The following is a 71725-nucleotide window of genomic DNA, read 5'->3' as shown; positions in this document are numbered from 1 at the left end:
AAAAGACAACCGACAGAATGGAAGAAGATATTTGCAAATGACATATCAGATAAAGGGCTAGTATCCAAAATCTATAAAGAACTTATCAAACTCAACACCCAAAGAACAAAGAATCCAATCAAGAAATGGGCAGAAGACATGAACAGACATTTTCCCAAAGAAGACATCCAAATGGCCAACAGACACATGAAAAAGTGCTCAATATCGCTCGGCATCAGGGAAATCCAAATCAAAACCTCAATGAGATACCACCTCACACCAGTCAGAATGGCTAAAATTAACAAGTCAGGAAACGATAGATGTTGGCGGGGATGTGGAGAAAGGGGAACCCTCCTACACTGTTGGTGGGAATGCAAGCTGGTGCAGCCACTCTGGAAAACAGTATGGAGGTTCCTCAAAAAGTTGAAAATAGAGCTACCGTATGATCCAGCAATTGCACTACTGGGTATTTACCCTAAAGATACGAAAGTAGGGATCCGAAGGGGTACGTGCACCCCGATGTTTATAGCAGCAATGTCCACAATAGCCAAACTGTGGAAAGAGCCAAGATGTCCATCGACAGATGAATGGTTAAAGAAGAGGTGGTATATATACACAATGGAATATATGCAGCCATCAAAAGGAATGAGATCTTGCCATTTGCAACGACGTGGATGGAACTGGAGGGTATTATGTTGAGCGCAATAAGTCAAACAGAGAAAGACATGTATCATATGACCTCACTGATATGAGGAATTCTTAATCTCAGGAAACAAACTGAGGGTTGCTGGAGTGGGGGGTGGGGTGGGAGTGATGGGGTGACTGGGTGATAGACACTGGGGAGGGTATGTCCTCTGGTAAGCGCTATGAATTGTGCAAGACTGTTGAATCTCAGAGCTCTACCTCTGAAACAAATAATGCAATATATGTTAAGAAAAAAAAGGAAGAAGAAGAAGGTAGCAGGAGCGGAAGAATGAAGCATGGGAAATCGGAGGGGTAGACGAACCATGAGAGACGATAGACTCTGAAAAACAAACTGAGGGTTCTAGAGGGGAGGGGGGTGGGAGGATGGGTTAGCCTGGTGGTGGGTATTGAGGAGGGCACATTCTGCATGGAGCACTGGGTGTTATGCACAAACAATGAATCATGGAACAGTACATCTAAAACTAATGATGCAATGTATGGGGATAATATAAGAATAAAAAAAAAAAATGAGCAGAGAAATCAGATTTGCTATGAAGAGACAAATGTACGTGGCCAACGGCACCTGAACACGTTCATTACACAAGATGAGGAGAGACCGACTCACGGCTGTCGTGCGGAATTAGGTGATGACAGTGAAATGTTTCTCTCCCTTCCTAGCCTCCTTGGAACTCCTCAGTTTCTGCATCACGCAATCGTCCTGACTCTGATAACGGCCTGTCAGATGGCAGAGCGCGTCTCTGCAGACTCTCACTTCAGCATGAAGGGTGCTTTTGTTAAAGTAAAAAGGTGTTTGGGAAATGTTATGTTTGCTTGGCTTTAGAAGCTGAGTGCTGACTGACGTGCTCGATTACCTATCAGCTCGCTGTGGATAGAAACGACCAGAGGCCTGGATGGATGGCCACCGAGGTGGGTGGCTGCGAAGTGAGGCCAGGGCCGGGGCAGGGGGTGGAGGGCAGGGAAAGAATGCAGAATGAGGGTCTTTGTGCTGATTTGGCTCCAGAGCCCTCGAGGGGTGGAGGCTGGCCTAGTCAGCCTGTGGCTCGCAACGTGAGTGTCCACAGGACATTTGGATTGGCACTCTGCCCTCCCAGCTTTGTGATCAAACAATAACTTTGACCTCTGATATGATCCAGGCCTGCTGAGGTGTACCTTGGATGCCCCTGCGGTGTGCTGTACGTGGCTAGACCCCTGGGTTTGCACACCTCCAGCATCCTGTCATACCTGGAAGCCACATAAGGCCTACTCAGACAGGTTAAGGCAGCTCCGTTGAGGGGGGCCAGGGTGTCAGGCCAGGGCAATTATAAGACCAGTCATGACTACTCTGATCATTTCTTTTTATGTCTTTTTAGCTTCATGACAACCCTGGAAAGGGAGGCCTAAGATCGTCCCCTTAACAGATGAAGAGACTGGGGTACACAGCAACCAGGGGCCTGCACCAAGATCATGACCAAGGCAGGCTTTGAACTCCAGGCCCTTTGCCTCTTAAGCCACCTGGCCCATGACTCGTGGAGCACAAAGCCCAGCAACGTGGGACGGGGAGGCAGGGCTGGGGACAAGTGGAAGGGTCACCACGCAGGTGACCACATAGATGGAGATGGATCTGCAAGTACCTTGGCTTGGTCCTGCCCTCAGAGACACCCAGCAAGTTCTCCCGAGGGCCCTCAGAGACACCCAGCAAGTTCTCCCGAGGTAAGAGATTTCAGAGAAGCTTCAGAGGAGCTTCTCTGCAGAACGTTGTTGGGGAATGTCCTCCAAGTGCCCAGCGCTGTGCAGGGCTCTATACGGCATAGCAATGACCTGGGAACATCCTCACGGTGGGGTCCTGCTAAATGACTAAGTACCTCCTCTCCAGGAAAAAAAAAAAAAGCCCTTACTTGTAGCATTTACCTCTGTCCGTGGTGTAAATACTTCTACTGTGGCTGGTTTCTGTGTGCCAAATGACACCGAACAGGGAGAGGGAAGATATGTGAGGACACACTATCATAGAGCGTTTCCACCCTACAGGTGCTGAATAACCTGCAGCACACAGATTGTTGTAAGAATAACCAGACACTGGTAAGTTTGAAACAATGGTTGCCTTTGTTTCAAACAATTTATTTATTGATGTTTACATAGTTTATTTTATTAACGGCCGTATTTAACAAGCAGCTTGCACGATTCCCCCAGATTTGACAATCTGCTCTCACAAGCAAGTGGGAGCCAGTGCAGGCTCCGGCTCACTGAGAATGAGGCACACAGTGCTGGAAATCTGGTTGGAAAGAGAAGGAGTAGCATGTGAGGCAGAGGACCTTTAAGGGCTGAGCCTGTTTGGTGCTGGGTTGCAGGGGTGCTGAGCCTGTTTGGTGCTGGGTTGCAAGGGTAGACACACCTAAGGGTGGAATGATTGAATCTTAGTGCGAGGCCACTGTTAGTTCAAGCCCTGCAGATCAGAGTGGGAAAGTACAGCTGCCCTTCAGCTCAGGGGCTCCAGTTCAAGCCTAATATGGAAGTCGAGGGTATTCTGCTGGTACAGAGAGGGATTGCAGGAAGCTCGTCAAATTGCTCATTCAATTAGAATCAAGGACCAGGAAACAGTGTGGGCCTTGCTTGTCAGTGATTATTTAGAGCACACACAATACATGGCTTTCAGTTTGTCTGCGGGGGGCCAACTTGACCTTGCGGGGGCCCCAGGGTTCTGCTGCCTGTGGACCCCCTAAGCCATCAAACAGAAGCTGTGGTGCCAAGTGGGGACAGGGCTTATCAGATACACTGCAAACCGCATGTGTCCTGTGGCTTATGAACTTCATCATTGTCTCCCCAGCAGAAGCGGCTGTGTGAGCCAGGGGCTGTGGGGCTCAGTGTGAATGCGCTGGCCCCTGTTGGCCCCTGGGGACTGGCGCTGCTCTAAATAGCAGGGCATTCACTCTGCATAATTGTCCTCTCGTCAAACATCACTTGTTAAGAATCTCCTTTCTGAAAGATTACTAAATTAGGAAGCAGGAATGCTGGGTTATCACAAAAATGATGGTGATTTTAAAACTTTAGGGAAGGTTGAAGTCACAGATAACGTCCTGTCTCACTTTCAGAGCCTGTCTTTAGTGATACCCAGGTAAGATGTTAGTAAGATCTAACTTCACGATGCTTGAGAGAAGTAGCAAAGTATGAACAGGTTTTAAATGTGTTGTGTTAAGACGGAAGGAGGTGGCCCAGGCTCTCAGCTCACAAAGCTGGCTACAGGGACCATCAGAAGAGGGCTGAGGGGCTTCATGGTAGTTAAGAGTCCAGAGTTTTGAGGGATTGCTCCAAAGCCCTGGAGAATGGAAATCCCCCACCTTTCCCGGATGTTACTGGAATGTGGGGTCCCTGCCCTGTAGCTTGTCAGTCAAGATCCCCAAATTAATACAAACCCACAACCACACAGGTCTGCTAATACTTGGTAGCTCCTGGACGTTATCTGTGACTTCAACCGTTAATTTCTCTCCCATGTTTAAAGCGAGGCATCTGGAGAATTTTGGAGAACTCTTTCATTTCTGACTCCTTAATTCAGGAGAAAAAATTGGGTCAAAAGAGGACGGAAAGGGGCTGTAAACAATATCACATGATCCTCAGTCATTCCTGCCACTCTAGCCATGAGCACGCCCACTGGAAAGCTGCCTCACCAGGATGGACAGAGTCACAGATGGCAGCCATACGAGGTGGTCCTCATGATCTGCGGGCAGGACAGGTTTGGAAAGGCCAGCAGAGCCGGCCCAAATTGGTCTTTATGCTCAAGAGTATGTGACAGAATTGGGCATACTCTTTGGTTATAATTTTAAAGTCACTGCCTTTACCAAACCCTCGTCCCTCAACATTCAACAAAGGGAACACTGGGCACCACTTTGGGACATCAGGAAGATGTCAACAGCAATGGGGTCACCCAGCAGGGAGTCCAAGCCAGTGACGGTGTCATTTTCTAACTAAAAAATAAGGCAAAAACAAAACTTTACGAAATCTTCATACTGAAATGACAGTAGTGCATAACTGTAATTTATAAACAAATGCACATACACGGGGGTACATGTGAAAAAATGTTTAGAATAAAAGATTTTATTCAGAAATGCTCAAAGAGCACATAGATGCAGACATACACTTATGTGCATCATTAAAGTCTACTCTGAAAATATCCATGCAAAGCCATTTGTGAATAGTCATTTTCACACTCCAGCTGCAAGGAACCTAGAGGTCATTTGCTCTGACCCCTCATTTCACAAAGGCAAAAAACCAGATCCAGAAAGATTAAATAATTTGACCAAGCTGAAACATCCAGTTAGCAGCAGAAGCCAAACTAGAATCCAAGATGTGTGTGTGTGCGCAGATGTGTGTGGATATGTGCACATGCTTAAAATCACTTATGCTTTTCTACAAATAATCACTTTCTTTTATTTTTTTTCTTTTTTTTTTTTTTTTTTTTTTAAGATTTTTTTTATTTATTTGAGACAGAGAGAATGAGAGACAGAGAGCATGAGAGGGAGGAAGGTCAGAGGGAGAAGCAGACTCCCTGCCGAGCAGGGAGCCCGATGCGGGACTCGATCCCGGGACTCCAGGATCACGACCTGAGCCGAAGGCAGTCGCTTAACCAACTGAGCCACCCAGGCGCCCCAGTAATCACTTTCTTTTAAAGAGAGAGTTAACATGCATGTGAGCAGGGTGGCGGGCAGGCAGAGGGAGAGGGAGAGAATCTCAGGCAGGCTCCACACCCAGTGCAGAGCCTAACACGAGGCTCGATCTCACAACCTGAGATCATGACCGGAGCCGAAATCAAGAGCCAGATGCTCAACCGACTGAGCCACCCAGGCATCCCTACAGATAATTCATTTTTAAGGGAATCTATCCTAAGGGAATAATCTGAATTACAAACCAGTGTTTTGCATTAATATCGTGGAATCATTACTGAAACAAAAAAAAAATAGGGTGTTGTATTAACCCAACAATAATATTCTGGTTAAGTAAACTATCGCATAAGTACATGATGATGTATTATGCATAAATTAAATTATGTTCACAAAGAGCTTATGCACATAGAGGGAAATGTTTACCTTTTCACATTCAAGGTTCAAGCTTCTTTGCAGAGTGATCTCAGCATGTCTGAAACTGCACCAAAATCCACCCAAATGTAGGCAGTGAACCTCTCAGGGTGGTGGCATATGGATGACTTTTTTGTCCCAAATTCTTCTCTGTCTTTTCCAAATTTCTGTCCTAAGTATTACAGTACATTTTTAAACTGGAAAGAAATGAGACGTTGTAACTGGAGACTTGTACTGCTGCCTCCTGACCCGGAGCCATTCGGGGCGGGTGTTCCAGCCTCCTGTCAGCGCTGTGGGACCCCCTAGGCACACAGAGGCAGAAAGGGGGCCGCCCACCTGACCTGGGCTTTTTGCTTAGAGAGCCCTCAGTGTTCGTTCTGTACCTAGCACAAGCTTGGCTTACAAGGATGGTTCTGGGGTTCGAAGCCCCATTTCTCTGCAATTGAAAATCCCATTTTCCTGACTTCCTTTGGTGGGTTCTCCCTGCCACGCCTCAGCAACCACATGTGGCTGTGGCCGCAGGTCCTCAGGCAAACATCTACCCACACCTCAGGAGCAGACGGGTCTGCAGGAGACATCTGACCTTCAATTCCTCTTTGTTTATTTCGCTAAAGCACCTCAAGATTTCATAAATCTCGTGATGCTCACTGTGACCTCCACTGGGCTTTGAAAGTTCAGCTCGCAGGAGAAGGGAGGCGGAAGCAAGGTTGACTCAGGCGGTCCCCACCCTCCTCTCCCTTGGCCTCAGGTGTTCAGGGGAAACTGAATTTTCTCCCCCCCCCCACACACACATGATTTTTCCCTTTAGGGCACATGAGTTTGACATGTGGTAGAAAGCGGCCAGTTCAGACTCCGTGGCCACCTGCTGAGGAAAAATTGCATCCTTTCCTGAGGTCTGGGTGGGCCATGGGAAGCCGAGTTAAGCTGCAGTCTCTGCTTTTCACATTCATTCCTTGGAGGAACTTGCTCAGGACAGGCAATAGGCCGAGTCCCTTATTAGTCATCACGGCATGTTGCGTGGTGGGCCCAGGCCGGTTGCTGGAAGGCAAGCCCGGACGCTCTTCTCCGCTAACCCAACAGCCCTGCTCAAGACACAGGTCTCTGCAGTAATAACCAGCCCTCACAGTGCTATCCGAGGTGGAAAACAGCAAAGGAGTTAATTTAAGTGCCACGGAAGTTATTTAAAACAACCTTGACTCAAACTACTCTGAAATACCCTGGGAAAATGTGCCCGCTATGTATGGTGGAAAACATGCCTGGGAAGCAGCAGATAGCTGGACGACTCTGGACACACAGTCCTTGATGTGCTCTCCCAGTGCTTCCAGAAACACTGACAAGTTTCCACGCTCCACCAGGTAAGTGGGCTCCAGCTAGATTCCAGGTGGATGGGAGTAGCTGTGCAGTGAGTAAGACTGGCGGGTGTGGCAATGGCCGTGCTCAGCAGGTTCTGCGCAGCACGGACCATGAACCCTATGGTGAGAGAGGACACGTGCGTGCTGTTCCAGGGGCGAAGGAACTGGGCTGGATTTGAGAGTTACGTTGGAGTGTTCTACTTCACAACCAGGCGGTCAGCTCTCAGGGCAACCCAAGGGATAGGAGCAGAGACCCGTACCACCTGCCACATTATGTTACTGAAAACTTACAAGAGTCTTGGTAGCTCTAAAACATGCATCATTTATTGTCCTGCACTTTATATATGTTTGTTCCCAGGCTCAGGCATGATCTGGCCCCCACCACCTCTCAGACCTCATCATCCACCCCTTCCTAGTCCCTTTGGCTTCCTGGCTTTTCTTAGAATACATCAAGCACACGCCACCTCAGGGCCTTTGCACTTGCTATTCTCTCTGCCTGGGATGTTCTTTCTCCAGGTATCCTCATAGCTAATGCCATCAACTCCCGCAGGCATTTACTCCCTTCACTATTGAGAGGGGCCTTTCTTCCCCACACTATGGATAAGAACCCCGAGACCCCACACTCCTGCTCACAGTCCCCTGCTATACCTTTCTCCATAGCACTTATCACCATATCAAGTCCCCAGGACGGGGGCTTGCCTGCAGTGTGCCTGGCTCATCCTGAGTATCTAGAACAGTAGCCGCTGCACAAACCACCTGGTAAACACACGTTAAATAAATAAACATCTACATCATCCCACTCTACTCTCATCCCCAGTTCATTTTGATGTCCCGGACACAAGTGTTGACTGATGGACTGGCCACCTTAATCTCAAGATTCTGCAAAATAGGGGCGCCTGGGTGGCTCAGTTGTTTAAGCGACTGCCTTCGGCTCAGGTCATGATCCTGGAGTCCCAGGATCGAGTCGCACATCGGGCTCCCTGCTCAGCAGGGAGTCTGCTTCTCCCTCTGACCCTCCCCCCTCTCATGCTCTCTCTCTCTCTCATTCTCTCTCTCAAATAAATAAATAAAATCCTTAAAAAAAAAAGATTCTGCAAAATATATGAATAATTCCAGTTAAGGTAGACAGTAAAAGCTCTTTGTTAAATTTCCCCTACCAGCTGGTGGCTGGAATCCTGTCGCTGTTTGAAGGACTTGGAGACATGGCTTCCGAGATCCCCAAGAGAAGCGGGACCTGGCCTGCAGCCGTGAGCCAGGCGAAAGGACTAGTGCGGAGAACAGCAGGGATTGAGATTGCGGAGTCATTTGTCCGGGAAGCTGCGTTAGGCTGTGAAAGCAAAGCACCACTTCAAAGACTTCAGAGAAACAGTGCCTGGGTGTTACGGGCTTCGGAGGACTTTCAGTTTTTAAAAATCCAGAATAGTTGTAGTTTGACATCTCACAGAGCACTTCGTTCACCTCCTGCCTCGACCTCCCTCCACCACTTCTGTCCTAATGAAATCAGATTACGTGCAAGCAGGGGCCACCACGAAGAGGACACGCCGTTCCCAGAGTTCAGGGTAGGGCCTCAGGCTGTGTGCGAAGACGGCAGGTCCTGCTGCATACAGGCAGGTTGGGCACCAGGGGACCGAATGGCATTTGCTGAGCACCTACTCTGTGCCAAGGGTCACCCCCCACTTATATCTGTCGTGGCATTGCCTCCTTACAACCATCTGGGCAGTGAGCTTTGCTGTTATCTTGTTTAAATCCCCATGGCACAAATGAAACAACTAAGACTCGCACTGGGGGAGAGGCTTCCTTATCCACATTCACACACTCAGTGCAGAGCTTCTTCCAGCTCCAAACCACTGTCCTTCCTCGCTCCCCTCAGTCATTCCAGAAGCTATTCTGGAAGCCACTTACCACCTCTTGCCTTTGAGCAGATGTCCCGAGGTCGATACCTTCTCTCTGGTTCCTGGATCAAGGAGAGCACCCGTGTCTCCTGGTCCAGAGTGCTGGAAGCCACGGGGAGGGAGCTCCCTTGTGTGGCTCCTCGTCCTTTCCCACCTGCCAAGAGCACCACCTGCCGCATTCTTGCAGTGAGGACCCTTCCCCAGTGCTGACTGATTACTCCAAGGATGGGCGCCAGTGCTGGGTCCTTCAGTCTTCAAACCAAGAACACTTCTTTTTTTTTTTTTTTTAATCTGAGGGGCCGGGCTCTTTTTGGGCCACTAAAATATACGCCACATTTGGGCTATGGGGGGTCATATTTCCCACCATGTACTTAAATAGGGCACTTCCACCATCACTGCATGCTTTAATTCTCTTGTAACTATCAAACCAAAACATTTACAAGTAAGCTACAAGCAAGACTCAGAAGCCAAAATGGTTTGATTTAATGACATAGACGCCTTCGCTTGGCAAAAAAGCATCAAGTAACCTGAAGGACCACCTCTGGTTTCTCTGCCACTGAGAAAGCAGTCCTGTGTGAGCGCCACAAAAGAAATGCAGCTCAAGGGGCCCTAACAGTTCTGACCTGCACTGCAGCCCCCTGACCAGACTTTTTTTTTTAAAGACTTTATTTGAAAGAGAGAATGAGCAGAGGGAGGGGCTGAGGGAGAGGGAGAAGCAGGCTCCCGGCTGAGCAGGGAGCCCAACTAGAGGTTCGGTTCCAGGACCCTGGGATCATGACCTGAGCCAAAGTCAGATGCATATCCGACTGAGCCACCCAGGCATCCTAAACCAAACAGACTTGACTCCCATTCCTACCTCTGTCTTTTCACAAAAAGCTGGCCCAAGGCAGAAGCATTCTTGAGGGAAACAGAACCCAAGACTGAAGTCTCTGAGACATTGATCTAGACTTTTAGATTTCTTAGTATTGTTGAATTTTTAACCTCAAGCTTGCCCCCACATATCTGTTATGTCACTTTGGGAACATTATATTTAATGCAGGGGGGAAAAAAGTCAAACCGAAAACATCAACTTACCTCTGCCAATTTCCAAACAAAAATAAAGGGTCATCCAAATCAAACAATTCTCCAATAAGTTACTTATGTTAATATTACTAATTTGACTAGAAAACTCAGTTTGCTTTGAAAAATGGCTATATCTTTGCTGTTGTGTGAGAGCAATTTCTAGTCATTTCCAAAAATTTTCTCTCAGAATAAATCTCAAAAACCCAAATTGGGTGAAGGTTTTGAGTTCCCTGAGGTGGTGATCTTGACTATAGGATAATTTATAGTTGGGCCACAGCATTCCTGGGCACCCACATAAACACTGCAGCTTTAAATCCAAGAGAGACATCTTCCATGAAGCACTCCTGTGTTTCTTTGACCTCTAATTATACTTGGTGATAACTGTATAGTTTACAAAGTAGTGAAGGTTCAGGGTGGTCAAGCAAGCCACCCAAGTTCATATGGCAAATGGATAGCTTGGGTCAGGATCCAGCTCCAGTCTCTGATGCCAGTGTAATGCTTTTGCCCGGGCTAACTGAGAGGCCAGACTTTACAGAAGCAAGGGGTTTCTTGCACAGCATCTGACATCATTTCCAAAATCCTGCCATGCTGCTGGGTCACCTGGCTGTGCACAGGAGAGACCAGCTGGTGACTCAGTGCACACCCCAGACTGTGGCCAACTCCACACCTGGGTCCCAGATGCACCCGCTTTCTCTGGCATCGTGAGTTTTCGGCAACTTTCTCTATTTATATACGTGCATTCCAGGGAAATGGTTTCTCTGGAATTGCAAACAGTGTGGGCTCCGTGGCTCAATGATCTGATTCAAACCTTAGCTCTGCCTCTTGATAGCTGTGTGACTTGGGTCAAGTGGCTCAAAATGAAGAGGAAAGCATTGGGGACCATGCTGAGCCCACCCATGGGGCCCTCAGCCTTGCTTCGGATGGAAGTGGCTTGGGTTCACTTCCCCCTGTTGTGGATTCCAGTGCCTGTGGGTGAGGTGGAGGTGACCCCAGGAAGCAGCGTGAGGGGGCATGGAGAAGTGAGGTAAGGAAGGGACGAGCCAACACAGATGAGCCCCTCTAGGCAGGGTGTGGAACACGCCTGTGAGTTTTCTGGTGAGCCAGACCACTCCAAGTTCCATTGCTGTTATTTATGCATAACTCACTTATTGGCCCCAAGTCTCCTGCTCTGGCGTTGGGTGTCAACCTTGTGAGCCTTCTTCTAGTCATCCCTCCTGCCTGGGCCAAGCACGCAAACAAGGGATGCTGGGTTTGGTGACTTTGAACTGGAAACTTGACCTCTCTGGGGCTAGTTTTCCCACTTGAAAAATAAGGGAGCAGACTCAGATGATCCTCTGATTCCAAAAACTGCAAAGCTCACCTTTCCACTTATGTTCTATAGCTTTGCTCATGTGCTCTATTATAGTCCCAGCAGTGGGGGTCAAGGCCGACTTTGAACACCCTGCATGCCAGTGGTAGGGTGAATTTGGCTTACGCTTATGTGATCATGTTACATTTGAGCTGGTTGGTAGACACATGAGTCCATGGGGATGCCTGCCCTGGGCATGCACAATTGAATTGAGTGGGCCACCGACCACCATCAGGCATGCCTTTCATGTTCTCAGCCATGTTGTCACAGGCATTTTCCTGTTCCAGTTTGGCCTTTCCATGTCCCTAGGAGGGAAGGGGGGCAAACTGCATTACGTGTTGGTGTTTGAAGGGAACAGCATTATTTTAATGGTGGTCCTGGGGAATGTTGCAGAAACCATAACTGAAGGCTTGCACTGGGACATCTTTCTGGAGCAAAGTGGAAATACCTTCATGACTGAGCTGGGGTGGTGGGCTGTTGTGAGTCCAAGGGAGTTCCCATTAGGGAATCCGGTATTTTGTAGTCACAGCCTTGCTGATACCCAGGAGTCTGTATGAAAAATAATCACCTGTTGGGCATGAGCGTCATCCTCAGAGCAAGGGTTGGAACAAGGTCTGAGCCCTCATGGGGCTGTAGAGAACCCTAGGGGAGGCAGAGGATATTGGGGGACTTGCCCATCGGCATGGCAGCCTCGATGCCTACCAACACCTCATTCCAGCTTTTACCACAGGCCACAGCCCATGGCTTCCAAACAGATTCTTCTAACCATGCTGAGCCTCGCTCAGACTACGATTTTAAGAATATTCTCTAGCAGCACCCGCATCCCATTGTGTGGTGTCTTAACACAACCAGCAGGGTGGTGGAGAAGCAGGTTTTGCTGTGGCACGGGCCTGCCTGTTTTGGAGCAGACACTCACCTTCAGGTGGGGTCGTGGGCTGAATGCAAAGAAGGCAGTGTGGAGCCTGAGGCAGACCTACACTTAGCACCCCAAGGCCACATTAGGTGGGATGGTTGGTGGGGCAGGTGAGTGTGGCAGCTTACTTGAGAAGTCAAAAGCAGAAGGTCTAAAGCAAATACGTTGTCATTTTAAGGGGAGAGCAAAGAAGAGGCACTCATATGGGAGCAGGCCCATGGGAAAAGGTGAGCAGGAGGACAGTGAGCAGGGTCCCCAGGAAGGGTGATCAGCCTGCTAGGTGTGAAACTTTTTCAGAAAAGCTGCAGCTTGACCCTGGATAGGAGGGAGCCCCAGATGGCACTGAGTGGACGTGGACAGCCATAGACGCTGAGTGAGGGTTTCAGAACAGCTCTCTCATCAAAGCAGGCCTCAGCTTTGACCAAACCAGGGACATTCTCTGGGCCAGCCTAGGGAATGTTGGGAAAGGCAAAAGCAATGTTTAAGTCTATCACACTATCCTTGAGCTCCCTTAGCACTACACATAACCCCAGACACCTCATGATCTTCTCCAGGCACCTACAGCCTCTGCTTTGGAAAGATCACTTGCACACTGCTTTGCTAAAGTATAATGACTTGCTATAGTTTTGGGGAACTGGGGCTAGAATAGGGTAAAATGTCCCATCCTAGTGAATGAAACTCTGTAACTTATAATAAATGCATCAACAAAGGCCAGTGGAAATAATATTTTGATGCCAGAGACTTTCCCCTCGCCCTTCAAATCATGCACCACACACTATGTATGTATAAAGTTGGCTTTGGGAAGGAACATTCTATGTTGGCACATTAGGAGCCCATTCACAATTGTGCCTCTGAAAGTCCTTTTTTTCCAGTCAGATATTGCTGCCTAACAAACCTCCCCAAGTCTAATATGTAAACAACAACATTCACTTTGTTCAAGTATGAGATCTGGTCACTCAGTAGGGACCTCTGGTGTCTGCTCCACTGGGCTCTGGTGGGGGCTGGGCTACAGGCATCCTCCACCAGTGCCTGGGCTTGGCTGGGGGCCCTGTATCAGCACAGGCTCCCCGGGCATCCCTCCATGTGGTCTCTGGAGCTGGAGCTTGGCAGACTTCTACTGTCACCCAGGGCTGTCACTCAGGGCTGCCCCCCAAGGCACGTGACCCAAGAGGTGCAGACATAATTTTCATGCCCTTCCACAACCTAGTCTCGGGATTCTTGCAGCATCACTTAGCTCCACCACATTTTGTTCACTGAGGTGGGCACAAAGGCCCACTTGCCAGGCAAGGAGAAGGGGCATGGGCTCTGGCTAATGATAGGCAATGACAAGGACAAGTCACTGGAGGAACATGTGGGACCAGAAATACTGCTGGAGCCAATTTTTGGAAAATACCATCAACCTTCCTCTGCATTGCCAAAAGATAATTCTGTGGCTTAAGTGTTTGTGTTTCTCCAAAATTCATATGTTGAAACCTCACCCCCAGTGTGAGGGTGTGAGGATGTGGAGCCTCTGGAAGGTGATTAGGTCATGAACCTGGAGCCATCAGGAATGGGACTAGTGTTCTCATAAACAAGACCAAAGAGCTCCCTTCCCCCTCCCTCCACGTGAGGACGCAGCTGTCTGCTACCTGGAAGGTCGACGCTCAACCTGACGATGCCGGCACCTTGATCTTGCACTTCCAGCATCCAGAACTGAAAGAAAAAAATTCTGTTGTTTGTAAGCCCCACAGTCTCTGGTGTTTTGCAGTAGCAACCTGAATAGACTGGGGCAGTGAGTTAGACCTTCTCTTGGTTTTCCCACACACCAGACTGGCTCCACGCCCCACTTTCCTTTTTGAGAGAACAGGTATAAGTGTACAGATATGGACAGATGAGCGGATAGATGTGGATATAGTATAGATAGAAATTGAGCTTGAGGCATACATTTCTAAGTCTTCATTACTGAGTGCCCATTATGTGCCAGCACCTAGCAGTCTACCGCCTTCATACATCACCCTGATTCTACAATAGCCCTGCAAGATAGCTATTACTGTGACCACTTTAAAGATGAGCACACTGAGGTCCAGACAAGTGAGGTAAGTTGTTCAAGGTCACACCACAGGGAAGATCTGACCTCTGGCATGTGCGAACCCAAAGACACATTCTTCCCATCACACCCCTCCTTATGTTGCTTTGCATGAGGAAAAGGGCAGGGAGAGAGGTCTGGGGTGACTCAGGAGACTAAACAAGTATTGCAGGCCTGCGCATGCATGGCCAGAGAGATGCAGCTCAGTGCATACCTGCTGTGTGCAAAGGGCTTTCTCGAAAGACCAACTCGGTGGGCACAGGGAGAGCCGCTATTAATATCCCCACAGAGAAGCTACGGGTTCCCAATTTTCTGCCGAGTGAAGGTAGGGAGGACGAGGCCCAGATCTTTGCTCCTGGGATCTACATTTTCTTCCAGGTGCTTCAAGCCACTCTGTTGTGCAGAATCTTCTCTCACCGTGTTGCATGGTTCTTATGGCCTATTACGGGGGTAGGCCTCCTGATTCTTGGCATCACCATCTAGTTACCTGGGTGCAGTCAGATTACCTGCCCCAACCCCTCGGGAAGCCCCTCCTAGACCACAGAGCTTGGATCTGCACTGGCTGAAATGCAACCCCGTGGCCTCCATCAGAAGCTTCCTCTCCTTAATTTCTGGATGCTGAAACAGTCTCTGAAAAGCTGAAGTTAATTAGCAGTAACTATGGAGAAAAAAGCCAAAATTCTCAAAATAGCACTTTTGGTATGTGCCCAGGCCCATCTTCTAGTTCCGTTCTGTGGATTTGAATATCCAACTTCCCTCCACCAATGGGAAAAACTGCAGACTTTGATGACCCAAGTGAGAATCCTAGCTTCAAATGTCAAGTGACAGACACTTGGATGAGACCCCAGGACGCAGGATGGGAAGCCAGACAGCATATCTTCCAGCTATTTATTCCCATTCTCCTCCAATTCACTCTCCGTAGCCCTGCCAAGCTCATCTTCCTAAAGCACCAGTTCCTTGTGGTTCTTGCCGTGTGGATTCAAGAGCAAGCCAAGCTGCTCAAACAAGTCTCCCAAGGCCAGCGTTTCCACCAGAACAAAAGTCCATTGCTCTCCCACACGACAGTGAGGTCTAGCAGGCCAGCAGGCCAGGGTGGCGGGCAGCGCTGCTCCGTGGGGTCATCTGGGGTCCCAGTCTCCAGGACCCAGGAGCCCTGGGATTCCTCTGGACACCCAGGTACATCTATCTGGATGTAGGCATGTCCTTCCTCACCTCTTCCATCTGTTGAGCTCAATGCTCCCCACTTGTAACTGCACCCTGGTGTCTCTTTCCCTCCCCTTGAGTCCGGCTGGCCGTGGTGATTGGCTTGGCCAAGAGAATGGCAGAGATGATGTTAGGGGACTTCCAAGGTGAGGTCTTAGGACCCTACATCCAAACATGGTACATTTTGAGGTACTGGAAGGTAGGACTCTGACATGTGAATTTTTAGGGGACAGGGGGACACTGTTTAACCCATAACTGTGTCAATTCCATCTTGGTGTCTGCTTCTCAGAAGAACAGACCTCTCTCAGATGCTTAAGCTAAAAGTGAAACCAACATGCACAGTTCTGGAGGTGGAGCGAAGCACCATGTCCCAGATCTTTGGGGGTCATTACCAGGGAGCAATGGCTAAACACAGATTGGAGCCAAAACCAGTCACCCAGTGAACCACAGGGGAGAGGCCCCAGGTTGGGGCTGAGAAACAGAGAGGACTGAGAAGAGCCAAGGCAGACGAGGGGGCAAAAGAAGGAAGGAGCCTTGACTCAGCTCAGGGGCTGGGCCTGGGATGGCAGATCTAACCAGGTGTCCGCCAGACAGACAGCAGACAACACGGGTTATCAGGGGGCAGAGGGCAGCCTGCCAGGATGCGCTGAGAGGCATGGCCTCAGTGGGCCCGAGTTCTCATCTGTAAATGGGGCACAGCTGGGGTCACTTTAGGCTGAGAGAATTTTCAGCTTTAGAGCTCCTTTGTAAAGCGGACATCAGCTCCTGGGGCTGGGTTGAGCAGGCCCAGTGGCTGCTCACGCAGCAGGAGGGGACCCAGCTGAGAGGAGGCAGCACTGACCTGCATAGCCACTGGGCTTCAGACTCTCCATGGCTCCCCAGCCTGGCCCATCCTGCTGCCCTGGGCACTGGCCATCTCATCTAGGCATGGGAGAAGCTTCACACGCTTGTTTCTTTATATGATTCCTAGATGCCCCTGGACTGCCCGGGAACAAAGCAGACCAACCCCACCTCATTCCCACTAGCATTTGGGGTCAATGTGCCCATTTCAGGCAGAGGCAGAATTAGCAACAGGAAGAGAGCAAGTCAGTCACACCCAGCCCCAAAAGGAGCGCTGTGAGGCAGGAGGGGACAACATGGCTGATGCCAGCAGGCAGACTCCTCGGTAAGATCACACTCCTTCCTTCCTGCTCCTGGAACAATAAGGCTGTCTCCATGCTGGGTATACAATCCGTCAAGCACTGAGTTCCACAAACTGTGGACATGTCAGGAGAGAGGGTGCCACCCAGCACGATGGTGTGATGGCCTCTGCCCATCGTCCCCCCTCCTCCAGAGCCAAGGCTGTGCCAGTAGCCAGCCACCCGCTCCCCGTGACCCCCCAGAGCATGAATGTGGGACAAAGCAGCGCTGGTTTCCCCTCTATACCTCAAGGCTTTCCCATCTCCCCAGGGTCAAACTCAACTCTTGCTTTGCCCGCCCCCCCGCCCCGAGGCTGCTCTCTCTCTGGTGTGCCCATTCATCAAACCACCCTCTCCCCCATCCACCTAGCGGCAGCCCAGTCACTCCACCCTCCACCAGCCCTGCTCCCGCCCTGCCCAGGCCACCTCCATGCCGGCCCAGATGGCGGCCGTGGACAGCTAATGGGTCAACCCACTCCCCCTTGCCCTGTGGCTTGTGTCCCAGCAGCATCTCCTGCCCCTACTCTCCTTTGCTTTCCTACATAGGCCTTATTTTCTCTGGTTACTGTCTGTTGCCGTCCTAGAATGAAGACCTCTCAAGGGCCGAGATTTTTGTTCCTTCCGTGATATTCGCAGCACCCAGAGTGGTCCCCAGCAGGGAGGCACTGGTCAATGTTGTGGAATAGTAAGTTCATGAATGAAGTATATGAGTTAAGAGCACAGAGATGTGGTACCTCCAGAATTTTCTCCCAGATGCCCCACCAGCAGTGACAGAGGGTGGTCACAGCCCTCTCTCCCCATGCCTGCAGCCCACTTGCAAGGAGCTTGAGAGCAGACTTGCCCTGCAGCATCCATGCCTGGGAACTCCAGAGCAGTTGCCGTGTGGCCTCACCCCAAGGTCCTCCACCTGATGTGGGATGATTGGGATCGTGGAACCCAACGGCCAAGAAGGAATTCTTGAGACATGTTTGGTGCAAAAAAAGGTGATTTTATTATAGCACAGGGACAGGACCCGCGGGCAGAAAGGGCTGCACTGGGATTGTGAGGAGTGACTGGTTATATGCTTTTTCATTAGTGGGTGTTAGGGATCCTCTAAGTTTCTAAGGAATTTGGAAGCAAGGCTTTCAGAACCTTGAAGGGCCAACTGCTGCCAAGATAATGTTACTTCTAGTATTTAATAAAACAAAAGCATGAAGGCACTGAGGCAGCCACGAGTTCCTTGAGGAAGGTCACGCTCTGCACGTTTCAGGTATCTGTCAATGGGCTGCAAGCTGTAAGGAGATTTAATTTAAGCTACATTCTCTTGCCTTTGCTTCCCTCATCACACCCAGTGGGAGTCTGCCCACCAGCCCCTGAGATGGAGGCAGGAGCCAGCCTCCTCTGAGGCCCTCTGCTTGGGGCTTTGCTCAGCCCTCAGGACAAGACTCAAACAAGGGCCTGGGATCAGTGGAGACTTCCCCATCACTAAGATGACCCTGAGATGCGTCCCACCCAGTCCCTTCGAGGGATCTGTGGCACCCAGCCCAGGAGTAACCTGCTCATTGACACACCTTCACCTCCTCCTCCCTCCCCAGACTGGCTTCCCTCACCTGCGCATCCAGGGACCACCTCCCAAATAAGCTACCTGTACCCAAGCCCTTCTCCTAGAGTCTGCTTTGTGGGGAGGTGGGTTGATGGGGGCTGACTAAGAGAAGCCCCCAGCACTGGGCTATGCCCAGAGTCCCCAGGGCCCCTTCTGGCCTCAGGGTTCCTGGCAGCTCTGACACGAGCCTCTTGCGGGCAGATTCGCCTCTCTTAGGAGGGTCCCTGCCATGCTGCCATGCTGCCATGCTTTGTGACAGCTTCTGGAAGGAAGAGATTCCCAAAGGCTCTGCTAGCCCCTCCCATGGAACAGGGAGAAGTAGACATGCAGGAGTGACCAAACTCAACTGCACGTTTTCAGCATGTGTCCCTGGGCTGGGAGCACACGGGTAAGCTGTGTTCTCTGCTCTGCGCTGGGCAGCAGGCCGGAGGGCGGGCATGGAGCTGGCACTCAGGAAACATTTGCTGGCTGAATAGATGAATCCCACCACCTGCAACTGTGGCAGGCGACTTTCTGGCATGATCTATACATGCTGTTCCTAGGTCCTCCTTTCTCTTCTCAACACCCCCAAACCCTGCCACTTCTTCGCGATCTCACCCAAGCCACAGTTAGGTCTCTGTGCCCTCTCACTCGTGTCCTGGTGTGAACCACTGCGCCCTTCCCCTCCTCCCCAGGAGGCTGTCTTCTCTCAGCTTCCTGGACCTGCTCCTGATTTCCTCACAACTCCCTGGAGCCCCTTCTCCATCCATCAAGCTGATGGAGAAGCAGACACAAGAGCAGCTTTCCCCAAATCCCAGAAGCCAAACTTTCCTTCAGGAGCAATGGTCTGCTTATGGATGAAGTGAGCAGGGAAGGGGTCAGCTAAGCATGGGTGGTGGTGCTGGATGTTGTTCCCAGCGGCCCTGGACGCTGCCCAGCGGGCAGGGCTGGGACGGGCTGCACTCAGAGACAGTGAGAGGTAAAAACTCCCACTCCCTCTTGGCCCCTTCCCTTCCTCCTGGCTGAGCACACCGGTGCCCCAGCCCTGGGCCTGCAGAATGGGTGTCATCCCTGTCCTGCTCCCCACCATGACCTCTCCTGTATGCCCTCAAGGGCAACTCCAGAGATCCTTCCTCCATGATTTCTAACTCAGTGGTAAATATGTTCCCCTTTGGAAACTCAGGACCCTGCTCATTTTCTCCCTCATAATATAGCTGCACATGGCAATGTCTTATAACTCTTTTGTATCAATCAGCAAGTGTTGTGTAATAAACCCTTCCAAGACTCCAGCAACCCTCATATATTATTATAGCCTGCATGTCTGAGGGTCAGGGGCATTGGCCAATATCAGCTGGGCTCATGTGTGCTTCAACGGGGTCAGGGGCTCTGGCTGAGGCCAAACCCAAGTGCACATGTCCAGCCTGTGTTTTTTGTCACACCATGTTCACTAACACGTCTCTGGCAAAGCCAATCTCATGGCCACGCCAGGGTCAGGAGTCAGGGCAGTCACTCTGCTCGGGGGGTGGGGGGTGGGGGGTGGAGGGACGGCCCAGCAGTCACCTGGCAGAGGGGGGTCCAGGGAGGAGTGTAGAATTTGGTCAGGAAGGCACCCACCACATCTAGAAACCTGCAGCTCCTTGAGGGGTGAAGACCGTGCAGCTGACCTGCACACAGTTTTCTATAATTCGCACTGGGCGTTCACATGACTGCTGGCAAGATAGGATTTCTGGTGTTACTTTGTTTTGGTCTGATTTACTTTTGGTTTCTTGTGTTGTTTTACCATTTTATAGATGAAGCCACTTACATCAAGAGAGAGAAGGTGTCCTGACCAAGGTCTGCAGCGAGGAGGTGACAGGGCCCTGGAGTTGGGGCAGGAGCCCAACTCTCCCTGGATCTCAGGAGCATGGAATGTGTTCTGATGTGCTTTGGTAGCTCGCCAGACATCACAGTGCGGTCCTTGGACGAGTGACCCACAGCCACCTCAGTGTCGGGAAGTCATTGCCAATTATAAATTATGAACAAGGCTTTTTGATATAGGCTACAATGGGGAAAATTCATCTGTGTTTCTATGATAGATCCCAAAGATTTGAATGTTATCTAATTTGATTTGTGTTAACTTTATCTTCAAAACTGGTCTGCAATGATAAAGCTGTGGAAAACTGTGTGGGGTGGGGGTGGACTGGAATATTTACAGATAGTTGATGTGCTTGATTTCAGTTGTATATTTTGTGCATAGCTCTACAAGGAAACACTGTGTAACATGGTTCCCTTGTAAAGTTTCAGCGTCTGGCATGCGGAGGTCAGAGGCCACTGCTGTGCCCTGCTCACACAGCACCCCACTGGGCACGTCGCCAAGGAATGTTAAAGACCAGGCAAGAGCTGTGTGGGGTGCCGGAGACACATGTGGTTAGTTTCACAAGAAAAACTAAGTAACACCAGTTGTGTGCATCATAAAGTCAGGAACTCATCCATTTCCCCAGCTGTCTAGGTGGCTTCAGCTGCAGTGGAAGGTACATTGAAACTTGCAAATGGTGTTCCAAAGAGGCTGGACATCTGTCTATACATCCCCACAGCCATGGATGGAGAGACCTGCTCCCTAGTCTTGGCAACACTTGGGATGGGCAATCTCTCAGTTTGAGCCATTCTGATGGGTATGGTGATATCTCACTGTGACTTCCAGTTTGTATTCAGGAATAACAATGAACAGACTACTTATCTTTAACAAACTTCAGTCCAATTGGGGTTGAATATTCAACCCCAATTGTAAAAAATTTGTGTAATCTGTTAATAAAAAAATACAACCGAGTAATTAAAAAAAAAAAAACAAAAACTTCAGTCCATTAGGGCTACTCTAGCAAAATAGCAGACTGCGGGTGGTGGAGGCTTTATAAACAGCAGAAGCTTATTTCTCATGGTGCCAGAGGCTGGAAGTCTGAGGTCAAGTCTCCAGCATGTTCGAGGGAGGGGGCCTCTTCCAGGTCACAGGCTTCTCCTTGTATCCCTGAATGGTGGAAGGGGCCAGGCATCCCTCTGGAGCCTCTTTTATAAGGCACTAAGGGGGTTCCAATGCCAGGGCTCCACCTTATGACCTAAGCACCTCCCAAAGGCCCACCTCCTAAAACCGTCACACTGGGTGTTGAGATTTCAACATATGAATGGGGGGGGGGAGGATCAGGAACATTCAGTCCATAGCGCCACTGAGACACGCAACAGCATTCTGGATCTCAAAATCATTATACAGAGTGAAGTAGGTCAGAACAGAAGTGCACATGTGATTCATTCACATAGAATGAAGACTAATCTCTAAGGACTACATGCAGGTCAGGGGTCATCTGTGTCCAGGAATGAGAGGGTCTGGTCTCCAAAGGGACACAGAGATCTTCTGGAGTTGATGAAAATGTTCAGTATCCTGACGGGGTTGGTGGTACCACAGGTGCATACAGCCACCCAAATTCCCTGAACAGTACATTTTAAATGTACACTTTAAATGGATGTAGTTTATTGGCCGTCAATTATTTCTCAATAAAATTGATAAGAAAAAAAAAAGTGTGGCACAGAGACATCAAGTGACTTACCCAAGATCACACAGCTAATTAGCACCAGAGCCAGGACTCAAACACCAGCAACCAAGCTTTGAATTGGCACTGCTCAATAAATACTCACAGGACAAGCATTTGAGTCCAGGGACTCGGAAGTCCAGGTGGACCCCACCTTTGGATGTGCTTCTCTATGTTGGCCCCATCAATTAAGGCTGGGATGCGTTTCCTCTTCAGAAAAGCAGGCCCCCTTGTGCAGGTGAACACTGGGGCTCCTCTCTCCCCTCTTCTCTCAGTGCACTGGTCAGGAAAGGAGGACAGATGGAAGAACAACACTCACCCACCACCATGTGGCTGACTGACTGTCTCTCTCACTTGCAGGGGAAGAGTGGGGTTCACCGAGGATGCTAGGGTGGCTGCCCTTTCCCCATGTAATGACCTTGATGGGAATCTGAAAGCTGAGGATGTGAAGTGCCCTTGCCTAACACTTGCAGAAGAGAAGGACCCCAATAAGAGTCCCACTGTGTGTTGGGTGCCGGCCCTGGGAGTGGGGCGGTGAACATGAGGACCAGAGACACTCCTTGTAGCACCATTAGGACTGGGTTTCAGGGAGACCCCACAACAAGCATCTACGGCCCATGGAGGGCCCTCTCTGTCCCAGGTGCCCACTGCCTGCCCTTGCCTAGGACGTGTCCCTGAATTAAGGGTGACCTTGGAGGGCAGAGGTGGGATCAAAAGATGGAGGTACTGAAACAAATAATGCATTATATGTTAAGAAAAAAAGAAGAAGAAGAAGGTAACGGGAGGGGAAGAATGAAGCGGGGGAAATCGGAGGGGTAGACGAACCATGAGAGACGATGGACTCTGAAAAACAAACTGAGGGTTTTAGAGGGGAGGGGGGTGGGAGGATGGGTTAGCCTGGTGGTGGGTATTGAGGAGGGCACATTCTGCATGGAGCACTGGGTGTTATGCACAAACAATGAATCATGGAACACTTCATCTAAAACTAATGATGTAATGTATGGGGATTAACATAAGAATAAAAAAAATTTAAAAAAAAAAAGATGGAGGCAGGGACAAGGAAGGAGAAGGGGCCCTTCTAGGGCCCTTCACGGAGGCCAAGTGCCATGGCCTGCGGTCACCCTGCAAACAGGGTCCCCACCATTACACCATCCAAAGAAGACACAGTCAGCATGTCCCCTGACTGCAGAGAAGCCACTGACTGCCCACAATCTCCTCACCCCATTCAGTTCTCTCCATGCACTGAGCTCCAGCCTGGGATATTTTCCTTGTTTACTTTTATAAAACACATCCAGAAGGTCGAAGTGAGGGGTTCTCAAAGTGTAGTTTGCCCAAAAATGGACACAGGCTCTACTTAAAATCCCAGAATTCTGCATCCCATCCCTGCCCTCACACCCCATCTGATTTGAAAGTAAAGTGGGGAGCCCAGAAAGGGGTCTTTGTAACAGACTTCCAGGGGATTCCTCTGCACGTGCCCTTAGGCCACACCCCAGGAGCCAGACTTAGACCATTAGGACCTGGCAGGTCCTGGGGTCTCCAGCTGTGTCGCTCAGACCCCTGCAGGGCCTATGCTGGGAACAGGATGAGGGGGTGGGGTGGGTAAGGGCAGGGCCCCCTTCTCAACCCAGCCGGATCATGTTATATTTATGGCTTTATACTGGACTTCTGCAAATATTAAGGTGAAGAAGTATGAGATTAATGATTAAAAAAAAAAAAAGCTGGAAGAAACAAATCGCATCCAATAGTGTCACTCTGTGGACAAGACACCAAAGCTCAGATGGCGAGGCGGGTGGCGTGGCAGCGAGACGTCGGGCACTGTGGGTCACTCTGCAGCCTGGGCAGATGGGGCTCACCTTGAAGCCTGACTCCTGGTCCTGAAGGGCAGATGAGACCGCCTGCTTGGGTGTCAGGGGTATGTGCACAGTCTGTGTAGCAGGCCTCGGCAGACTCCATTCCCAGCCTTGCCCGGAATCTGGAGGTAGCCACTCCCCACTTTTCTCAGCCCAAGACTCAGTCCACCGAGCACTGTGGGAAGCAGAAGGAGGCTGAAGATGCAGTCTGCCCTGGAGACACTTCTGCATAACTCAGGGGACAAAACGCTGCCTGGCCCTTCTCTAGGCCACGCGGTGGGAGGGCTGCTGAGGGCGGGGCAGTGGGCAGGCTGTTTGAGGAGATGAGGCACAAACAGTCTTTCTGAGGAGGGCAAGGTCTTGGGGTGGGATTGGAGAAGCGGGTGGGGCACAGAGAGTGGGCCGCAGAAGCTCTGGGTCAGAGGAGTCTGGACGCAATTTAAGCTTCTCAGCTCATGTTTTAGGTGATGCTGAAGCTCGTCTGTGGACAGAGGGTCACACTTGCAGAGTGACCTGTGTTCAAAAAGCTCTGACCTAAAAACGGTGGAGATGATGAGTGTCACCGTCCTGATCTGGGCCCCATCCACAGCCCCTCAGCACTTCTTACCAGTAGTGCTCTGGGCTCCCTGAGGCTAACAGCCCTGGCAGGCAGCCTGAGCCAGTGACAGATGAGGGCCTGGGGACCAATATCCCAACCTTGTCACTGAAACAGCACTGAGGGATGCAACACCACCCCAGGGGTGCTCTGCTCACGGAAGCAGCTGTCTGAGCTCCCTTACGCCCCCAACTCATCCCTTGGCTTCCCAACAGATACTTCCGGGGTTCAACTCCCAAGCAAACTTATCTCAGGGGCAGCTTAGGGGGGGTCCCAGCCTGAGACACAGGTGCTGTGTGAGTCAAACTCACCCCCAGCCAGCACCTGGCCCAGAGGATAGAATGAGTGCTGATGTGGGATCCAGCTGCTCACCCGTCAGGGAATGAGGAACTCCAGCTCGCATGCAAGGGAGGGAAAACGTTGTTATCAGCAGAACTAAAAAGAACTAGGAAAGCAAAATGGTTTGCCAAAACTTCCACACGGCTTATTAGGTCCTTTTGATTCTTCAGTGTTTTCAACTTCCTATGACACACTTTCCCCACAGCCCCAGAAGAACAGAAGTGTGGGGGACAAAATCCAGAGGACCATCTTCAGGTGACCCAACATTCCAAGCTTCCCACATCGTAGGCACAGAAAATGTAGGCCTGGCTTGGTTTTCTGAGCAACATGCAATGGTGTTAGAGAAGTCAGAAGATGTGAATCCTGACAAAATTTCCTTTCACTCCATTTCCTTGACAAGGGTTTGAATACAACAAAATAAACCAGGCCTACAAACAGTACAACTAAGTGTGACATAGTTATCTTTCACTTTTCCAGCAGGATTGGGCAAGACATTGTCCTTGAATCATGTATTTCCCATGGTAAGTCAATAGATATTCCATTAAAAAAAAAAAGTAAAGTTTCAGTATTTTGTCAAAGAAACTTGCGTGTAGTTGCATGCTCAACTGGCTGATTAAACACACATTATCATATTAAAATCACTAACAATCCCTAAATCAAGACAACTGTTTCACATTAAAGTAGTGTTTTCCAAACTCAATGACCATGGAATCTTTTCCTTTTTTAAAATAACACTTTTTAAAAACTGAAGTTTAATTGACACATAGCATTATATTAGTTTCAGGTATACAACGTAATGATTCAATATTTGTATACCTTGTTCAGTGATCACCTCGCTAAATCTAATTATACCATCATCTTCCTAAAAACTTACAATTTTTTTTCTTATGATGAAAACTTTCAAGAAAGTAACACTGTTAACGTCCTATAGGACCATGGTGTTCCAAGAAATGCAGTTTGGGGAACCCTGGTCTTCACAGGTCATGCCATCCATTCAATCAACAGATCGTGAGTTGAGTGTCCCGTGTGGTGTGTTTGTGGCTTGGCTCGCTGGGGATAACCAGAGCCATCTGCAAGTGCTCGGACTGATTGCCCAGTCTTAATCCAGATGTTTGGCATTCTGACCAGCATGGAGAGGCGAGCATCCAGTGTTTATGCTATTGCAGGGTGGTGCAGTGACCTCTTTTAGGCATTCCTAAAGCACACTAGAGAATAGCCCACATTTTCTCCTTCTCCACAAATTGGTAATTTCTTCCATAATTGAACGATTCAGCCACATAAGCATCGCGTGTATCTGCTACAGTGCGCAGTTGTCATATTTATCAGACCAACATGGCATCCTTGAGCTTAAATTGACCTTATCCCTCAGGAGCCTTCTGATAATCTGAGAATCTCAACACGGCCAACAATTCCTTCAATACGTGAAAGGACAGGTCAGGCCTTCTGAGAATCACCAGGAGCTGACAAGTGACCGACTGCCCTTTTAGGCAAGCACAGATAATGCTACTGTGGCCCTTTCCTTTTCTCGGTAAGTCCCTGCTTCTTGTCATTATATTGTCAGCACAATGACTGTTTATTTTCTGGTTTTGTAGATCATGCACTATTTAATTTCCTGGCTCTTATCTTCTTTGTCCACACCCAAGAGAAACAGCCCATACAGTCGGCCTCAGTTCAGTGTGGATTGATTCTGCCTGGAAGTTGGGTCCCGGTGAACTCATACAGAGCTCATGAGTGATGTGTGTCCTGCACCTGGACCATGCAACTGAGTCTAGCCTGAGACATAGTCCTCCCATTCGTTCCTCAGGATGCTGCTCAGGCCTCTGCTTGTCTCCCAGGGGAGGGACAGGCCTGGAGTCAGTTGGGGCATCGCTCCTCCAGCAATAGCAGAAGCAGGGCTCTAGACAGGGATGCAGGGCCACAGTTCATCCTTCCTGCCCCCATTTGCACTTTGCCTCCAGGACAGCATGTATCAAGCACCCACCATGTACCTCCAGAGAAGGAAAGACTAGTCCCCAGTTGCCCGTAAAAGTGCTTCCTAGCCCATTTTCCAAGAGGATCAGAAAACTTCTCTTTCAAAGCATGAGTAACCAGCAGCTCTGAGACTGTGGGGAGCTGTACGCATGCTTTAAGTCTGGACCTGGTCTGGAACCCTCTGGATCCCATTCCTGGGGGAAGGGCGGAGCTGGGGCAGGAACCCTGAAGAGGGCCGGCTCCAGGTCCTCTAAAGGGGAGCCTCAGGCCTGGCAGGCATTAGAGAAGCAGCTGAACCAAGGTGGGGGAGTTCCTCACTGCTTCCCATGCTGCCATTAGCCCCAACTTGGGGGGCAGTGCTTGTCATATGAATGACAAGGACTTGGAGAGCATGAGGCTGGTGCCGAATGTGCAGCTGCCTCATCCCTTACAGTTCCTCATCTGTAAAATGAGGGTCATAGTAATAGCAATCTCATAGATCGTCGTAATAATTCAGTAAGACCATAGAATGTTGTCCTTTGCACGGCGTCAGGCCCATAACAAGAGCTGAAAGGTGCTGACTTTAATATTTCCTTTATCCTTCCTTCCTTCATTGCTGGGTTTCACATTGAAAAGGCGGGTGGGTTTTCCAATGAGGTTTTAAGTCTTCACCCTAAAGGTTCCTCTTTGGAGGGCTGGGGGCCAAGAACGTGACAAATGTCGAATTGTCTATATTGGCAGGGCCTGGGCTCACTTCAACATTCTGGGAACCCCAAGCAGCAGAAGAAGATAGAACCTAGGCCCCTCCTCCCAGGCCCCTGTGAGTGGTGGGGTTCCGGGGTCACAGAGCCCCGCAGTCAGACCAGGCCTCTCCCCTTTCTCAGCACACAGCAGCAGCGCCAAGGGACCCAGCTGTCCTCAAATTTCCATGGGGATTTTCCTGACAATTCCAGGAAGTGGGAAGTCAGTGGGAAGGTCACGGGTGGAGCCAGGTCACTGGCCTAGCTCCAGAAGTGTGGTCGCAGATGAGGCCTCTTGCGGCAAGGACTCACCAGGCTGCCTGCCCACACAGCCTGCCCTTGGAGGCTTCCGTGTGGGGCTGCAAAGTTTAGAGAAGTGGGGACATGACAATAGAGAGTGGGTGTCCTAGAGATAAGGCCTCTGAGGACACAGGCAGTGTGAAGAGTGCAAACACTTTCAAGGACAGCAAAAGCATGGCCCTTCAGAGCCCAGTCTGAGTGCCAGGTGAAGCCACTAGGTCCATGACCATCATCATCTTTGGGGTTGTAGTGGGTGGGGGTCTTTTCTATGGGGCCACACCGTGATTTCAGCTAAGGCTTTTTTAAAATGTCTGCTTATCTATCAATTCAATTTATTCCAACTGAGGCCAAGTTTTAGGGAACACCAGAATCCATTTATTGTATTTGTTTTATACAGACATCATTGCTCCAGTGCAGATTCTTTGTCAGCGGATATTGGCGGGTGTGGACATTAAGTTTGCAGTACCATTAGTTGGAAGGGTGTGAAGAGGACTGGGGCCAAGGCCCTGCCCTTGGGACACAGTGCAGTGGATGCACTCTGTGAGCAGTTGACCTCTCTGGGTGTGAGTCTCTTCTCTGGAAAAGTCTGAGCCCTAAACCAAGGTTGTGTGGGGCTTTACCAGCTCTACAAAGGCAGGGTTCTAAGATCTCATGGACATAGCCGGATCACATTCTCCATGCCCATCCCCAGGCCCATCCACACAGAATATATTACCCAAAAAGGAAATTAAGGAAATAATTCAATTTACAATGCATCAACAAGAATAAAATACTTAGGAATATAATTAACCAAGGAAGTGAAAGACATATTCTGAAAACTACAAAATACTGCTGAAAGAAATAAAAGAAGACAGAAATAGAAAAACATCTTGTGTTCATGGATCAAAACACAATATTGTTAAGAAGTCAGTATGATCCAAACTGGTTGACAGATTCAATGCAATCCCCATCAAAATCCTAATGGCATTTTTTTTTTGCGGAAATAGAAAAATCCATCCTAAATTTCATAGGAAATAAGGGATTCTGGTTAGCCAAAACAAACTGGAAAAAGAACAAAGTTGGAGGTCTCACACTTTCTGATTTTAAAACCTACTACAGGGGCGCCTGGGTGGCTCAGTCGTTAAGCATCTGCCTTCGGCTCAGGTCACAATCTCAGGGTCCTGGGATCGAACCCCGCATCGGGCTCCCTGCTCGGCGGGAAGCCTGCTTCTCCCTCTCCCACTCCCCCTGCTTGCGTCCTCTCTCTCGCTGTGTCTCTCTCTGTCAAATAAATAAATAAAATCTTTAAAAATAAATAAATAATTAAAACCTACTACAAAGCTACAGTAATCAAAATGGTGTGGTACTGGCATAAAGATAGACATGTAGACCAACAGAATAGCATAGAAAGCCCAGAAATCAACCCTCATACATATGGTTAAATGATTTTCAGCAAGGGTTCCAAGATCATTCAATGGGGAGAGGACAGTCTTTTCAACAAATGGTGTTGGGAAAACTGGGTGCCCATATGCAAAGGAATGAAATTAGACCCTTACTTCACACCATATATAAACATAATTTCAAATGGATCAAAGACCTAAAACTACAAAATTTTTAGAAGAAAACACAGGGGAAAGGCTTCATGACATTCTATTGGGGCATGATTTCTTGAATATGACATCAAAAGCATAAGTAAGAAAAGTAAACACAGATAAATCGGACTACATCAAAATTAAACACAGTTATACATCAAAGAACACAATTGACAGAGTGAAAAGACAAACTATGGGGTGAGAGAAAATATTTGCAAATCTTATATCTGATAAGGGGTTAATATCCAGAATATATAAAGAACTCCTATGACTCAATAACAACAACAAACCAATTAAAACATGGGCAAAAGATGAGAATAGCCATTTCTCCAAGGAAGACGTACAAATGGCCAACAAGCACATGAAAAGACACTCAGCAACACAATCATTAGGCAAATGAAAATCAAAACTATGAGACATTACCTCACATCCATTAAGTTGGCTACTATTAAAAAAAATGTAACAATGATGGAGAAGATATGGAGAAATTAGAACTTGTGCACTGCTGGTAGGCATGTGAAAGGGTGCAGCTGCTATAGAAAACAGTATGACAGTTCCTCAAAAGGTGAAAATGAAAGTACCTTATGCGCCCACAAGTCCACTTTTAAGTATATTTATTCCACTTTTTAGTATATATTTATAGAACTGAATCACAATCTAAGAGGTATTTATACATCCATGTTCACAGCAGCACTAGTCATAATAGCTAAAAGGTAAAATCAAACCAAATGTCCATGGAGGGATGAGTAAATAAGCAAAATATGGTCTATACATACAATGGAATGTTATTTGGCCTTAAAAAGCAAAGAAACTCTGACACCTGCTGCAACAGGAATGAACCTTGAGGACATTGTGCTGAGTGAAATAAGCCAGTCATGAAAGGACAGATACTTTATTAACTGGACTTATGCGCAGTATCTAGAGCAGTCCAATTCACAGAGACAGAAAGTAGAATGGTGGTTTCCAGGAGCTGGAGGGAAGGGGAGGGGGGGCTTGTTTAATGGGGACAAAAGGTCAGTTTTGCAGGATGAAAGTTCCAGGTATTGATTTCACAATAAAGCAGAGGTACTACATAACACCGAACTGTATACTTAAGTATGATTAAGGTGGTGGGGTTTATGTTATGTCTGTTTTATTACAATTTGAAGAAATAAAAACTGTAAGTACAAAAAGAAAATCCACACGGAAACCTTGCCTTCTAAGGAAATGCACCATATTGGCGGTGAGTCAGGCCTGGGCCCGTGCTCACCCTACCTGGGTGAGCCATGACCTCCCTCTCCTTGGGCCCAGAATGGGCTGAAGGCATCAGTATGAGAGGAAGGAGATCTGGTCTCCTGACTGTGGGCCCACAACTCAGTGAAACAAGCTGTGACCTCCCCCAGAAGGACAAGGAAACGCTTCCCTGCACATAGAAGGGAAAAGATGTGGTTCACTCACAAGACACCTTCACCTCAGGCTCCAGGTAAGGCCTTAGAAGGGGGGGCCTGGACTTCTAACTTCCCAGGCCCAGTTCATATAAGGGAAAGCCAGTTTGTGGGGATGGAAATGCTCCTAACTTCGTGCCAATGCCCTTTCATTAGGGGACATGAATCCCAGCAGCAGTTATTTTGCATTTATTCTGATGCAGGGCCTTCACAGGGTGAGGTGACCAAGGCCGCAAAACCAATAAGCAGCAGAGGTGAGGTGGACGCAGCCATTGGACTCCCTTTGGATTATTTCTTGCTCTTTAACAGATCCCCCCAGACCTAAGTGGCTTAGAACCACAGCCAAGTTGCCAGGCCTCTGGGTTCAGGGTGGCTGGGCTGGGGGGCACTTCTGCCCCTCTCTGGGATGTCCCCTGCAGTAGCAGTCAACAGGGCAGGGGTGGAGCCATCTGCAGATCTGGCCGATTTGGAGGGGCGCATCTTCCCCACACAGCCTCTCTGACAGAGCCCCTCTTGTGGTCCCTCCGGCACAGTGGCTTTGGGGCCCCAAGAGCCAGTGCTCCAAGCTGCCTGGCCTCCAGAGCATCCCTTCTGCCACTTTCTCTTGATTACACTGAGTCAGAACCCAGCCCCGATTCCACATGCGGGGACCACAAAAAGGGGTAAACCCTGGGCAGTGTGCTTTACTGGGGTCCTATTAGAGACTAGCTACACTGTATGCTCCAGCCCAGAGTCCAAGCCACGCTGTGCCCACACCAGCCAGCGCCTGCTCCCCAAGCCTGCAGCAATGGCAGTGGGCTGGGGGGTGCCCACATCTGGGGCCTGTGGGAATAAGGAAGCTGTACTGGTGGCTCCCCCTTGGTACTTTCACTTACTCTGGTTGGCTTGCCGATACTGACGAGGAGACGAGGAAGTACCCAAGGGCCCTGTCCAAGGTCAAGGTCATGGACAGCTCGCAAACCCAGCCCACTAAGCCATCCATTCCTCTGCTCATACCTGGCAGTATCAACCTGGGGGACCACACAGATCATTCTGAGCAGAGCACAGCCCACCAGCTGCCTGGATATTTGACAGTGCCTCTCAGGGAGGGCTGACTCTGCTAGCAAGCCTTCCATACCATACCCAGGCAGGAAAACCAGTGCACAGGAGGATGTGCAGGAATAGCCCAGCGAAAATTCCAAGGAAAGCCTGAGCAGATTCTAAGAATGGGAAGGACATTGCCCAGAGCCAAGGTCTGTCCCTGGGAGAAGGAGGCAGGACATTCCCAATGGGGGTGCTAAATAAAAGATAAATGGAAGGAATGCCTAGTTTGGGGAACGGAGGGTGTTTGAGGTTGAAGCCAGTGGAGATTGGGATCAATGTAAACCCCCTGCCACTGGTCTTCATTCTACAGGAAGGCCCAGGGAGGCATACTGATACTTCCCTCACTCTGCCTTTTAAGAGAAAAGGTTTCCCTTATACAGAGAAAGGGGAACCCTCTCACACTGCTGGTAAGAATGCAAGCTGGTGCAGCCACTCTGGAAAACAGCATGGAGGTTCCTCAAAAAGTTAAAAAAAAGAACTGCCCTATGACCCAGCAATTGCACTACTGGGTATTTACCCCAAAGATACAGATGTAGTGATCTGAAGGGGTACCTGCATCCCAATGTTTATGGCAGCAACGTCCACAATAACCAAACTGTAGAAAGAACCCAGTTATCCAATGACAGATGAATGGATAAAGAAGATGTGGTAAATATATACAATGGAATACTACTCAGCCATCAAAAAATGAAATCTTGCCATTTGCAATGATGTGGTTGGAACTAGAGGGTATTACGTTAAATGAAATAAGTCAGTCAGAGAAAGATAATTATCATATGATTTCACTCATATGTGCAATTTAAGAAACAAAACAGATGAGCATAGGGGAAGGGAGGGAAAAATGAAATAAGATGAAACCAGAGGGGGAGACAAACCATAAGAAACTCTTAACTATAGGAAATAAACTGAGGGTTGCTGGAGGGGAGGTGGGTGGGGGATGAGGTTACTGGGTGATGAGCATTAAGGAGGGCATGTGATGTAACAAGCACTGGGTGTTGTTTGCAATTGATGAACCACTGAACTTTACCTCTGAAACTGATAATATACTATATGCTAATTAATTGAATTTAAATAAAATAAAATAAATTTTTTAAAAAGTGAAAAAGAAAAGTTTTCCCTTGGTCATGAGGCTGCATACGTGGTGTAAGTGGGTGAGGCACTGTATGCTGGCCCTTTGTCCCCTGGGGAATCTCCGACAGGACAGCTGCAGGCGGGATGGGGGACAGGCTTTCTGTCTCACTCCCACCTCTTTCATCCCACTCTCAAGTCTCCAGACCAGCATCGCTGCTCGGTGAACTGGCCACATCCTGCATTTGGGTTCTCAGACTGACATTTCTTTCTGTAGTAGCCAAAATCATCAGAGTTAGATTGAGGAGACCTGCTTGCATTCTTTATGATCTAACCAAATAATAATAATTTGCAAAGAAAAAAAAAACCCAAAACACTTAGGAATCCAGACAGACAGATTTGCAACATCAATGTGTAAAATGTCAGAGCAGGTTTGCAGAACTCGCCTTACGAGTATTTCCTGCACCCCCACAGATCTGCCAGAGGCTTCCAGCTCCTGCAGACACACCCAGCCACACCTGGCTCACTTGGAGTCTCCAATTTGTCCAGAATCTAGTTTCTAAGCTTCTCAAGCTCATCAGGACTACCCAGCTGAGACTGGAGCCCAGCACCACCCCTGCTGGGTAAGGGGATGGGGGAGGGCTGGGCTTGGCTGGGGTGACGTGGCAGTTGTGACATCTATAGACTAATCCATTTCGCTTTCCTGGCAAGTACACACTAGCTTGAATGGAATAGTCCTGGCTGCCACAACATTGCTCAATCTCCAAATCCTGCCCAAATCCTGTCTGATTAAAGATTTCCAAATGCATGGAAACCTAAGTCAAGCGAAGGAGAGGGGGCGTGCAGAGCCTTGGGGCATCCATGGGAGGCCAGAGTGTGCCCCTCCCCGTGCCCACCAGCAAGACGGCTGCCCCAGTAATAGAAATTCAGGCCCTTGATTCTTACAGAATCATTCTCTGTCTGACCTTATCCTGTAAGCCAGAAACCAAGACATCCGTTTGGTCACCTATGAGTAGCGTCACACTTGCCTAACAAGTGGCAGGATGTTTGGCATTGGGAGGACATATGACATAGAACATATCAGATGACCGTTGGGTGCATAATCACGCCTGCCCTACCCCCTGAAGTGTGCTTGCGACAAGGGATCAACTAGGTGGTGTTTCAGAATTTAGAGACATCCCCTCCTCAGCTGCTGTGGAGGTTTCTGGTGTCTCGTTTACTCACGAAGACGCAAAACAGTTTCTCTCTGTGACTTTTCCACAGGCACCAGTCTACTCGAGACGCCACTCTACACGTGGCTTTTCTCTCTGAGCAAAAACAGAGCTCCGTGCTCTTCAGGCTGCGGAGGGAGGCGACCTTTGGGCGGCTCTGCCATGATTTATGTAGCCCTGGCTGATACACAGGCCATCGCGTTGTATGTTTGCTGTCATAAAGCCACGCGCACGTACGGACAGGGACAGGAAACACTCCGACATGGGGGCCTGTCAGGCAAGTGGCATTAGCATTTTTAGGTTCTGGCAGATGCTGCCCATTGCCCTGGGTAAAGGTTGTGCTGGATTTGCGGCCCCAGCCCACCCTCCTGCGTGCGAGGGGATGGTGTCTCTGCTTCTGTCTCTGTCCCGGGCCCATCCTGCTAGGGGCTTGCTGGTTTTGTTCCTCACTGACAGGTAATAATGAAATAGGAAATAAAGAAAGCACCCCCTTTGAATGTGGTATATGATGCAAATGTATTTCACACTTGTCGTTCTTTTTAAATTGTATTTGTCTTATCTTCTTGAACCTGATTCCTTCCAGCTCCACACAGTCAGTATATCTAGTGTTTGCTTTATGGCCTCTTGTACCTTGGTTGCTCGTCTCCTCTCTGCTCCAAAATCACTTATTCCATAGTTTTCTAACTTCTCTGTATTTCCTTCTAGAAGTTTCGTGGTTCAACTTTTCAGGGGTTGTGTTTTACTTCTCAATGCTTAATTCAGGCTGGTCAAATCTCGGAGCTCCTTGGTCTCAGCTCTGCCTTCCTGCTCTCTGTGTGCTTTCTATTTTCTGCCTGTTTGTGTCCTGTGTTTCTTTGTTTGGGGGTGCATGTGTCCTTCTGATTATTTCTAAACTGCGAAGTTTGTCCTCGTTCTCACTCTCGTGACGATATTGCTCCATGAGGTGACATATCTTCCATTTAGACAAAACTGATCACTCCTCTCTGAGCTCTGCCACATTTTCGACTTCCCTTCATTAACCAATTTTAGTTTATCATGCTATTAATTAAAAAAAATTTTTTTCTGGTGTTTACTTCCACCCTTAACTATTCCTTGCTTTTCTTAACTTTTAATGATTTCTTTTGAAACCAACACTCAGTTCCATGATCTCCAGGGTGTTGTTCAGCTTGTAACTAAGAGCTGACAAGGTTGTGTATTTAAAAGAAAAATCAAAAAAACATACTTTAAAAATGGGTAAGCTGGGAGACATGAGGCATTATGGCATAAACTGAATGACCTAATGTTATTAGCTCAAGCTGGGAGGTGGCCTCGGGGTGAGATTTTCCAGGAACCAGCCCTGGCCTGGCCTCCCCCCACCTAGCAGGGCGATCACTCGGGGTTCTGGGTCAGCCCAAGCTGAGTGTCATAATGTGTGGGCTCGGCCACGGCCAGGTACCCCAGGCATGTCCATCCACTGAGCTCCCTGACTGCTCGGCACCCAGCCTGGTGGCCGTGCATCAGCCCAAGACAGCTTCATCACAGAGCTGTCCAGAGGTCCCCAGAGTCACAGAGGCGAGAAATTCAGGGACTCTGAGTTAGACCAAGGCTCTGCCCTGCCTCTGTGAATGACGCCCATGTCTCCAATGCTCACAGGAGAAACTGTCCTGGTGAGAACCCCTCCCTTCCCTCCATCCTGCCTTCCTGGCATCAGCCACCTGCTCTTGTCCAGGGACAAAGCGAGTCCGTAGGCACAGACCGAACCTCCGTGTCCTGGGCCTCATAGTCACAAACACAAATTACCCAGGCCTCTGCCTTCTTGGGGCTCACAGTATTTTGAGAGAACACCTAAGTGAGTGCCCGCAAGGCAAGAGGGCAGCAGCAGGTGCAGGGTGGGGACGTTGACGAGATGTGACTCTGTTTAGGGGGTGGGGAGCTGGAATCTGAGCCGAAGCCTGATGGCCAAGCGGGCAGATGACCAGGAGGTCCCGGTGGGGGCTGGGCTCCGCCACCGCCCACCCCTGCCTGAGCCCCAGGACCACAGTTTTCCCACTTTCCACACCCGCTGTCTGCACGCTATAGCAGTGCGCCCAGGTGGGCCTCAGACCAGCAGGGGCCATGTCTGGCCCTGCCAGGACAGCCCACCAGCCCCAGGCCTGAGTGTTCAGCCCCAGACTTTCCCAGGGGTGCTGCAACAAGACTAGGGGTGCTCCAGGTGAGGGCCAGAGGCACAGGGTCTGACCTGCCCCCACGGCCTGATGTGGCATAAATGGGCTCAATAAATATTTGCTGGACAAGTGGCTGATAGGTTTTTCTCTTTCCTCCTAGTAGCATTTATTACCTACATCAGGGCTCGCACATTAGTAAGAAGCAGAGTCTGTGTCAGCTGAACATTGTGTACAGTAGTGACTTTCGTTGGTTTCTGGTAGCAAATTGAGCCAATAAAATGTGACCACTCTGAAGGTAATTGGGCCTTTTTCACTTCGGTAGCACTGTTGATAAGCTCCCAGTTTCTGTCTCTCGTTACATGACAAAGTAATATCTTACTTTGCATTATGTACTTGCCCACATTATTTGAGATTCTTACTTCAGCATGTATCATTTCAAGGGGAAGTTCTATTCCACAACGCTAACACTCCTGATTTTCATAAGGCAAATTCCCAAAGCAAGAAAAGTAGGCAGCTCTGCATTGAATGATCAGGAATGCCTCAGATGACTTAGCCCTACTGAGACTAGACTTTCTGCCATGCTGGCCTGCTTACCATCCAGCGTATGGTGACACAGCCTGTCGGCTAGAGTCAGGGACCACGTGGCTGTGTGTCTTCCCAGGAAGGATGCCGGAACCCAGACAAGAAGCACCTTTAGGCAGGAGGGAACACCAGGAACTCATGGTGCTTTGTGGAGAACCTTAAAATCAGTATCTTGAAATGAAGCTATTTTTTTTTAAGATTTTATTTATTTATTCATGAGAGACAGAGAGAGAGAGAGGCAGAGGGAGAAGCAGCCTCCCAAGGAGCAAGGAGCCCGATGCGGGACTCGATCCCAGGACCCCGAGATCATGACCTGAGCCGAAGGCAGACGCCCAACCATCTGAGCCACCCAGGCGCCCGAAATGAAACTATTTTGAATCATCAGAGAGTTTCAGTTGTCCTTAGGATTCTATTACCTGGTAAAAGGACAAATAAAAATCCATATCTTTGCACATATAATCTATTTTCCTTTATGAGTTGCAGAACCAAGTCTGATGTTGTGCAGAATTGTAGGTGTTTATAGCAAGTCCATGATTTATGGGGAAGGGGAATGATTCTATCCAAACTGAAGGTCAAGTAGGCAATAAAAATCTAGGAGCTTTTGGATTCTTGAAGCTAGTAATACTAGGGGAAATTCCATTTTGAAGAGAGGGAAGGAGGGAAGGAAGGAAGAGAGAAAAAAGAAAAAAATATATAATATGCATATAATGTGTGTATGTGTGTGTGTACATGTGTACATTTATGTATGTGCATACTGTGTATGCATGTGTATATGTGTGTGCATGTATGTGTGCAACTTTGAGATGCTGTTCTAAGCTGGCGCCAGCCCCCTCTCCTGTCTGAATCACACCCACTGCCCTTCTTCCCAGCTGGGGAACCAGCTCTGGCTGCAAGGCTGGCGGAAGAAAGAAGCAGGATTTGACTTGGCAGGATCATGTCAGACTTCTGACAAATTCATCTCTCATGCTTGTTCACATGATGTCCATCAGATTCCCAGCCTCCTCATCCTGAGGTTGTCCTGCATGTCCCAGGGCTGTTTTACAGGAATTTACCTTGAGAGATCCAGCAACTCAGCAATGTCATCACCCAGATGGGATGCTCTGCCTCACACAGAGGCATGCCGTTGACTCAAGCATGTGAGCCCTCTCTCTCCCCAGAACTGTGAGGCTCTATGTCCTGGCTTTCAGGGTCTGGGGTGTCAGGGCTGCTCACTCTGGGAACAGACCATCCCAGCAGGGCTGTGGGCAGGGGGTGGAGCAGGTGACTCCTGAATTCGAGGCATCAACCATGCCTCCCCAAGGCTTAGATGCCCAGTTCCAGCACTGAAGGTGGGAATGCAACGAGGCAGCAGGGCCTCAAGTCCAAACACGAAGTGTGCTCCCAGTGTCCAGTAATACATCCACCATATCAGGGTTTACTGAAGTTTGCTCCATAGAACAAAAGTCCCTTGTGATGCTCAGGGAGAAACAAATGTTCCTTGGGCCAAAAAGATCTGGAAAATACAGAGGGTGGGTCTGGGAGATGCCAGACCCACCCTAGCCTAGCTAAGGCTCCAAAGAGATCTGGGGTGCTAAACTCACTTGTCTCAGAACCAGTGCCATTGCATTCCTTTCCCTGAGACTGGGGAGAGGCTGCTATGACAAGGTCCCCAAACACCATGTCAGCTGGGGCCAGGAAGCAGGCCAGCACCGGGTAGGAAGCCACAGCTCCTTACAGGCACATGGCACTGACTCTCCTCCCACTGCTGGGGGTGCCCTGCTGGCTGGTTGGAAAGAATTAAGCCCTTAGGACAGAAAAGTGTTGCTCATAAAACCCAAATCCCCAACTTCCAGGGCTGTTCCTGTCAATAAGCAGCCCAATCCTCAGTGGGCACCCCATGGGCTGGGCCAGGGGACAAATTGCAGATGGAAGATGCTAGAGGCTAAGAGGTGATAGCAGCAAAGCTGAGGGTCAGAGTCAAGATAGAGTGAATGCGAGGATGTGACCTGGAGGAAGAACGTTAGCTAGCAGACAGCACGTGTGCTTTGTGTATGTGTGTGTGTGGTCAAGGACCTGGTGACCGCACACAGGTGGGCACAATGGAGACACGGATTCAGCACAAAGGCAGAGCCCCAAACCTGGCCACAGGCAGGGTCACTGGGAGGGGGGGTGGGGCAGTGGGCAGGGGTGGGCAGGACCTATATGGTTCATTTGACCCAACAGCACAATATGAAACAAGTAAAATAAAGTTAAAATCCAAGCAAGAACATCTTGTTTAAGGAAACAGAAATGTGCAATTTGTTCGGGAAAGATTTCCATGAAAATAGCTTTTATAGAGACGGGAGAGTGTGATTTAAATGGAAAACAGACTTATGAAGAACAGCTCTTCAGTGAGTAGTGAATAACAATGGTTTTATATATTTAATTATGTATTAACGTGATATATATAAACTGATTACATTTCATTTGAACAATTTTGAATCATATTTTTAACTCTCTGAAGAATGATAAAGGTCATCCACAATGAGCCCATCGCTTATTTATTCTAACATATGACCACCTACTACAGTGTCTGGCCGCTCTCCAGGGTTTAACAGATGTTTAATTAATAAATAAACGTTATTGGACAAATGAAAGCACTATTCCAAGATCTTAAGGAAATCGTAGAGCCACGTAAGACATAGACCTTTCTCTTGAGGGATCAGGTTGACAGTTCCTCCACTCCTCGGAAGCCAACAAGACTCTGCTAGAGGTCTCCTTATCAGAGCCAAATTGCCTCTGGGCAGAGCCAAGATAAACTCAATGTAATCTACAGGAACTTGTCCCTTCAGACCACACAGATTAGCAAAATCTTCCTCATCCACCCAGGGAACATCCACTCCAGTTAAGCAATCGGTTTAAGTGCCCCGCCCCCGACACACACACATTTATAGCCATTTCTCTTGTCTTTTTAAAATGTGCATATACTGTCCTGTCCTCAAAACAGGTATCAGGGCTGGACGGTTTCTGGGGGTTAGGACCAGGGGTGGCATGGGCTTTAGGGTCAGTGAGAATATGGAGAGGAAAGCACATTTTGGAAAGAAAAGAAAGGAGGCACATTTACTGTGTGGAACCCCAAAAGCAAAAGAAAAAGATGGAAAGAAGAATTTTAAGTGGAAAAGTTGGGGAAAAAATATTAATTTTCATCTGTCTCCCTCTCCTCCCACTCACCCTCTCACTCCAGGCCAAGCATCCAGCAAGCAATCAACAATTAAAGGTGCTTTCCAGTGCAGAGCCATTTGAAACTTTAGGAGAAATAACATTTTGCGAGTGGGGCAATGAGTTAAGCTCCCTTAAATTCCCTTTGGCAAACTTTAGGGGTGCTTGTTTAGAAGCATACTAGTGGGGGTCCACCCACACAGGTCATGATGCACAGGAGTTGAGCTGGGGCCCTGGAACAAGGCCTTAGAACACATTCCGGGAGATGTGGATGCACCCAGCTCTGTGGCCGCACTTCAAGCTACAGCTGGGGTGTGATTCTAATACGGTGTCATCTCCTGTTCCTTGGACTCTCTTCTCTAGAGGATAATCGCTAGGGTGGGCCAGTCCTGCAGAGGAGTTTGAGGGTCCCTCGATGCCAAGGACCATATTCCAGACCCATCCTGCCTATGATAAGCCTGAATGTAGGTGACGTCACCAGGTGTGGCAGGTGTCCTTGGGCCCATTTTATGTTGGGGGAACGAAGAGAGAAGATCCTGAAAGCAGATGCAGGCCTGTTCCGGGCAGGAATCAGTGAGGCATCCCATGGGAAGACTTCCCTCTCATAAAATCAGGAACACAAGGCCCGGAGCAGTTAGATAACAAGCCCGAGGCCCAGCACTGATCTGTGGCTAAACCAGAGCCACTCCCGAGTCCTCCTCTAGAAGTCTTCTTTCCACCAAACTGCCTCTTTGTTGAAACTGCACGTGGGGCTCATTGAATAATGGTGACCCTGAGGCCCCTAGAAATAAGCTTATGTCATGTTCCTACTCTGATTAGGAAATAGGAGGGGGAGGAAGCAAGAGAGTGTGGTGGAACACATTTTAGAAAGATTTCTTTAAAAGTAGTTACTATCTTAGAAAAACCCACATGCTAGTGGAGTGCCAGGTAGCTTTAAATTGATGATGTAAGTTCATTGACATAAAAAGACACACACGATATATTTGGTACGGAAAAGCACATCAGAGCCGAGCCCTACAGTGTGACTCCGCTCCTACACACACACACTCACACACACACCCACACACTCACACGGACGCCCAGAAAAGCATCAGAATGGAACCACATCAACATGCTAACACCAATCTGCCTCTGGGTGGTGGAGTTTAGGGGAATTTATTTATTTTGTCTTGGTTTTGCTCATTTGTATTGCTAATTTTCCTCTGACAAACGTGCATCACTTGTGCAATAATTCATTTTTTTTAAATAAATCAAAACGAGTACAGTTTTTACTTGTCACCTCATTAAAGCAGCAAGCTGCAGTCATCTGGAACACTCATTTGTCTGAGGGGTCATCCCCCTGGAACTAACCCCATGATGAGACAGTCAGCCTTGTCCCCTACCCGGGGCACAAGCAGTCCTTTGCTGGATTCTGAGCTCCACTGAGTGACTAACATGACAAGGGTGACAAGGGGTGACTCATAAGGACCAAGAGAGTAGCATCGTCATCTGCTGAACGGGAAGTTGCTACAGTCCTCTCACTTGGGGTTTCATATGTGGTCTGGAGAGTCAGGGCTCCCTGGCTTCATCCTCGCTTTCTGATATAGGGTTCCATCCAGAAACGTCAGGGCAGGAGTCTGTTGTAATGATAGGAAGTAGTCATCCGGGGCAACTAGGTGTTTGGTTGTCAAAACAAAGGACAACGACTAGAAAGATGGCACGAAAGAAAGGAAGCAGGGACTTCACAGAATCATGGAGCATGCACAGGGCCGGTGGGGACAAGGGGCTCAGAGTGCTTCCATTCCTGTGGGCTGTCACCCTGGACCAGCCTGGTCACCCTGTTCAAGACATGTTTGCTAAATGAGAGCATGTGACCCAAGAAGGGACTTCCCCTGAACTCCCTACCAAGTGTGGTAATTTCCTTTGCAACATGCCTGACTGATGGGTATTCATCCCTCTCTTAAATGCTTCTGGAGATGTGGTACTCACTACCACATGGGGTAAGGCACAGCAATCTTCACAGTTGCATCTGTTAGAAAGACCTTCTTATATTTAGGAGAGTGGTTCTCACACCCAAGCACATCACAGAATCACCTGCCGAGCTTGTTAAAACATATATTGCTGGGGCTTGCCCCCAGAGTTTCTGATCTGGCAGGTTTGGGGCAGGGCCACGAATTTGCCCTTCTAAAAGTTCACACCTTGATGAAGCTGGATCCAGTTCCAGCTTCAAACAGACTGTTTTGTGTTTTCCTTTCCTTCCACCCCATTCTCAGAGCCTATGGAGAAAAAGCATGGTCCCCCCAAAACAACACACACACCCTCACCCTGATACACACACTCTCTCTCTCACACACATGCACGCACGTCCCACCCGTGTCCCTAGCTTCATCCTCTCTGACATCACAGGAGGATCCCTCCCTGTTCCATGAAGAACTACTTAAACAGGGATGTGACTCCCATGTCCTCTTAGTACCTCCTTAAGAGACCCCTTACAAAACAAACCGTGCAGCCAGGAAACCATAGCCGGAAGATGCATGCTCTGCCTGAAGCCCAACACCCACCCACCGCGGTCTGGGCACGGCGAGGACAACAGGTCAGTGGGCCTGCCACTGGCCCGACTTCCTTCTCACTGGGGCCAGAGCGAAGGCCTCGGTCTTTGCCTCAGCAATGATCTACCACCCATCTTTCTGCCAGTGGTTCAACGCTAACGTGACTAGGTCTTCCAAAGGCTCAGATCAGGATGGGGGTTAGAGGCTGAAGGGTGAGGTCTCATGGTGGGATCTTATGGCCAGCCGCAGGGGCCTGGGGTAGAGATGGCCCCCGCGGCTCAGGCCTTGGCCCACCCAGCTGTGGTGGGCTCCTCTGTGCTCCCTGACTTTACACGTCCCCTTCCCCTGCTCAGCTGGGAGCAGGTGCCACACGAAGGGATATGTTGTGGGGGGGGGGGCAAGTTAGGAGCTAGTGGTAACAGGTGCGTACTTGGGAGGCACAGTCCTGGGGGGCGATTGGCATGATTTCAGAGGTTCCTGAAAACGCCCTGTTGTGCTCCGTTTCCTGTGTGGCTCACCCTGTCTGTGGTTCCTGCTTCCTAGGATCACCCCCCAAATAAGCTTCTCTCAAGTCCTTGTCTTGGTCAATGCTGACTAAATGAGTGAATGACCAAATAAGTGACTTGCCTTGAACTCTCTGTCTGATGTCCTCTAGGGAGCTTTAGGCAGAGTCAAGCCCACCTGGGCGGCAGGCCCCCAAAGACAGGACTTTCTACCTGCATGGGGTTTGAAGTCCTCAGGGCCTAGGACCAAGCCCTGTCCAAAACATGTGTCCTCCAACACAGGGAGAGAGAGGTGAGTCTAACCTTTATGTCTCAGGGGTTGGTTTGTCCTAGCTTGAAACTGACTCGCTATGATTGTTAGATGAGGTGCAATCTCTGTTTCTGAGCTTCAGGTCACCCTCCTGGACACTGCCAAGTGATGGGGACCCATATCCAGGACAGAGCTGACTCTCATGTAAGATTTGTACTTGAGCGAGCCAGCCAGACTTACCCCATATGGTCCTGCCTGTCTGAGCTCCTCTTTGTATTTAAATATCCTAGAGAGGGATGGTCACTTTTGACCTTTGGTTTTCCATATGTGACCTTTGTCTTAATCTGTAGGAGTCCTATTTAAAGACTAGAAATCCTAGAAAAGTGGAAAGAAGAAGGCTGAGCATCTGGCAGTGACCTAGATGGTGAGGACCGGATGCAGCAGGGCTATCCAATGCCTGTCCCCATTCTCATGTCCCCCAAAACCCCCAGCAGGCAGTGCTAACCCTGCCCCTCAGAATCCTTCTCAACACTCAGCTCCAAGCTTCTCCTCCTGTCTCCTGGAACTGGCTTCTAAGAGGAAAATTCAGCTAAATCTACTATGCCAGGGGCCATGAGGGGCACATGGAGCCCTACCCTCCTGAAACTTTGAAGATATACAACCAGAGGAGAAGAATTAAAAGGTAGTATGAGAGATCTCAAGAGGCAGAGAGAGGGCCCATCTACAGGTGAAGGCCCTGAGCAACAGGTGGTCCCTAAAACATGTCTTGTAAAACGGGTAGGATCTGGGCCGGCACAAGGGTGAGGACAGAGGGTAACCCGGAAATGTAACTGGGGAGCAGGTGACTCTGGAGAACAGAGAGGTCAGGAGGATGAAGAAGCAGAGGGCTGAGCTGTAGAGGGAAGTCTAGTCAGGTTCAGGGGCTGAGGGGTTTTGTTCGTCCCAGAGCCACACTTTTAACCCATGAGCAAGCAGGGATACCTACCACCCCATGAGGCTGACCACACAGAGATGGGACTCTGCCCCATCACCAAGGCCAGGGATCTGTGTGCATAGGACACTAGCATGAGTCGCCATTAACTAGCAGCCACCTTCTGGCTCACGTCCCAGGGGTGAGCTGTGTGGGGTCCATGATGCCACTGGAGCAGCCTTTAGAGCTGAGAGAGATGAGAACAGTGATCACCACTCTCTTGCCACCAAGCTGTGACCTCCCAGTGCCCAGCCAGTCAGTGGGCAGCCGGAGGCTGGCCCTCTTGCCACAGGCAGCCCCAGTAAGAAGCAGGTCCAACACTTCTGAGATGAGCATGCGGAAGCCACCCCCTTCTTGGTGAATGCAAGAGACATTCCTCACCAAAGTGCCGAGAAGCTGTAGTCCTTCATCCTTCCGCCTGTCTAGGGAGGACAAAGGCAACCCTGAAGCCTGTCTTTGCTCTGTTACTGAAGGACTTCTCAGCTGGGGGAAAGGAACCTGTTCTTGGTCCCATCCTTAGAACTCAAAAGTCAGTCTTTAATCAGACTGGTGTTGACCAAGAGAAGAACCTCACACACACACACACACACACACACATCCCGTCCAGACACCCCACATCTGTCCTTGCCCTCTGCAGTGGTCATTGAAAACTCTTAAAAAATTAGTTCCCTGCTTTTGAATAACTGGGCATGACGTCTTCCCAGGAGGGTCAACTCAGCTGGGGAGACCGGGCCCTTGGAGAACTGTCCGGAATCTCCTTGACCCAGTAAAACCAAGGTCTCGTTCCTTGTGCCTGCTGCCATCCTGCCCACCACCACGGAGCCTGGATGGGGACACACCCACTGTGAGGCTGACATCAGTTACGTCATGAGAGCCACCTGCCCACACCCCTACTGGCCTGACTTCCCCGTCCGTCTAGCGCGGTGGCTGAGCCTCACCTTGCCGCAGGTGGAAAGCACACCGTCTGAGCCGGCCGGGCCCGAACAGCAGCAGAGTCGGGCTTACTGCACACCTGCGTGGGGCTGAGGTTGAGTCAGGGCCCAACTGTAAATGTTTTATCTGTAACTGTTTCCATTAGCTCTTGCTGCAAAGTAAACTACCTCAGATCTGGTGGCTCAAACCAACAGAAATTACTGTTTCTCACAAGTGTGAGTTGACGGACCATGTGGCTCTTCCACTGGGGACAAAGCTGATGGTGGCTACGTTATCAGGGCCTTACCTGGGGTGGAACATTCAAGTTGGCTCCATCACACACATGGCGTCTCGGAGGACAGTGAGAAGGCCGCCTCAGCCGGGACACTCTGTGTCGTCTCAGAATCTCCCCATCTCCACAGGGACCTATTTTGTGGCAGCTCAGGGTGCCCAAAGCACAGAAGGAGGCCTCCGGGCCTTCCAAGGCCCTCTAAAGGTTTAGGCCCAGAGTGACAGTCACTGCCACACATTCCGTCAGTCACGAGGCCAGCCCAACTTCACTGCAGGAGGGGGTGACTCTCGAGCATCAGTACCTGAAGCCGTCTTTGGATCATCTTCCTCTCAGTGTCTCAAATCTCAGAACAAACCCCGGTTTCCACCGAAGAAGATGATCACTGTGTGGGCCGGGGAGGGAGGCAACATCACCACAGGTCTCTGCTTGTTCGGAGGGAGCATAAAAATACTAGGAATAGACCATTTCTTGTGTTAGGTACTTAATGATCTTACTACACTTTCATTATACTCTTGAAGACCCTGACCAGGATTTTTGGAAAGCATATTATTATGTGCCAAGTGCCACCAAACCAGCAACTCCCTTTTACAGGAAGCCCTTGCATCGGGGGACACACTGTTCTTTTCTAGTGTTGTCACCGCATGTCACCCTCTGACGTAGTTCTCCCAAGCCTAATGGGGCAGAGGGAGCCTGTTGCACTCAGCTGGGTCACTGTCCAGACTTGCATAGGATCTGAGGTCACTTAGCTAAGACTGGCTGAAAACAGTAACTGTTAGTCAAAAACACAGACTCTTGTGTCACAGACATCACCCTGATGTCTATGCTTTCCTGGGCACAGAGTCTGCCTTTGGAAGAGTAGCCCCCCAAAGCCCCCATGGCAGCGCCTTGCGAGGTGTGACTAAAGTCTTCAGAATTCAGCTTTTGGAGATGTGTCTTGGTTAGTAAACATTAATCAAATCCGCTCTTAAGTACAATGGTTGAGCCAATTTTTATTTTCAATTAAGAGTTAAAATTTAAGCATCTAGGACATACATGAGCAGTATTCAGTGAATGCCAGATGACAATTTTGTGGAAAAAGGGAGGAGGGTCGTGTACTTAGAACCTACCTCAAAACTCTGGGGCAGAGATTCTGATTTCTCTTGGGAAGTCAGCATGGAATGAGGATAGATCCTGGAGCCTACGGCCTTGGGGGTAGGGGGGGCAGGAGAATTCACCAGTCCCAGCACCCTTGCCAGAATACCTCTGAGGACGTCTCTGACAATGGCACCCCAACCCACAACCAGCAGAAGGAAGATCACGGCTTACGGCTGTACTGTTTTGCCAAATTGTGTTATAACGTTCATTTATGCAGAAATGGAAAGTGCCTTTTTGTGGCAACCTTGAGGTTATATTAGAATCAGATATATCAGAATGAGAGTCTTATTAAACTTTTCATGGATGACCCAAAAAACCCAGTGATAAACATAACTACCTCCTAGAAATTGTGTTTTTGTCTTTACAGTGGTGGGATATAAATAAATAACACGGGTAGAATTTTTCCTGCTGCTGCCCTATGTACCATCAGCCTCTGACACGAAACATGCAAACCACTTTCCGTGCTAAGGGGGTTAAAATGTCTTTTTTCCTACAGAAGCATTAGCAAGGTGCCTCTCTTTCTACAGAGGCATCAGGAGAAGGAAACCGACTCCCCATCCCCAGCCCAAGCCTGCATGCCATGGTGATGACTGGTGTCAGGCTGAAATCTGCAAGATCCTGTGGGATTTAAGATGAATTGTAGTTGACACCAGTTCTTAACCTCCTCTCTCCCTCCCAGGACCTGAGCAAACCCTCCCCAAAGCAAGCCAGACAGAGCTTCCTGCTTCAAGGGTGGGGAGGGGTCTTGCAGAAACAGCAGGCTAGTGTTCTTCCCCTACCCAGAAAAGGCCTTGCTCGTCAGAAGCAGCTTCCCTCCTAGTCCTGTCCTGGGTCAGCCTGTGCCAAGAGGCAGGAGCCCCCAGTACAAACAGCCCCCCAACACGACCACAATACTAGTTAGAGATGGCCCCATTCAAATCACTGGACTTAATAAGAGAGTGTCCCTACATGGGAAGAGCTGCAGGTGTGGCTGGGAATTTGAAGGACAAGAAGTGAGTGCTGGGTCAGTGCACCCTTGATGAGTTTAAAAGAAGAAATGCGCCCCCCCACCCCACTCCTGTTGAGCCAGCCACATTCCCTCTGGGCCTTCCAAACTCCCAGGGCCACGAGCCAAGTCTAAAAACAAGTGTACTTGCGGCTCACAGAAAGGGTTTCAGATCAGTACCTGGCCCTCTCTGCTTTTCACTACCTAACAGAAAATAGTGAGAAGCTTTTTTCTTTCCACTCTGACCTCCAACTTCATCACAGTAGGTGAGGATTCATTTCTTCGTAAAGGGGTCTTCATACCTTGATCATGTCATCCCCACTGGAGTCCTCAGCTGGCAAGAACAGGGGATGTAGCCAGGGCAGACGTCTCTCTTTTGCATTTTCCCACCAGCCAGGAGGTGGCAAAGAGCCAGCCTTGTGCAAGCAGCCCCCCGCCCCACCAAGGGTAAGTTTGCTGAAGACATGTTATTGTCTTCAGGGATGGGAACTCCTGTTTCTACTCACTCACGGGTACTGTAAAGATTTCATCAACCATCATGGAGAAAGCTGCCTTGGGGTGAGGGCTCACTGCAGTAAGTTGGGCCCATGTCCCCCGTCCCCCGCCCCAACCCCAGCCTGTGGTCTGACTGCCTGTTGTTTTAGCCGAGCTGAGTCTGGCAGAAGCTGTCCCAAATCCATTCTCAAGACTATTAACCATCTGTAGTGACCCCACTGGACAGTGTCTGCCTGTCATCACCATTTCCAAATAAACATGGACTATTCTTTGATTAAAATATGAAAGCCTGAGCCCCATCACTGTACCATAACAAAAGCCAGAGCAGGAGACCCAGCTAAATGGCATAGTTCTCGGAACAAAGAGCTTTCAGAGAAGTCGTTCTCAGATGGTCAGCAGCCACGGATCTCAGCAGGGACCTTCACCTCCGGGACTAGCACCTATTGTTGAAGGAAAGGCAGAAATGCAAGCTGAAAGGGAACTTACAGCCACCAACACAGCCCCTCCATTTCTCCAGAGAAACCAGGAATTTGTCCAGGGCCACCCGGCTGACAAGTAATGGACAGGTATCTGGTCTACGGTAGTGGGAGTGCTCGAAGGTGGGCGTCCCTGGGCCACCTGATTGTGCATTTGAGGACACACGGCAGGGTTGGAGGCAGAACTGTCTGGAGCAAGATGACAACTGGAGGCATCGAGCCAGGTGGACAGTGTGGGTTAGACGCAGCATCAAAATTTTGCCCACAAGTGGAATCCACCTACAGCAGAGACCCTGACACACCAAGCCAAGTCACCCTGACCACTGTCCCTCAGAGCAGTTGCTCCATATCCTGGTATTCTCATTACTGGCAGGGACTATCAGGCAACATTTAAGCAGACTCAGAAATGATGAGAATTCAAAGGTTCTTAGTAATAAAGCTTAGCTATAATAAATGAACAGATGGAGAATACTTCCAGTCAAATAAAAAGCTGTTGAAGACCCCGGCTATATTTACACTGCTTTATACGGAGATTCAGGGAAGGATGCCCTCTGGAATCCAGTGCAGAGAGAAGTATGTCTCTTCACCATTAGCCTGGCATACTTTCTTTAGTTAGCTAATGAAGAAAAGCCATGAACTCATGGCATTCCTCCTTTCCCCCTGGCTACCAGGAAACTCAGATGGGAGTTACATGCTTGAATCAACAGTCATCTTTAGAATAGATTTCATCTTATGGTTTTGTCTCCCTTCCCTTTCAGGGCATGATGCTTACTTGGCATTTTTATATTTTATCATATTAATCTCTCTACTTCTGTTATTATAATATTCCTCCATCTCTGTAGAAAATAAAAGAGTACAAATTGCATTTGAAGAATGTTTTACCACTTCCTTAAAAAGCACTTTTAATTTCAATGAAAAAAAATAGGCAAAGCATTTAAAAAAAAATCTCTTTCATATACGTTATTTCATTTTTTTCCCCAAAGCCCTGCAAAATCCCTGTGTCTTCTGAATCTTCCCTTCCAGTCATAGGACAAGCATATTTTACCGTGTTCCTATTCTCTGCAACCTGCCCTTCACTGGGACACTGTGACTCATGGGGTGGTGCTGCTGGAGAGCCCAGCACCTACTCCGTCCTGTGATTGAAGGGAGCCCTATCTCCAAGGTGCATCTTGTTGAGGCAGCAAAATCTCAAAAGGGCAGCTCAGTTCATTTGGAAAGTGACACCAGAGAAATGTTAGTTTTGCTCCCCGTTCCATTCTGATTAGCTTGTCAAATCCTCCCCAGTCTCAGGAAGCCCTGGGTACAGCCTGTAGGAGCCAAAAGAACAAGGGATGCGGCTGCTTTTCGTCCCCATATGCCCGTGGCCAACTACAGTCCCTGGTCCCCAGCAGATGATCTGTAAATATCTGCTGGATGCATGTGTCAATTTGGATGAATCATTTGATTTCTCTGAGCCTCAGTTTCAACAAAATGGTGAGATTAGCTTTTGGCTTCCTTCCAGCACCATCCAGGGGATGAAATGAAATTCAAGGACATGAAAATGTCTGCAATGTATTCAGCACTAGAAAGAGCATGTGACCGTAGTCTTTGTGACTCATGATCAAGAAATAGCCACCGATGCCCAGGAAGGCTCCTCCACCTGCTGACTTGCATCTCCACTGATACAGGAGCACCTTCTGTTTTGAGAATGTGCCTAAATATTTACTTGGTGGAAATACAATTGTGCTGATCCAGCGAGATTAGGGAAGGAGAAATCCTGGATGGCCTCGCCTTGCCTCTGAAGCTCTTTCCAGCCTGTGTCTCTACACTGAGGGTGGAAGTTCGGGTCAAGAGGGCAGTATGGGAAAGGCCAGATGGCACATAGGCCTCCCGACCATGTCAGAAGCAGCCACTCACCTTTGCTTCCATGTATCACACCCACGGAGAATCTATCTCCTCACCCTCCTCCATGGGGGACACCAAACCCTGGGGCCAGGCCCCCTACACTATCCCCACCCCCAGCTGTGTCTCTTTGGGTAAGAAACCAGTTATTGTCACTCTCTACCCCACACGGTAGCAATTCTGGAAAACTTACGTTGCACCAGTGCCAACATCTGGGGAAAATATATAGCAGCGGGCTCCAAAATTTGGGACAAGTACATTGCCTAAAATGTCCAAAATTTCCCTTTGACAATATTTGTGTTTTAAAGAAGCATAACCTAAAAACTAGAAATCACATTTTGTTTGTTTTTTCTCAATGTTTTACTTTAATATCTGGATGCTGTTAAGCTGTTGTCTCATAGCTCGACTGTGGCCTTTGTGGGTGGGTGATCTATCACCCAGCTACTTCGCCGGGGCCGCGGCGGCTTCTGCACCCATGCGGGTGTATATGTAAAGACAAGGGTCCTAGTGCATCACGACACTGGCCGAAGACACACGCTGGAATGAGTCGTGTGGTTCAGTGAGCCCCCTTTTTAAATACCCAAAGCAGTTGTTCCTCTCGCGGATGGGATCTAGTGCTAAGGCAGGTCCGGAGAGTGAAAACAAAGAAGAGGGATCAGTATCACATTTCCCTTCCCTGGGTTGGAGTCATTAGGGGCCGGGAAAACAGGAAGGGGGTGAGGCCTCGCTTGGAGAAGGGAAATGCTGAGGAAGGGTGGGCAGGGCACTTGGAGCAGGAAAGCGTGTTTGAAGGGGTTGCTTTAGAAGGAGGTCCCTCCTGGCCAAGGAGAAACAGCCCAGGGAAAGATACTGCTCTGCTGTGGGGTTGGCCTCTGGGAGGCCACAGAAGGGGAGAGCCACACCCAGGATTGTTTTCCAAGCACAATTTACAGTCCCCATTGTCGGCCTTTCCTCTGGGTAATTAGGTACAAAACCAGAGGCAGAAATGCTCATCCATCTTGTCATTGGATTTTACTTTTCCTGGCACGTCAGCTCTCAGCTGCCTGGGAAGCTGTTCTGTCCACAAATGCTGAGGAGTTTGGCAAGTCTGGTCTATAATAGTCTCACCCAGAGCTGACACGGTCCCTGGTAAGCAGTTTTAATTTGATAGGGCTGGATACACTTTGCTGTCTACAGCAGATGAGGAAAGCCTATCTATTTTTATGATTTATTTCTGGACCAAGGTTCACTGTGAAATTTCAACCAGAGAGGAGGCTTACTTTCTTAGCCTGGGCAACATGCCTTTTGAAGGTAGCTGGAGTGCAAATGACTGCCTAGGAGACAATAAATGAGTCAGGAAAGGAAATAAAACTGCACTTTAATCCATCTGGAAGATAGATATGGGGTTTTATAGATGAATGAACAATTGATTAAATGTATTTGCACGTTGGGTTGAATAATCTCAACTCTTACCTGAGAAGTAAGTCTTTCAGATGTGTTTCGATTGTGTGTGTGGTGTGTGATATGTATGGTGTGTGTGTGTGTGTAGTGTGTTGTGATGTGTATGTGTGGTGTATGTGTAGTGTGTGTATGCATGTGTGGTGTGTGTGGTATGTGTGTGTAGTGTGTCTGCGGGGTGTATGCGATGTGTGTGTGGTGTGTGTATGGTGTGTGTGTGTGGTGTGTGTGGCATGTGTGTGAATGTATGGTGTGTATGTGTGTGCACTGTGTGTGTGGCATATGTGTTGGTGTGTGTGGTGCATGTGTGGTGTGTGTGTGTGTGTGGTGTGTATATGATGTGTCTTTGGTGTGTGTGTATGTGGTGTGTATGGTGTGTGTGGCATGTATGTGATATATGTAGCATGTATAGGATGTGTATGGTGTATGTGGTATGTATGTGAGGTGTGGTGTATGTGTGTGTGTGGTGTGGTATGTGTGTGGTGTGTATGGCATATATCTGGTGTGTGTGGCATGTATGTGATGTGTGTGTGGTATGTGTGTGTGATATATGTGTGGTGTGTATGTGTGTGTGCTCTGTGTGTGTGTGTGTGTGTAACCCAAATACAGACTGGAGCTTCATATAGCCTGGTCTACACATGGAGTCACACTCAAAGGAACACAGCCCCAAAACCAAAATATGAGGTTAGTTTTCACTCGAGTATCTGGAAGAATGACAAGGGGGATGAACCAGAACAGCTCTTCTTAAAATTCTGTTTGATCCCCTTGTTCTTCCAGAATTCTGTAGGCTCACACTTTAATTGGCAAAAGCTCTCCTTACTTCCAGCCTTTAAGTCTTTGCTGGTTTAATCCCTGTGGGCCTTCTATCAGCTTCTCGCACTGACTGAAAAGCCGGGTCTCCGCTTTATCCATTGCCTGAAGCCCCCAAAACCAAAGTCGGCCCAGAGGCCGATGCCAGAAGCCAGACCCGCCCTCCTTCCTGTCCTTCCTTGCACCCAGGCTGGACTTGCTCCACACTGTCTGCATCCCAGACCTGACCGGCCAGCACCGACCCTCCTCGGGAGCAAGGAGGGATGAGGCTGGGGAGCAGCATTCACAATGCTCTTTCTTGGGCAATGTGCAGGGGATGCGGTTTAGAAATCCCACTTTTCGTGCGAATACATCTTGCTGCCGCAGCACTTCCCAGGCCAAGCTCTGCGGGCTTCTGAAAGAAGAGCCAGCATCCACACAGGCCACGCAGGGGCATTTCCCGCTCACAGTTGAACCCTTCACGCACAGAGAGACTTTTCCCCGGAGCGTGTCACCCCTCAGGGACGTTTCTCAGACCCTCAAAAGCTGTACACCCCGAGTCTTTCTCACAAGTCTCAAAGTTGTGCGAAAACCCACGCAAGAGGCTGCACCGCCAAGTAAACATCCTGCCTTTGCGCCACTGAGGCAGGTGGGAGGCGGGGACAGGCGACGCCAGACAAAGCAGATGAGTTGGAGGCACAGGCCCTGTCTCCAGCTGGGGTGTCCTGGGCTGAGGCCAGGAACCCCCGAGCCCTCCAGCCTGGTTTGTCACTAAGCAGGGATTCACGTTTTGTTCAGATGACAGGGATTCGGACAGAGGGTGAATCCACTATGACTGAGCCGTTTGGAAGTCCTTGAGCAATACTAGCACGTGAACACAAGCACAGGAAATCTCTGTGCAAACATGCAACATCGGGCCACCTCTTGGTTTTGGAGGGCACAGCCTTTCTGGGCGCCCAGGCTGAGATACGGCTCCGGCTTCATCCCAGCTCTCCCCAGGTTTGCTCTCACCCAGGCATTTTCCCTAAAACTCTGTGCACAGTTCACCCCATTTTTCTATCTTTTTGGCTCATCATTGTTATCCTTGGGACCCCTCAGGGATAGCAGGAGCCTGAGAGATAAATAACGTGCCGAGTGACAGGTTAATCCCAAGACATTCTGATGCCCTCCAACATGGAATGCCTTTCCGCGAGGAGTTCACACCCAGTACAGGGAGAGCAGAGTAACACACGTGACGCAAATGGAAAACAGTGCTGGAAATGGTAAAAACTGAGTAGGAGCCTCCCTGAAGCTGACACGGCTACAGGTGCGTGGAGCCCAATGGGAGGGGCAGCTTCAGAGCAGAAAAGCATTTTAACTTAGGCCTTGAAAGGGGGGCGGGCACATTGCTCTGCTAAAGTGAGGCCAGGGCATCCCTGCTAAAGGGATGGTTGGAACAGAGGGATGAGGGAGGTTTCGCCCCAGTGTTTGACCTTCAGGAGGAGGAGGGCCTCATGGACCCACCCCCAGCCCCCACAGCAGGCGGAACCCCCATTGTTCTCGCAGGGCACCCTCTCTTATTTTTCATTGTACTCACCACATTTGTAATTTGGAGTAATGCATGCAATTATGTGTTGAATGTGTCTCCCCCACCGGAAAGCACAGGGCACGAGGGCTGAGCCTTCACGTTTTGGTTCACCCAGTGCTTATCACTGTGGCTGGCGTGTCGTAAGGTACTCGGTAGCATTTGTCCACATAAACGTGAAATCGCCTGAGCTGCTGCCTCTCACCCTGCCCAGCCCAAGGCAAACACGGAGAGCAGATCAGGGGTCTCTTCTTGAGTTCTCCCGGCTGCCCCCCACCCCCATGGGGAGACCCCAGTCTAGGACAATGGTCTGTTCCTGGCACAGAGGAGCCTGGGCCTGGGCCTGGGCCAGGACTGAGGGCAGAGGGGGCATCTGTGCACCCAGCTTGGGAGAGCTCTGCTGGGGGACCCCCATCTGGGGAACGGCCACCTCTGTGAAATTCCCTCAGGGACACCCATGCCTCCTTGAGCTCCCAGCAGGCCCCTCTGTGGCTCCCTATAGCTTGGAAAGGGTAAAGTTGGAGCCGCAGAGGCCCCCAGGGCTGCTCTTGTCCTCCTGCCTCCAGAATGTAGGGGACCGTGCCCTCTGCTGGCCAGATCTTGCAGAGCCCTGGGAAATAGGCCAGGGGAAGTCTGGAACACTCTGTAGGAACAGGTCTGCAAGGCAAGGAGGAGGAGGCAGCCTGGGCTGACACACTGGGTTCAGAACCTGCTGAGTCTTGGTCAGGTCCTTCTGCAGGGCTGCGAAGGGGACAGGGTGGGCCAGCCGAAGGGGAATCACTCACATACCCTCTGTCTCTTCACTTTGGAGTTGCCTCTGCACCCGTTTACAAACCTCAGTAGAAAAGCCACACCGATCCTTTATGACCAAACAGCCGACATTTTCCCAGCCATTTGACACCCAATTATATATGGCAGTTTCCAAAAAGTAAATCCAGGCTTCAAGGATAAAGGCTAAATCCAGGTTGGACATCAGAAGAGGCCACACACCTGACAGCTGGTCCCAAGGGGAGCCCCACGACCGTGGTGAGGGCAGGACCTTCACTGGAAAACAGGCCGACACTGGGAGGGGGCAGCAGTGACACTTCACACCACCCCAGGCCTCAGCTGGGGCGAGAGCTGAAAGCTACATCTGTTAGAGTCCGACAGGCAGCAGGACAGGTCCAACCTGGGAAGAGGAGACCAGAGAGATCAGAAGGAGTGGTTCACAAATGGGGAGGCACGTCTGTGATTGTCTTCTCGCCGGATCAGGTATGAGAATCCGTTCTTCAGTTAACACAAATCTGTGGAGCACCTACTGTGGGAGGGGCTCCCTGCAAAGTGCTGGGGATGAATCAGCAGGCAAACAGGCACTGCATTGGCTCTCCACTGTGTGGAGCTGGTGGCTGAGCCAGGGGGCTGACGCTGGGTCAAATCGTCCTACAACCACATACACACGCATGGGCATGCACACGTGCATATGGACACTTGTACACACCTGCACATGCAAGCACACAAAGTGAAAAAGGTGACAAGACCCACGACGGGGAGTACATCTCATGTTGAGTGGTGGAGGGATGGTGGTCAGGGAAGGCTTCTCAGGTGCTATATTGCAATCCTCGGGAGGAATGATCTAGGGTGGGGAATGGAGTGTTTAGAAGAGGGATCAGCATGTGCAAACCCCTGAGTAGGATGAGGAACTGAAAGGAAAAGCCCCATGGCTAGAGGGCATTAAGGAGAAGGAGGCTGCAAAGGAGGCCAGAGCCCTGGAGGACATTCTTGGCATCTTGGTCTTTGGCCTGAAAGCAAGTGTATTAAAACTAGGGGAAGGGACGGGCGCCTGGGTGGCTCAGTTAGTTAAGCATCGGACTCTTGATTTCAGCTCAGGTTGGGATCTCAGGGTGCTGAGATCAAACCCTGTGTCAGGGTCCATGCTCAGCAGGGAGTCTGCTTGAGATTCTCTGGCCCTCTCTCTGCCCCTCCCCCCACTTGTGTGCACACACTCTCTCTTTCTCTCTAAAATAAATAAATCTTAAAAAAGAAAAAAAGCCTGGGGAAAGGGACAGAGCAGAGCTGGGACACCAAAGAGGAAGGTCCTGCCACAGCCTGGGGAGAGCCGCTGGCCCTGGATGCGGATGGACACGGGCAGGTGGACTTTGAGAAACACCAGGGAGGTGACGTGAATGGGACCCAGAAACTAAGTCAGAAAGTCACTTTCAGTTCCTTCTTTCCTACAAAGCCGTGAGTCACGGCCTGTCTGCACACCAGAATCACCCACAAGCTTCACAAGATGCTGATTCCAGGACCCCTGGGCATCTGGATTTCATGCAGATGATTCTGATAAGTACCAAGGTTTAAGAGCGTGCCCTGGAGTCCCCGAAAGTTCCCTCTAGCCTGGGCTGGGTGGCACCGGTAGGCTAGGCAGTGGCAGCAAGGGGCAAGCAGGAACAGGAACTCTAGCCGGTTATGGCCCTCGTGGCCACTGGAGACCCCAGGGTCTAGACGTCTCCCCCATGCATTCAACAGGACCAAGAGTCTGCTTGCTTCTCCCCCTCACTCTCTGGAGCCTCGCAGAACAGTAAGAAGTGGAGGGAAAGAAAGCACGAGCCCATCAGTTCCAAAACTCGTCCTGGAGAACCGGTCTGGCAGCTGATAAGCAGAACACCTGCATGGTGCCAAGCCATGGCTGGCTCTCACGCCCATCCACAGCGAGTGGCTGGCACGGGCTCGGGGCCGTGCACTTTGCCTTTCCGGAAATGTCTCCCTTGCCGATCACCGCTGGTCGGTTCAGGGTGAGGGAAGGCCACCTCTTTTTGTAGGCGGCGGCCGCAAGGCTGTCCTCTGGGCCATGCCCTGGTGGTCGCACATTGGCTGCTCTGTGTTCTGCCCCTGCCAATTCTGTCCACGTGGGACATTTTCCAGGGAAAGCTATCAACTGTGAGAAAGAGCACACATTCCTGAAATATCTGATAAATATTTTTCCTTTATCCATCCCACTTGACCAAAATGCTTGGGTGACTGCGGGTCATGATTTGTCCCTTTTGACTCTTTGGCAAAGTGGCCCGTCCCAGCCTGCACCTCCCTTCTTGTGTCCCCCTCCCTCATCTCCCTGTTTACCCCTATTCAGATCTCCTTTCGCACCCCATCCCAGGCCTTCCCATCTCTCTGCATCTCTCTTCACTGCTGTGTGCAGCCTCAAAGAGGAGCTTTTTCTATTTATTTTTCAACTGCTTTTGGAGCACTCAGTCTTTGAGGAGAAAGAGGTATGAAACTTCTCATCAGAACAAACCTGAGGTGGCCTTCCCAGCAAGGAGAAAACTTCAGGGGTGGGAGTGGGGCCGGGGGCACTTGTCCCCCGTGGGGGTGGGCGGGTGGGGACCGTGAGTCATGCGCTCTGGGCGGAGGCGCTCCAGGCAGTTGCTAGAATGGGCCCACGCCCGCGGAAGCTGTTTCAGCAGCTACTCGTTTGGCACCCCAGCCGAATGGCTGGCCCTCAGCTCTGGCTCCAGAAGCCCCCGGGGACCTCCGACCTCCAGCACCCTCGCGCTGGTTGTCACTGATACCTGGGTGGATCAGGACCAGGCCTTTTCCAGTCCATGACAAGCCATGCCCCAGTGCAGGAGAGAGCCATGTGCTTGAAAGGGATGGCTCAGGAAAAGGTTGACATTTGTGTGGTACACTTATTTCCTGAAGACCGAGAAGTCTGTGTTTAATATATTTTAGAACAATGTCTGGAAACTGCACTTTACTTTTTCAATGTCTAAACTTCAACAGTGTGGAAAATTTCACTCGTAACCTAAGGATGCCAGACAATGGGACCTGAGTGTAGTATTCATGTCCATGTGGCTGTTTTATCTCTGGATGCATGGAATGCTTCGAGAATTGGAAACCAACATCCATTCAGGAGGTAATCGTTGCTCCGTGTGTCAGGCCAGCACTGGGTAGATGTCAGGGATAGAGAAACAGAGATCACTGATAAAGTCCCCGCACTCATGGGGCTTATGCCCCAGTGGGGGATTCAGACAGCAAACGAGCAGACAACTAACCAAGGAAGAAGTTGGGCTCCGGTGCTCACACCAAATAGGGTTCTGTGCCTGTCGAAGGGTGAGCCTCCTTAGGCAGGGCAGCCAGGGAAAGAGTGATCTCCGACCTGTCGTTAGGGTGAAGCCAGCTGGTAAGTCTCTGGGCAGGGCCTCCTGGGTAGAGAGGGCAGCCTGATGAGGCCAGCATGTGCAAAGGACAGTAAAGGTCAGTGTGGCTGAGTGAAGAAGGGAAGTGCCTTCGGAGAGCTGGGCAGAGGCCAGGTCACAGCATCAGTCATAGGTGCTGGTGACGTGTCAGTGAGCTGACAAGCCATGTCCAAGCATGTGATGGCAGGGTTTGAGTTACATTGTACAAAGCCCCCCCGCCCCCAGAACTCCAGGGAGAATAAGACACAAATCCACGCATTGCTTATTCTTTGGTAAAAATAAAATACTTTTGAGAGCCAGCCCTTTTGGTCATCTCTGGAGCTATAGGACGAATAAGACTGTGTCCCAGGGGACAGGACACTCATCATTGGTGGAGGGGACTCACCTCGAGCCCAGGAACACAGCATCATATGCGCATGAGCTGTATAGAGGGTCACACTGAAAGTCGTGGAAGCAGAGAGGAGCCAACAGGAACTTTGGGGAAATCAAGGGAGGCTGCTCAAGGAGATGCCATCTGATCTGGGGCCACGAGGCCAACAGCATTCATTCTTGACAAAGAGGTTGTGCAAGAATACAGGGGCAGGCTGGAGCAGGTGCAGCTCTAGAGGCACCTGCAGGGGTTCAAGGGTGGAGGGCACAGGTGAGGTTGGTAAGGAAGCTTGGGGACAGATGAAGAAAGGTCTTAGCACCAAACAAAGGGCTTTTTTCTTTTTCTGGCAGTGGTGGGAAAATCCTCGAGGTGTTTGATCCTGGGCATAACACGGTCAGACTTGCTTTAGAAAACTAATTCGGGGCGGTGTGCCTTGGTTTGGGTTCCCCCAAATTTCAGTCAAGAACTGTGAAGAAGGTAGCCAGTGAATAGGCACCAGCAAGCCAGTGCGGCATTAGGTGGGCAATGAGCTTAATGCCTAGAGAAACTCTAGAGACTGCAAATTACATGCCTCAGCGTTATCCCAGCCAAAGGCCAGGTTGCAGGGCATGTGATGACCAGCTCCCTCAGGCCTTGGGGGAGAGCTGCTCTTGGGGTGAGTCCCCCATTTGCAGCCACCTGGAGCTGTGAGTGGCACAGCTTCTCACGGCCCTGGGAAGAGCCAGCGGGGACAGGAATGACCCCATGCTGGTGGAAAGTCAGACAGAGCCCGCCAAGAAGTGGGCAGGACACTGCCAGGTGAACCATAGTGAGGGAAGCGGGAAGGTTGAGTGGCCTAGAAAATGTAGAGTCAGTGAGCAGGGTCCCGTGTGATTTCTGCCACATCTCCAGTGTTCTCAGTTTTGCTTTCTTTAGAAATTTTATTTTAGAGGGGCCCCTGGGTAGCTCAGAGGGTTAAGCATCTGCCTTCGGCTCAGGTCACAATCTCCAGGTCCTGGGATCGAGCCCCACATCGAGCTCCCAGCTCAGCGGGGAGTCTGCTTCTCCCTCTCCCTCTCCCCCTGCCTCTCCCCCCTGCTTGTACTCTCTGTCTCTCTCTCTCTTAAATAGCTAAATAAATAAAATCTTAAAAAAAAAGAAATTTTATTTTAGAAAATGCTAATTGAGAAATGCAAGCAGAAAACATCTGACATCACTAGATAGCCTTGAGTCTCCCCAGCAAAGACAAACAAAATTGCATCTTGACATCTGGAGTGTGAATGTGCCGACGTGCAGGGGACAACTTAACCCTTCACCCTGAGGAATAACCCCTGCAGGATGTCCTGTCTCCATAAACAGAATTTTCCCAGGCCACGGCCGTTCCGTAGCCGTACTGTAGAGAAGGCAAACAAGCAGTCGTTGGGTGCACGGCAGGTTGAAGGGAGGTTTTGTCTGGTTTGGTTTGGTTTTGTATTTTGCATTCCCGTGTTTGTTTAATGCGGCAAATTATTTCAGCAATTCCGTTACTCAGCAGACAACTTCGCTAATACATTTAGGCCGCCCCCTGCCCCCGTGCATAACTCTTGGCAGCACCTAGCCGAAATCCCTTTTTATCTGAGCAGAGGACGCCGAGGGCAACCTCTCCCCGCGCCGCTGTGGGAGCCACTCCAGCCAGACAAGCGGCTTCCCTCTGGAGTGACAGACTCAACCACATGGCTGTGGCGCGACGAAGGTGAGAAGCTCTTTGTTGCAAAAGAACCCGATCTTTGAGTCTCTAAACCACAAGAAGTGCCCCTAAGACCCGGGAGTCAGAGCGGAAGATGGTGACTGTCAATGACTTCAGACAGCCAAAGGTGACAAACCCACCCTAGTCTGTTTGGGCTGCAGGGTCACAGGGATTGAGTGGATTTTAAACAACAGAAATACATTGGGCGGCGGCCACGGCAGCGGGATGGAGGGAGCAGGGGTTCAGCGGCCTCACCTGTCCCCACTCTCCGGCGGTGACCAGCGGCAGCGGGCAGCACGTGGCGGGGAGGGCCGCCACCGGGTGTGCAACAGAGGAACATGGCTCAAGAAACTAATCACAGCCAAATGCCTGTGCTTTGTTCCACTGGCTGCGAATTTTATGGAAACCCTCGTACAAATGGCATGTGTGCAGCATGCTATAGAGAACATCTTCAAAGACAGTATAGTAGTAATGGCAGAATAAGCCCCCCTGCAGCTCCTGTCAGTAGTCTGTCTGAATGTTTACCCGTCCAGTGCACAGACGGCGGTGTCCCGGACGCTCGGTCACCGCTAGACCCCACCTCTTCATCTGTGCAGCCAAGCCCTGTATCAAATCAGTCACTTTATCAGAATCTGTAGCATCTTCCCAAGTGGACAGTACATCTGTGGACAAAGCAGGACCTGAAACAGAAGACCTGCAAGCTTCCGTGTCAGACGGTCTTCAGATGGCACAACAGCCATCTGAAGAGCAAAGCAAGTCTCCTGAAAAACCAAAACAAAAAAAGAATTGCTGTTTCATGTGCAGGAAGAAAGTGGGACTTACTGGGTTTGAATGCCAGTGTGGAAATGTTTACTGTGAGGTACACCATTACTCCGATGTACACAATTGCTCTTACAGTTACAAAGCTGATGCTGCTGAGAAAATCAGAAAAGAACATCCAGTAGTTGTTGGTGAAAAGGTCCAGAAGATTTGAACTCCTGCTGGAATACAAAATCCTTTGACCATCTGCAAACTAAAAATCGACTTGAGGTTTTTTTTCCTAGTCATTGGGAATGTAGAGCAATGTATCTTGCATAGACCTTTTAATCATGCATGTCATCAGAAGAATAGATTTTTGTTTTTGTTTTGAAAATGACTCTGAACATTTATTTCCATTGCAGTTTCTGTGGCTGAAAAGACTTAAGTAACTTTACAAGTATTATCCTTTTAAGATCATTTTAATTTTAGTTGAGTGCAGAGGGCTTTTATAACAAACGTGGAGAAATTTTGGAGGGCCGTGATTTTTCCAGTATTAAACATGAATGCATTGATCTTGCAGTTTATTTTCTTTTTTTTTTTTAAAGATTTTATTTATTTATTTGAGAGAGAGAGAATGAGAGACAGAGAGCATGAGAGGGAGGAGGGTCAGAGGGAGAAGCAGACTCCCTGCCGAGCAGGGAGCCCGATGCGGGACTCGATCCCGGGACTCCAGGATCATGACCTGAGCCGAAGGCAGTCGCTTAACCAACTGAGCCACCCAGGCGCCCTCTTGCAGTTTATTTTCTCACTGTGTGTGTAACATAGCTTTTCTCTGCAGCACGATCTCTGTCGATGGCGCCCCTCAGGGCACAACTAGTTACCAGTCACTGAATGTATCTTCATCCTTACAGCTGCTTCTGGGTTTTCATTAACAAAGGTTCTACATATGTTAGTATATAGTTTCTTTGCACCCACTATTTATGTCTGAATCATTTGTCACAAGAGTGTGTGCTGATGAGATTCTAAATTTGTGTGTTTTCAAATTTTTTTGAGCGAGGGAAGGAAAAGTTGTATGCGTTTCATTGCCGACTGCAGGTTTCTTTCAGATTACGTTCATCGGTCTGTGTGTATACAATATGAAGAATGATCTGAAGTAACTGTGCTGTATTTATGTTTATCCACCAGTCTTTGATTACATAAAAAGGAAAACCATTTAAAAAAACAGAAATATATTCCTCACGGTTCTGAAAGCTGGAAGTGCAAAATCCAGGTGCCGGCAGATTTGGTGTATGGTGAGGACCCTGTTGCTTGTTGGTTGACCATCATCTTTTCATTGGGCCCCCCGTGATGGGAAGGTAAGGGAACTCTCTGGGGTCTCTTTTATGAGGGCACTAATCCTATTCGTGAGGGCTCCACCCTCATGAGCTCAGCACCTTCCAAAAGCCCCACCTTCTGATGCTATCCCCTTGGAGGAATATGTTTCAATATATGAATTTGGAGGGGTGGGAGGATGCAAACATTCAGTCCATAACACCCCCACACACCCCATGTCAGCTGCAAAATGACAAGTCTAGGATGCAAGAAGGGGCAGAGAAAACCAAACTTGGTGATATGCTCCAGTTTGGGTCCTCCCAGAAGCAGACCCAAGACGAGGATGTGGGTGTGAGTAGATTATCTGATCCCAAGATACAGGAGTGGAGGAGTGGGGAAGTGAGGCCAGAAAGAGAAGGGAGCCCACAAAGGGTGTGCTGGCAAGCAGGTCACCACTGAGGGCAACTGAGGCTCTATCCTTCTTGGAAGTTTAGGACCCAGAGTAGACATGCAATCCTGAGTTACCCCACCCCCCAAGGAGCAAGGGAGCTTGGGTATTTCTACACCCACCCCCATGAGTCATTGGTTGAGGTCTGTTGCTAGGGGTGGGAAATGTTAATTCTCCAGCATTTTTGTCCTGTACACCAGCAGATTTCCATGGACTAAGTGAGCTGAAGGCAGAGAGACCACAACCCTGGTAGCTGGAAGCCAGTCTGTGTGCCCTGACCTGGTGAGGGTGGGAGCATAGAGACAGGCACTGACCCCCATTTACTGTATGGCATGTGGAAGGTTCTATTTCTTATCCTCAGGCTTCTCTCAATACTTACTGTGGGCTCTACTTTCTTTCTCTGCCCGGAGGCCCAGGACCACTCATGATGATGGCAAACTGACCACCCCCAGAGAGACACCTCTCAATGGCAAGGGGGCAGGGTGCAGCTGAGCTCCATGACGGTGACAAGGCCTCCGTGGTGACTCTCAGACTCTCCATCTCCTTCACTCTCGTTCCCTGAGGCTGCAGGTCTTTCCACCCTACCTCCTCCTAGTCCAGTTGGCCTCCTACAGAACAGCTTCCCTTATTGGCTCCTGACCCACCATCCTCCCTGCTCCACACCCCCGGGGGGGGGGTCACCTCCAAAATGCTTGTGCTCAGCATTCTGTCTGCTTTCCAAGATTCTTCTCAAAAGAAATAATCTGGTTGCTCAGCTTTGCTCAACTAACCACTCCTGGTCTGATGAACATGGCTAGGACAGGGTCCCTGGCCCAAGCCTGACCATGAGGACATGGGCAAAGGGAAGCTCCCCAAAACAGTTGTGGGTGGGAAGATGCTGACTGATACAACTAATATGGCCCCATTGCCAAAGACTATCCTAAAGAAAAGTGCCATAATCTGTATTTTAACAATTTACACTCTATTGTGACCACCCTTCCATGTCACTGAAAGTATACCTACATCATCTTTTGTAGGGACCATATCCTGCTCTCCTGTAATGGGTCTCCTGGGTCTCAATGGATTTACTGACTCCCCTAGTCCTAAACACCTAGATTGTTTTCTATTATTCCCTGTAATAAACCACTCTCTATGAACTTTCCTGTACATAAATACTTTATTATTATCTTAGAATGAATTTCCTGCGACATTCTAGATCCAGTACCTAGAACCACTCTTTCATTTCATCTTCATGATAACACCATGAAACAGGGATTAGCACCCCCATTTTACAGAAGAGGAAACTGAGGCAACATTTAAGTAGACACAGCTCTTATAGTCTCTCACCTCAGTGGTGAGAGAGCCAGGATTCAAACCCAAGTCTGAAGGGGAGAAGCATCATGGTCATAAAATTGAGCCATGGATGGATAAACAACAGATTGAGGTCTGACTTGGTCTAAAGGGAAATGCAGCAGAAGCTGAGAACACTTCAGGCTTCAGACTTACATGCAGAGGCCTTTCCTATTTCTTGCACCAATGAATAGCCTTATTGGTTATTCTGGAGAATTTTTCTCCATGCTAGAAGGTGGTTGCACAATTCCAAATGGAATGACCTTTGAAGGTGATATTGTCTGGAGAAGGCATTTTCCCTGAGCTGCCATTTCTTCATGTTGCATTTATAACCTCTTAGACTGACCACCACAAAGAGTAGGTGGATCATGATTTATTCCCATTTTACAAGAAGGGAAATGGCACTGGAGTCATAGCTCAGTGGCCCACCGGGGGACATGGGGAGTTGTTATAGGAGGTCCAGAAGAGGTAAAAAGGGTGGGATACCCACCCTCCTCCTGGGTCTTATGTTCCATGTCACTAGGAGGTGGGTTGGTCAAAGCTGGGGCTGCATGGGGCCAACTGTCTGGCATGAGACAGGGTGAGGCAGAGGGCCTAGTGTTTGGGGAACCACAGAGAGGATACAGTCACCCCTCTGATGAAAGTCAACACCGAGACCAGACGGTAACAGAGAGAAGGGGGAACAACATAATCACTGAAAAGAAGAGGACAATGAGCCTTGCCATCAAATTAACTTGCCCACACCCATCTTGGATAGAGGGTGGTAAAGGCCAAAGGAGAAGGGGAGGGCAAAGCTGTCCTAAAATGGCAAGGATGGTCTTGGCTTGGGGACCAAGGAAGGAAAACAGGAGAGACCTCTGTTTCTTTGGGATGTTGCCCGACCTAGCCAGCCTTGCCAGGAAAACCGATACACCAGAATAAGTTCTTCTCCCCACATGAGTATAAGATCTGCAACTCTTTGTCAGAAAATCCTAGTCAGGGCCTCAACTCTGCAGATAGTCCCCAAAAAGACCTCGGTTGTGACCCAGCAAAGATCATGAAGCAGATGCAACAATTTTCCGGAAGGTCACTGTTATTAAAACAAAGGTGTCTGTATTAGTTTGCTAGTGCTGCCATACAGAATACCACAGGCTGGGGGGTGTAAACAACAGAAGTTTATTTTTTCATAGTTCCAAAGGCTGAAAGTCTGAGATCAGGTGTTGGCAGGTTTGGTTTCTCCTGAGGTCTCTCTCCATGGCTTACAGATGGCCACCCTCTTCACATGGCTGTCCCTCTCTGTACACACATCCTGCATCCAAATATTCTCTTATTATAAGGACCCCAGTCAGATTAGAATGGGGCCTATCCACATGGCCTCATTTCACCTTAATTACCTCCACAAAGTCTATCTCCAAATACAGTCACATTCTGAGGTATTAGAGTTTAGGTCTCAACATATGAATCTGGGGGGGAACAAAATTAGCCCATAATAGTATCCAAATTAAAAATAAAGAAGTAAGATCATTAATATTCACAGATAACATGATCTGATATATAGAAAACCCAGAAGAATCCACAAAAAAAGACTACTAGAGGCAATAAACACACTCAGCAAAATTACAGGATTCAAGATCAACACATAGAAATCAGTTGTATTTCCATACAATATCAATAAACAACCAGAAAATTACATTAAGAAAACAATTATATTTACCACAGCATCAAAAAGAATAAAATACTTGGGGATAAATTTAACCAAGGAGGTACAAAAATTTGTACACTGAAAACTACAGGATTGCTGAAAGAAATTAAAATAGATCTAAATAAATGAAAAGATACCCCATGTTCATGGATTAGAAGACTTAATATCTTGAGATGGCAATACACCCCAAAGCTATCTACACACCTACTAATTTGTGCACTTTTCTGGATGCACATCACACTTGAGTAACAAAGGTAAAAGCAAAAAAGAAGGAACACCCAGTGGTTTCCTATCACACCTAGAGGGGAAAAATTTCAGGAATCCAAGGTCCACAAGGCCCCATGATGAGCCTCTGGCTACCTCTCTAGCATGCTCCCACCTTATAGACCCTGATAACAAAACCAGATGGAATCAGAAGACTATTACACACAAAAAATGAACCAGACTTTCTCTTGTCCCCACAGGATAGTCCTGGGACCAATGTTGGAGCTGGACAAGCTTCAGCTCAGGAGTAATCTGTGCCTGCACCTGAGAGCTGCCCATGGGACCATCTCTGTGTGGTATACTGTGTTCCTGTTGCCACCTGGGTCGGAGCAGAGGCATGCAGAAGGACACTGTGCAGTTTTAATTACACCAGAGACAGCTGCTCTTAGCCTGACTGGCCTCTTTCTCCCCGGCCCAGCTGCCTCAACTTCCCCAGTAGAACCAGGAACATAGTCACCCTCGAGGATGTCAGTTGATGGAGTGTCTATGCAAAATTCTCTGACTCTGGCTGGGAAAACTGGGTGATGCTGACAAGGAATGATGGCTGGGGAGGCTGCAATGGTATCTGCAGAAAGACAGATGGTTTCAGATTCCTGCCAGGCATGATTCAAATCTTAAGAGAGGCTGATGTCTCAGGGGTGGTGTGCAGAGGATGCTGAAATGTAACCCTCAGCTGCCTTCAGGAATTAAGGGTGTACCCTTAGCTCCAGAGCCCTCAGCTGCATGGTCAGCTCCCTGGGGATTTGTCTCAGCTGCAGAGAGCCACCTCACCCAGTCATGCCCCCTTCCTTGAGGGAGGCATCCAAAGACTGAGTAATGTAACCCAAGATCTGGGGACACGTGTCCCTCCTAGGACAACTCCGAAGGGTAATCCCAGTCTCAGAGCTCCCCACAGGGTGTGCTGGGGTGTCTGGCCAGATGGTGTCACAGGGCCTCTTCTCTTCAGCCCCACCCTGCATCCTTCTTATCTCTTCTGGGGGGCAGGGGGGATGGAATCCCAGGAGCATGCCTAAGATTCGACCTGCCCCAGGGTCTGCCTCCCTGAGAACCCAACCTGCACGTTCTTCCTGATCCTACTGAGGACTTTCTCCTGCTACAAAGTTCTGGGCTGTCCCTGTATTTGGCACATTCTCCTTTCCTGGGAGCCACAGGAACATCGTTTTTTCATCTGTCAGTCACCCACTTCCTCAGTCTGCTTTCTGGTCAGGGTGCTGAAGGAGCAAGGCTCAGCGATGCTTCCAGCATGCACGCCTTTATCACAGCGTAGGTTCCCAGATCACAGTGGGCAAATAGTGTGCCTTCTCTAAGCTTGTCTCCTCAACTGTGAAAGTAAGGAGGTGGCCTCCATGGCCTCCATGGGGCCACCAGCCACAAATGTCATTTTTAAATTTGAAAACAGAATGCCAAGTAGCAAGCACTTTCACACACCCAAAGCCAACGTTTCCAAAGTCCCACTACTAATCAAGGTCAATCATTAAGCTATCCACACGATTTGGTCATTGCACCCAAATTGTCTGATAAGATGTGTGCAGAGCTGATGAGATGAGCAAGGTGAGGGGGTCCAGGGAGGACTGGGGTTCCTCGAAGCCTGCAGCACTGTCATCTCCTATGTCCAGCAGCCCTGAGGAGGAAGGACTACAAGAGGGGACGGAATGGGTGAGTCCCCTCTGTGCCGCAGGCTGGAAGCTCTTCTTTCCTTAGCAACCTGACATCAATCACAGGTCCTGCGTTTGTGTTTTCTCCCAGCCAGAGCGCATCTAACGGCCGGCTCCTGTTGGTGCTGAAGAGCACAGGAGCATTGGCAGGCAAAGGCTGTCCTCTTCCTCTCCCTTCTGCTCGGGGGAAACAAAGGCAGGATCCAGCAGCTTATTGCCCCCTCTTGAGGTTGCAGTGCTGGACCCACAAGGCAGGAGAACCCTGAGCAAACACGGCTTTCCTGTCCTCGCCTGGCAGACTTGGGCACTTGGATGAGTCGCTTACATGGGCCCAGCCTCAGCTTTCTCACCTGAAGAGCTGGGAAATAAGCCCGCACATCATCGGCTCCCAAGGGGTGACCAGAGAAGGCACATAGAGTGTTCGGCACCCAGGAGACATCAGCCATGACCATCACCAGATCACAGCCCTTTGAACTTGGACTTGCAGGGCCCATCTCTTGCAGAGAAGATACCTGTCACCTACAGTGACCATCTGTGGGCGCTACAATACCTGTGGGTGTGCGTGGGGTTGTAGGGGGTTGTTGGTGGTGGACATTTTCTCGAACCAGGTGGCAAGACCCAGCTTACACTTCCTGGCTCTTTGGCTTGAAACAAGTCATGATCCTCGAGCCTCCATTTTGTCGCCTGGACATGGGGCTCAGCAAACCCATTTCTCAGGGAAGAATGTGAGAATCAAGTGAAATTACTCAGGTGAGAGATCCTGACACCCCCAGCAAGTACAGGCTGATTCAGAATTCTGTTTGAAATGTAGGGGGGATGTGGCTATGCTGATGGGTACGTTTACCTGGTCAGGAGAGGGCAGAGAGTTTAACCTACTGTGAGTACGATGGGGTGGCTGGACACAGAGGTCTCCAGCGAGGAGCCAGCAGGAGGGCTCTAGGAGTACAAGTTATATGGCTGAAGAGGTCATGTACAGAGAAGATGATCAGGCAGCCCTAGTGTATTCTCACTCAGACCCATCTGCCTGTTCACAATGAGCCCTCTGACATTCTGAGATGCTCTGTTTCCTAAACACACTGGCCTGTCTCATGTCATTGAACATGCTTATGGCCTGCCTGGAATGTCTACCTTCTCCATTCCCACACTTCTGTTACCCCAGACTCCTATTCACCCCTCAAAACCCAGCTCTGCCATCAAGTCTTCCAGGAAGGCCCTCATAGCACCATCACCACCTATGGGCATGGAACCACATCTGTGCTTTGACCAGAGCTGTAGTGGATGTTGGTAATGAACCCAGCCCTCCCTGGGAGAAGAGTCCGTTCCACAGGAAACATGCTTTGTGGCACAGAGCAAGAGCTCCATGATGGCTGTTGGGCTTTGGGCTTAAATTTGTCATTGCACACACCCGAAGCTGTCCTCTCTAAAGACCCTTCCCACAGCCAAGAGAAGCAGAGGACCTGGGCAAATGGCCCCGGTGAGGAAGAAAGGACCCCTGTGAGCTGTGTGGACTCTCTACAAGGGCACAGGTGCCGACATGGCGAAAACCTTCTTGGAGGTGACCAGTCCTGAGCCCCACTGAGAGCACAGCAATAGGAACAGTAACAAGCCAAGAACAGGGAACTGCTTTGTCTTTTGAATGTTATCCTTTTTTTATTTCTAGCTAAAACTCATGTGGGCTGCTTTCGAGATGCTGTCCCCAGAGTCTCCATCCTGGATATTGGCAGCTGCCTGGACAAACCTTTCCAAGGGAACAGCCAGGTCACAGTGAGGGTCAGAAGAAAACACTGGACCGTGGCAGCTGCAGGGCAGACCGTGCGTGGGACTGTGGAGTGGCCTTCTCCTCACCTCCAGCCCCTCTCCTAGGTCTCTCTCTCCAAGTCCTGGACCACACACCGAGTTCTGTGGCTCCCGTCCCTGCATCCGGTGGGGTTTGAAGGACTGTCCTGCTGAGAGCCACCCAGAAGGCCAGTGCACCCCAGGAGAGCCAGACCAGGCCCTGCCCGGGAACAGCGAGAGCTCCACGGCACCCATGAGACATGGCACCAGGGCAGTCCCTTCCCCTTTTCTGGACAAGAGATGCTTTAGTTTGCAGAGTCCATCCTGAGGGTGACTGAGGACAGCCTCCTTGTTCTCAGAGAAGGACAGATGCAGCTCTTTCCCAGACCACACCAGCCCAGATGAGTGGTCACCTACGTGTTTGTTAAAGGAAAAAAGAAAAGAGGGAGAAAATAAGATTCTACCTGAGTTCAGTCACCCAAGGCCCAGCTCAGGAGGTTGGTTAAAATCCTCAGTTGTCTCTGAGGCTGGGCCCAGCAGGGTGGGCCACATGCCCTCCCCTCCTGCATCCTGAGGTCACTTCTACTGCAGGAGGTGAGACCATCCCCCACCCCCCAATAAAGAAACATCAGGGAGCAAGTCTTCTTGTGCCTTCCTGGCCAAAGTGAAGAATAGGTATTCACCGAAGGCCTGATTTCTTTTTCCCCCAAAGACTTTTTTGGCTAAGTCCCGGTGCTTTCCTGAAGTTTCTAACTTATTTCCCCTGGACCCTCTGTGGCTCAGCAGGTTTTCTTTTCTGTTCTTATGACTACCTTTGTTTCATGCCCAGACCACTAGCAGCCACTGTGGTTTTCAGGATATTGTTGATGACATTTACAGATTGCCCACAGGGCACCAAGGGTTCGCACAGGAACTCAGTGGTTGTCACCCATCCCCCATTGTTCAGGTGAGTTACAAAGCTGGGAAGCAGGGGGTCTGCAGTTTGAACTCTGTGTGGCCTCAAAACCCATGCCCTTTCACCCCAGCAGGCCCCCAAGAGGCTCCAAGAGCTTCTGGAATTTTGACCAGCCCTGCCCTATGGGACAACAATGTGACTTCCCTGGCTATCACTTTCCCTCCTCAGAGGGGCTTTCGGTGCTGTCTTGGATCGCAGTCAGGAAAGCGAGAATTACATTTTACATTTCACAGGGGAGAGACTAAGGAACAGCCAGGGTCACTTGCCTGAAGCCCACAGTGAGATGGGCCTGGACTGCACCTCCTCTCCAGCCCCTCTCACCTCCAGAACTAGAGAAGGCTCAGGGTTGCTCTCCACCGCACCCCACAGGGTCTCAGGTGAGCAAGGGAAGTGGGGGGCTTGCGTTCCATCTCACGTAATACTGTGAATCACCAGTCACTAGGAGAGGCTTTTCTGAGCACCTCCAGGCTCAGATTGAAGACATTGTGTAGCCTGATGCTCCAGGTCGAGACAGGCAAACGACCAGGTGCTGTCTTCTCCCTGGGCCTCTTCGCGTTGTCTTCCCTCCACATCTGTCCCCGTGAACAGATTTCTCCTCTTGTATGATGACCCTCTCGGGATTAGGGCCCGCCCTAGTGACCTCATTATGACTGGATTGCCTCTCTAAATATCCTAGAGCAACTGAGGTCACATTCTGAGGGCTCCAGCATATCTGCTTTTGTGGCTTACACTTCAGTCCCTGCACCAGGGACAGAGCTGAAGCCCCTAGGATAAGGGGTCAGGGACAGGACCCGGTGTGGAGGGAGATGGGAGCCACCCCTGAAAGAGCCCGAGAGGCTACAGACCAGCTGCCAGAGCCATGTGCGCTCTGCCGGGCTTGCCCTGACACGAGGACTGGGGAGCACACATGCATTTGGGGGTTGGTCCCAGGGGTCAAGGGAAGAAGGAAAGCCAATGCAGGGCACAGTGTGAGATGGTGGCCCTGGGGGGCAAGTGGGCCCAGTCTTGCCAGGACCTTCCAAGGAAGGAGGTAGAAAACATCTCCAAAGGGATGCATGAGGACATGGAATAGTGGGCTTTCAGCCACTGATTCCTGTCCCTCCGGCCGAGGGTCCCTGGTCCTGGGCAGGCTGAGCAGGTGCCAGTGGTTCCTGGAAGCCTCAGGCCGAGGGGCAGCGAGAAGTGCCCAGGGGATCAGGCAGGACAGAAAATCACTG

General features: G+C 49.7%; 1 protein-coding gene across 1 annotated transcript; it reads left to right on the top strand.

Annotated features, from left to right (window-relative positions):
- Positions 1–60689: 60689 nt before the first annotated feature.
- Positions 60690–61324, top strand: LOC110590036 (AN1-type zinc finger protein 6-like). Its single transcript, XM_021700721.1, has 2 exons — positions 60690–60921; positions 61002–61324. Exons 1-2 carry the CDS (start codon positions 60690–60692, stop codon positions 61322–61324), a joined length of 555 nt encoding a protein of 184 aa, XP_021556396.1.
- The last annotated feature ends 10401 nt before the right edge of the window (positions 61325–71725 follow it).

The sequence above is a fragment of the Neomonachus schauinslandi genome, chromosome 10 (genome assembly GCF_002201575.2).
Source record: "Neomonachus schauinslandi chromosome 10, ASM220157v2, whole genome shotgun sequence".
Taxonomy (NCBI): Eukaryota; Metazoa; Chordata; class Mammalia; order Carnivora; family Phocidae; genus Neomonachus; species Neomonachus schauinslandi.
The sequence above is the reverse complement of the archived record's forward strand: the minus strand, read 5'-3'. Positions and strand labels throughout refer to the sequence as shown.

Coding starts and splice junctions, on each gene's coding strand:
- LOC110590036 (XM_021700721.1), top strand. CDS start 60,690: ATGGCTCAAGAAACTAATCACAGCCAAATGCCTGTGCTTTGTTCCACT. Junction 60,922..61,001: donor CCCGGACGCTCGGTCACCGC/TAGACCCCACCT, acceptor CATCTTCCCAAG/TGGACAGTACATCTGTGGAC.